This window comes from Panicum virgatum, chromosome 1N, assembly GCF_016808335.1.
Source record: "Panicum virgatum strain AP13 chromosome 1N, P.virgatum_v5, whole genome shotgun sequence".
Taxonomy (NCBI): domain Eukaryota; kingdom Viridiplantae; phylum Streptophyta; class Magnoliopsida; order Poales; family Poaceae; genus Panicum; species Panicum virgatum.
The window spans coordinates 11,353,101-11,424,215 of NC_053145.1; the positions used below are offsets into that span (position 1 = coordinate 11,353,101).

The window sequence follows — 71,115 nt, forward strand, 5'->3', positions numbered from 1 at the left end:
ACGTTTATTGAGAAATTATGCTTATCATTATATTATGCTTGTACCAAGTTGAGGTATTATCTTTTATCAAGTACTTGCATAGTTACTTGTCAAGCCGATGTTATTAAGCATATGCTACAAAAGCCGATTTTGAGAGGTAGAATCAGAAAGTGGGCTTATACGCTTGTTGAATATGATTTGGCCTATGAGTCTTTGAGAGCGGTTAGAGGCAAAATTGTAGTGGATTTTATTATTGAACATCGGATTAATGATGAGCATGATTTGCAGGTCGGCTATGTTACTTGTACACCATGGAAGTTGTTCTTCGACGGATCGGCTTGTGATGATGGACAATGGATTGGTGCCGTTCTAATTTCTCCAAATGGTACTATTTTTTAGTTCTCAAATCGATTGGAAGAAGAGCGCACAAATAACCAAGTTGAGTATGAAGCACTTCTATTTGACTTGTAGTTCTTGGAATCAATGGGAGTTAAACATGTGGAAGCTTATGGTGATTCGCTTCTAGTGGTGCAGTAAGTATCCAAGGTATGCCAATGCTATAATGGTTCTTTAAATGCATATCTTGATAGATGCCTTGATATTATCTCTTGTTTCGATGAGTTTGTAATTCGATATATTCCAAGAGATAGTAATAAGAAGGCAAATGCTCTGGCTCAGCAAGCATCTGGCTATGACGTTACTAAAAAAAATTTAACATGAGAAAGCCAATGCGAGCAACAGCCGAGTTACTGGTTCTGGACGAACCAGTCAAACCGGATGCCCTGACCGGTCAGACTGCTGAAAATAGGAAGTCGGCCGATTCTTCAGATTCCAAAGGGAAGGCTGAGGTTGCTGACTGGAGGGTGCCTATTGTGACATATTTAAAGGACCCTGAACATGGTGCATAGAAGAATATTCGGCATTTGGCATTTAAATACGTTTTGATTGACGATGAGCATTATCGTCGGACCGCCGAAGACGTGCTTCTCAAGTGCTTAGATTCTGATCAGGCCCGTGTTGCTATGGGAGAAGTTCATGAAGGCATCTGTGGTACACATCAATCGGCTCCTAAAATGTAGTGGTTGCTTAGGAGAGCCGGTTTCTATTGGCCAACAATGATGGCGGATTGTTTTAGATATTATAAAGGGTGTGAAGAATGTCAGCGATTTGGTAATGTTCAGTTGGTGCCTGCTGCATTGTTATATCCTATTATCAAGTCATGGTCGTTCAGAGGATGGAGGTTGGATTTCATTGGTCAGATTAATCCCCCTTCTTCAAAGGAACATTGCTTCGTGTTGGTGGCTACGAATTACTTCACTAAGTGGACCGAAGCAGTTTCTTTGAAAAATATGACACATCGGGAGGTAATTGAATTTATTACGGAGCATATTATTCATAGATTTGGTATTCCTCAAATTTTGACAACGGATTAAGGATCATCTTTTATTTCAAAGGACGTACGTGATTTTGCCGAATCTTATAAGATCAAAATAATCAATTCATCTCCATACTATGCTCAGGCCAATGGTTAGGCCGAGTCTAGTAACAAGATTTTGATAAAGCTTATCAAGAAGAAGATAGAAGAGAATCCTAGGAGGTGGCATGAGGTCTTATCTGAACCATTATGGGCTCATCGCATATCTAGATATGGTGCTACTAAGGTTACTCCTTTTGAGTTTGTATATGGTCAAGAGGTCATTTTGCCTGTTGAGGTGAATCTAAATGCTTATAGATTGGCTAAACAAAACGACCTTACTGCTGTTGATTACTATGACTTAATGATGGATAATATTGATGAAGTAAACGACAAACAGTTGCAAGTTTTGAAGGAAATTGGGAAGAACAAGGTTCGGGTGGCTAGAGCTTACAATAAGAAGGTCAGAGCAAAGTCTTTTCAGGTTGGTGAGCTGGTATGGAAGACAATATTTCCTCTTGGGACAAAAAGCAATAAGTTCGGCAAGTGGTCGCCAAGTTGGGAAGGACCATTCAAGATTGTCAAGGTTATCTTCGAGAATTCTTATATGGTGGAGACAATGTAGGGAGAACGTCTTCCAAAAGCTCTTAATGGAAGATACTTGAAGAAATACTACCCAGCATGTGACAGGATGCTTGAAGACGAAGACGGCCGGTATAGAGTATCGCCCTTAGCATTATTTTTAGCCTTGTATTTTCTGTGCAAATCTATGTAATTAGGGTAGCTTCTGGTACTTGCTTTTTAGTTTGCAAAGCTCACTAAAAAGCAGGGGGCATATGTTGACAGCCAAAATTGGCACAGCCCAAGGCCGACCGGTCTGGTCCTGTGTAATCCGAATCAGGGTAGATTTAATTTGTAGAGTCCATTTGTAACCCGATTTGGAAGGGGTACGTCCTCCCCGGCCTATAAATATAAAGGCCACAGCCGATTGAGGTCCTTCTACCCAATCAAATCAATCAATTTACAATTTTTCTATTTTTCTTCAAATCCTAGTTTTTTTCAACCTCGTGCTGTTCTTTGTTCGTCTCAACGGCATTCAAGGGCGTCTTGGGTGGCCTGCCGACTCGAAGACAACTCTAGATCTTCGAGCTTGAGGTTCTAGGTCTTCGCAAAGTTCTCTGCGCCCGACCGGTCTGATCGGTTGGCGCGGCCGGTCTGACCAGTCGCCGGAGTGTTTCATTCAGTTGCGATCGTTGCGATCTTGCGCGTTCTAGTGCTTGTGTGTTGGCCAATCTTGCGTCAACAAATAGCTAGATTAATTTGACCATAATCTCACCAAAATGGTATCAAACAGGGCTGCAGGGCTTTAGGTAGCGCCGTTGGGCAACGAAGGGAAGAAGACAAGAAAATGATGCTATGAGCTTATGATGCACCATGCATGTTGTGCACCGAAGACGATGGTTACATACATTTTTGTTGGAACCAGCGTTGCCCTAAACATTTAAAACGGTCTTCTACCGTTTAGCTACTTATTTAGGCTAAATAATCATTTAAGCAGACTAAACGGTGATTAATTTGCGTGTACATGGTCTAAACGGCAGTGTACGTTTTTTATACTAATTTCTCTCAAACTTTATTGGTGGTTCTTTGGTGATAAACTCATACTCTTTACATCATTTTATGGCTGCAGCTTTGTAACAAATTTATAGATTAATATTTTTGAGAGGGCACACAATCACGCACACCATCATCTAAAAGCCACATAGACATACTCACCCATTCTAAAATGGCCCCTAGGCGTGATAATAAAAAAAAAAAGGCCGCTAGGCGACAGTGTGCAGGCCTGAATCTGGGAGTGGGATTGGGCCCGCCTCGATCCTGGCTGCTCCATGAACAGGGCCAAGTGCGTGCACATCCGCCAGACCACCACGAGAAAATTGAGATTCTGCCCTCACGAGGAGTGAGTTTCGTCGGAATTGAGTTTCGCCTGTTTGTCCTCCTATATTATATTGTGCCAACACGCTGAGAATGTCATTAGAGTTTTTTCTTCCACTTCTGCCCCTGTCGTCTTCTCCGTTCGCCCGAACGGATCGCGCTAGCGGCGCTGCTCACCGCCGCCCCAGCCTGCTCGGCGCTCGGTCCCTGCCCGGCTCGCCCCCGTCCTGCTCCCCACCCCCAGCCACGCGCTCCATCCCCGCGCTCCCCACCCCGCGCTGCACTGCATGCCCGCTCCGGCCAGCCGACGCGCAGGCCCAGCGAGGGCGCGGTCGAGGAGGCGGCCTGGTGCTTGCGGTAGATCGAGCTCGAGCGTCTGCTCCCTGCTCGCCTCTTGGAGCTGGTCCCTTGACCCCAGCGCTGATTCCTTCATTGGTGGCCTTGACTGAGGAGAAGTTTGCAGGCAAGAAAATGCTACTTCGACCAGCAGAGCAATTTCTTCCTTCTCCAATCTCCACCACTGTTGGTGATGATGGGCGCTGGTCTAGCAAACCCATTGCATCTTTGCAATACTGTCCGATGGAAGAAGCAACTGACTGCACCTCCCTTGGATATCTTCCCATCACAATCTCCAGCACTACCATCACAATCGTTCACGGCCAACCCCGTTCTTCAGTCAATAGAGGAGCTCGGCTGGCGAGCCTGGTACCTCCATGGAGCAGGGCTGGCCAGCGGAGTGGAGCAGGGCTGGGGCGGGCGCTCGCCGGCGGCATGGAGCAGGGCTGGGGGCGGGCGCTGGCCGGCTACTCGGACATCATCCGCTGCCGCAGCGCCTGGAAGTCGAGCATGAGGTCCTTGAGCTTCTTCCGGAGCCCCGCAGTGACGGCAGTGCGCGTGCGGTCCAGCGGCGTGCCCTCGCGGCACCCCGCGGAGAGCCTCCGCTGCGCGGCGTTGGCGCGGTCGAGGGACTCGAGCCGGGCGCGGAGGGCGTCGGATAGCGTGATCCGTCTGGCGAACGGGGGATGACTAGGGAGGGGTAGAAGTGGAAGAAAAAACTCTTATGGCATCCTCAGCGTGTTGGTACAATGTAGGAGGGCAAATGGACGAAGTCTAATTGCGGAATGACATTCTGGCGAAGCCCACTCATAAAGGCATAATCCCAATTTTCTCGACCACCACCCCTCTGCCGCTCCACGTCCGCACGCCTGCCCTGTTTCCCTCCTGCCCACACCGCCGCCGACTGCCGCACGCTCATCTCCATGGAGGACATGCAAATCTCCTCGTACCTAATTCTCCGCCTCCTCCGACGCCCCCAACAGCGCTCCTTCTCCTGCCCCAATGCACCGCATCTCCCCTCCCTCGCGATCCCCGCTCTCCTCCACAGCTTCTGACCTGCTTCGCGGGTGGTTACCAACCCTTGCGGGACGAGCTGCTTCGGTCAGGGTGGCGCTCTACTCACCTGTTTGTCATGTTTCCTGGTACGTTGCAAACTGAGCGATAGCTCGGTGGTGGTTGGGCGGGTGTTGATCCTGCCAGCCGACCAGGGCTCTAAACCGGGTATTTGCACTAAAAAAAACCTCTCGCTCACCCTATGTTCGAAGCACATTTGAACTCTGCCTCTGGTCGCTGGTCCTATATGGACATGGATTGCTCATTCTCACGAATTTCGGACATATACAGATGAAGAGGGGATTTACGAATGGGGCGGGAATTCGGAGTTTCCTCAGCCGGCAGGGATTCGGAGTTTTCTGAACTTGTGTAAGAATCTTCTTCCATGACAATGTGGCTAGGGCCATGAAAATGTGGCTGGGGCGATCTTCTCCCCACAGGTGGAGTTTTTTTTTCGGTGTGTTATCGTGTTCCGATGCTAAAGTTCGCTCCTTTTGCCTATTGCTAAACTTTTCGATATCGATACTGACGAATTTTGGATGTTTGTGGAGAGTTATCCATTCTTGATTTCTTTTTGGTATAAATCCATTTTACTCTGACCTTGAACTTGTTAAGGAGTCCGAAAAACTCCTTAAACTATAATATTAAGAGGCCATCTATTCCGGACTCCTCGACAAGATCAGGAGGCGGAGGGTAAAATGGGCTTATGCCTTTCTTTTTTGGAGTGTTAGCTCGTCCTACGTCCTCCTCGTGACGCGCCTTGCCTTGCCGTGGTATGACACTGCTGAGATTATCTCCCCAGCTCAGACCACCACTGCTGCTCCTCCTCCTGCACCTGCTTGCTTGGGCCACAATCGGCGTGTTCCAGTGCCACCCACCTGCCACAATGATTCAAGCCAGAAGCAGGACAGGGTCAGCTCCGCTCCCTCCCTCGCGTGCTAGCAGGAAAGGCTCGGCTCGGCTTCCTCCCGCCCAGAAGACGTCGCCGTTGGCTTTGTTTCGTGGGCAGGTGGTGTGAATCAGAGATGAGGTAATACGGGCACGGCTAGAAAAATCAATATTAGTACCAGTCAGTAATCTCCCTTTAGTATCGGGCGGCTGACCAGTACCGATTGACCGGTACTAAATGATGTGCCATTTAGTACTAGTCAAAATGCCCGCTACTAAAGTGGACGTTTAGTACCAGTGGTACTAAATAGTTTTACAAACCAAAAAATAAAGAAAAAAAGTATCTTGAACCCTCGGGAGGCCCGCACACGCGCAAAGTCGCAAGTCACAGGTCACGCGTATATGCGCAGTCGTGAGGATTTGAATCCACGACCTCCGGCCTCGCGTGTAGCTTCCTTACCATTCCACCTATGCACCAAATGTGATTGGATAGAAGATACATTCTTTTTGAAGTAAATCCATAGAGGGTCATTTAGTACCGTCATTTTAGTACCAAATGGCCGGTACTAAAAGACGATATTTAGTACTGGCCGGTGTCTTGGGCCGGTACTAAAATGACTTAGGGGATGTTTAAATTTGGTCGGTACTGACCAAAATATACCCAGTACTAAAGGCCGCAGACGAATGAGTCATTTTCTAGCAGTGGGGGGCTCCGCTGAACGAGATGTGTAGGGATGGAAGTTAATTTTTTTCAGCGTGTAAAGGAGTTACAGATAGAGAAATAGACAATAACTTAAATGCCATTTAGTTATTTTTTTAACTCCTTTAATTAATCTGTCTCAGATCAACGATAAGGAAAAGTCAGAGAAAAAAGTATCACTACTAGTACCTTCTGATCACCGGATCATGCCTCTTTGCTTTTCTAAGGTTGGTTTGTGAAAAAAAATAGGTAGCATCAAATCTATATTTCTAAAACTTCTAGGATTCATGAAAACATGACAACTACAACATGAAGGATGTGGTTTTCTGATATTCAATATATACTAGCAACCTTAATTCTTATAATTTACGCAGCATCAAGTGGTCAAGTGCACATGAGATTCATGAAGGTGTGGAGCACCACAATTTAAGCATAGACCAAGCCATAATTTAGCTACAGTTCTTTGACCAACAAAACTTGCACACGTGCACGGAGGCAACAATCAAAGGAAGAGATGCCCCCCTGTTTCAAAGAAACAGCATCCCTAAAAAATTCTGCACCTGGTTGAATTCAACTAAATAAGCTAGCTAGTTGCACCTTTGAATTTCTCATATTGGTCAACATTTTGGCCATGCCAGCTCACACATCCTGTACTCTATGCTTCCTTCAGAGTATGGCCATTGTCCCAATATTCTGCAGCTGCCTGCAACAAGCAAATTAAAGTTGAAGCGTGTGTGTTGAACTGCAAAAGCTTAGACAGAATAGTGGCTTGAATTGCTGCGCAGAACAGTTCCTTGTCCTTTCTGCAACTCTAGAACATGTGGTCTTTCCTGAAAGCAAAGCAGCCTGCAGATTAGTTGCTTGTATTGTAGGGTCTCTTCTGTTATGGTTGTTGCCTGGTTTGGTGAGGTGAACCCACATTTTCAATGCTTATTATAATCTTGTATTTTTTTCATATAGGACCCTTAAGTGTAAACTTATTGGGAGATCATTACAAAGGTTTTTAAATCGGTCTTAAAAAAAGGTTGTTTAAACTAAAGCTTCATAGACATTATTGTGTAATTTTGTTCAGTTGTTTCCAATTTCATCAGCTACTCATACAATTAGAATATATTTTCATGTTAGTTCAAATTTGCCACACCTAATATTAACCGCTTTATCAAATGCTTATACTTTGTTCTTCACAATAAGAGGGACAAAGGTTGAAACATAGTACATTGGAACTGTTACACCTGCATATCATGATATCAACATCAAGAAAGGTACATCACAGGACAAAATGATTTGGAACTATGTAGCTTTTCTTTCTCCATCTGTATTCTTGGCTCGTAGTGAACAACTTCCACGATTAGCCTCCTTGGTTGAATCTTTTGTATTGTTGTGTTCCTTCCCTAACGAACCTACCTTTTCCACACAAATTGGCCAAACACCATGCTCCTACTCTCCAAAATGGGACCTCCCCTCACCTCATCTTCCAACTCCTCTTCAACTGCTTGACCATATATAAGAACAGATATACGTGTACAATTTTGCAAGAAACAAATTTTCAAGTCCATGGAATATTTGTTAGTAGGGCATGCCGCTTGATATATTCTAATAATGACAAGTCTATTTCTCACAGCAATTTGCAGTTTTTAAAGCCTTTGTTGTTGAGAAAAATTTTACATCTTGTTTGATTTTAGTTATGTATTGGTGTACATCATAGTATAAGGATGTACTGAAATTAAACTATTTCAGTAATGGTGACACAAATCATATTCCTTTCGCATCACTTAGGCCATCAAACAATTAGTAACATTGAAGGAGATATAGTGACTGCATAATAAACTCCAGTTTATTGCACTCAAATAATAAAAAATCCACTTTAATTTGTGGATTGTGACATGAGAATTGAAGTGGATGTTTTAACCAGTAGTAGGTAATGACACAATAAGCTTAACATCCATGTTTATGTGTGTAGTGGCCAACTTGAATTAATGGAATAGATTTTGCTTGAAATTTATCTCCACGCGCTCTACAAAATTTAAACTAGCAATGTTGTATCCAAAATGTTGACCATGCCTGTCACATGTACCTAGATGTGTTACCTGATTTCATTAGGCACTATTAAATGCCAAATAAATATTTTTACCTGCTTTTGCAAGAAAACAAGGAAAAGAAAAGGAATTTTTTTCGCTGTTAAAGATTGTCATTTTCGGCTAGGCTGGCAAACCAAGCAGTTCCTGTCACCTTACAGTGCAAGCAAACTTGAATAGTACCCCGCCGACTCCTCATCAATATTTCCTCAGTTTGCTTAATTTCCTTTGAAGATTGCACAAACATCACCAATGTCTTATCAGGATAGACTAATTATATAATAAAATCTAGCATAAAATGAATGAAGTTTAACTATTTGCAAACATGGAATATGTACAATTCCGTCATCTAGCTAGCCCTATCACCCAACTAACAAGGCCACTTCTCTTCCTTGATCCTCCCGGCCAGTGGTTTTATTTCTCCACTACATTTGCTACATGCACCATGTGTCCTAGCCAGACACCACAGAAAGACACGCAGCATGCAAGAAAGCAACACTTGGTCTCCCCTCCCCCTTTTCCCTTTCCAAAAGAAAGTGTGACAGTAACAACCGAAAGGGATTGCCTCACCTAAAAGAAAAAAAGGTTGCATGAGAGAAACAAAGGAGTAAAGAAAAGAAATGTAGTCTGATGGAGACAAAAGTATAAATAGAGGGTGCCCTATCCCCTCTCTCCACTGTGCCAACTAATCCCTAGCTACCTTATCATCTTGGTACACCGTACCCCCCCCCCCCCCCCCAATGATTTGCAGCTCATGGTTTTATCCAAAAGCAAAGGGGGTAACCACCATGCATGGGTCACTTGGTTGCGCTACGCAGGAGTGCCACCATTTGTCTGGAGCTGATACGTACGGTTGGAGAGGTGAACTATTCTATAAGGAAAGAACAGTAGGACATAATGAGCCAAAGTGCATTCTTCTCGACTTTTGTGAGTTATAAGAATTGCAAGGTTATGAATAGGAAATGATTGGCTGTGTGCGGATGCAGAGATCGGAACGTCTCCCTTTTTTCTAAAAGAATAACTAAACAAACTCTAAAATCTGAAAAAATAAATATATAAACGTTGAGATTATCATCTTAGAGCTAGTAGCCTCGTCGGCGATGATATATAAACCCCAATTTACATGCACGCATTCACCTGCCAAGCACCCTTTTGCAACCACACGCATTGTCTCTGCTCCTCCCGCTGGAGATGGTTAGCCCGTGGAGCCAATGGCAGCCGGCCACACTCGGCACGCACACGGCTATAGCGATCCAGCAGCTATCGCTGATAATCCTACATGATTAAGGATGGTAATTATTCTGAAAGAAGGATTAAGGATAAAGTGTTATATAATTTACCGATCGAGGCGACGTGCCACATATTTTCTTTTTTTTTAACTCTTGGCATACTCGTATCGAACCTTTATTATCTTTCAATATAAGCAGAGTTTTCCTACTTCAAAAAAAAAACTCTTGGCACACTCAATGATGGATGTCAGGATGTGTTGTAGTGAGTTTGCACTGCACGATATCACCCATAGTAGCACCGCACTGACTTGTGGCTGCTCTCTCATATGGAAAATTGTTACAGTTTACAGGTAGAAGATGCATTGTGTTATTATTATATCGAAACCACAGCTCCCAAAAGATTTTCTTTTGTTTTTTTTGTCACAATAACAATGAACTGAACCTCGAAGCTCAATTCCGATCCTGAAAGATGCAAACCAGATCTAAGGCTCTTGCTCTAGCTATTTGCAACGCAACGTAGGCCATTGATTTTTTTAAAATAAACATCAATATAAAAGCTCTGCACGGTTTTGTACATATTCCGTGATTCCAAATAAAGCATAAAAATACATGATATCTAGTCACATATAAGTGGTGTTTTGCAATCATTGATACGACTCCAAATCTAAGTTTGAGCGCTACTTCTCGTTACAATATATTTGTAATATGTAGTATTCTTTTCGGTACACTAGCAAAGTGTACATGCGGCATGCGCGTATTTTTAAATATTATTTAGCATTTATTATGTATTCATAAAATATAATGATGGGTTATAAAATAGTCTAAATAGAATACATGTGTGACATGTATTTTCAGGAAATCAAGCAAAAAGTATTTTATATTCATAGGAAAATTAATAATAATTTTATATTTATAGAAAAAGATGTATTTTCAGAAAACTAATAATAATCCATGAAGCATGAAAACCTTCAAGAACAGGAGCTTCAATTTTAGATGGCAAACTATGCTGGTCGCTGCCCTTCAAGAACAATGGGCGCATTTATAGACTATGTTCATATATTGTACGGAAACAAAAGTGTATTTATAGACTACGTTTATATATTGTATGGAAATAAAGATTTACAACAAGAACATCGTTCAAAAGTACCTCAAATGAAGATAAACATGTAGAGTACAGATCAAATCAACAAGTTTCGCAACTCAGTTTTAATTATCTTCATGGCCGAAAAAGCCCTTTCAACTGATGCCGTCGCTACTGGTAGTAGCAATGCCAACTCAATTAGGTGATAAACCAATGGGAACATCATATGTCTGTTGATCTTAACCATTACTTGTGCTAGGCTCGCAAGATCTTGACAAGCTCTAAAGTCCTCAACTCTCCTTACATGGATAAGAAAGGTTCGTAGCTGTTCTTTTATTTTTTGTCGATCATCATAAGAGAAGTCATCTAAATATATGTCCGGCGCTGATGTCTAAAAGCGAAGCCTCTAATTTTATCAAACCAGCAAATCATCAGGAGAGGGGATGAAGTCAGCTCACGTCAACCGTCAGAAGCACTACTCGGCGTGAGCCACACGCATACATCCCACCCGATGGGCCTTACACAACCAAAACAATCCTTGCGTAATTGAAAACCAACAAAAAATCGATCGAGCTATCTTATTCAGGCGTTGCCCACAAGCGAGACGAGCTAATGATTTCAATATCGAGGCATAGTCGCATAGATCGAGCACACCAGACGATCACGATCTCCACCCGTTCCGCGATTCAGAAACTAACGCACCGATCGAGTCGGAACGAACCCAGCCGCATCGAATTCGAATCAGCGCGAACAGAAGGAAAAACGAATGAATCAAGTCAGACTGTCAGAGGCGAGGGGCCGACCAGTGGCAGTGGGCGAAGAACTCGACGACCGCGAATGACTCCGGCGCGGCGTGGAGGAAGGCGGTGAAGTTGGCGGCGTCGAGGTCCACGGCCGCGTCGCCGTGGGCCGCGCCCGTGCCACCGACGCCGAGTGACCGTAGCGCGTCCGCCCCAGAGGCGGCAGGCGCGCTTGACGGCGGCGGCGGCCGCGGCGAGCTCGCGGTGGTGGGAGGCGTGCTCCAGACTCCAGAGGGAAGGGGAGCCCGTGGTGAGGTGGGGCCTGACCTCCCGGGAGGCGGGAGCCCGATCCCCGCCGATTCGCCCGCCGTGAAACGCCGAGAGGAGCCCCGAATCTGCGCCGAATCACGCGGAATCTCCGGGGAATCGCCCACCCCGGCGGTGAGGAGGCGGCCCGGCGGGCAGATTGGGTGGGGAAAGCGGCGAGGGCGAGAGGAGGCGAGGAGGGAAGGGCGACGGCGGCGCACTCCAGAGGGAAGGGGAGGCGCGCTCACGTCAACCCTTACACAGAAGAGCGGATGACGGGCAGCGGACGAGCGGGGGCCCAAAAAGTTTTTTGGGCTGGGCTAGGTATGGCGCGCGCCATACCGGGCCATAATAGGCCCTCCGCCCCTGCGGCCTCCCCACCGCTTGCCATTGGGAGGAGGATGAGGAAGGCATCGATGGGCAAGGTGGCAGCCTTGGGCATTGGGAGCACGCGTACCGAGCTCCAGCGCCTCATCCCGCGTGCGCGCGGCCGTGGTGAGCCTCCGGGATAGGTCAGCCGCCGCGAGGCGCCCCTGCTCGCCGTCCCCCGCATGGTCTCCCTCCAGCGCAACGTCTGGTGTGCGCGTGGCCGCAGCGAGCCTCGCCTCCCCACTCTGGCCCGGTTGCCTAGACGGCGAGACCCCGGCTCCTCGGATTCGACACTCCTCGCCCTAGCCGCCGCCCTCTTCTCGCTGGCGTAGCGCATCGTCGCAGGAGCCACGCAATCTCGACGGGGCCCTCACGGCGCCGGAGCCCCCACCGTCGTCTGGCGCTTCCCACGGGCAGGTAAAGGAAACGGCGACGACATGATGAGTGGGTACGGCGGGCGGGTACGTGGGGATGCGGTGATAAAATAATTTAGTTTTTATGGATCTCCATCTCTTTCCACCTCCCTCCACCCTGACACATGGGTCCAGCGTGAGAGGTACGGTAGATCCAGTTTGAGTAAGAAAAATATTCAATTGTTTTTTTATCTTTATAGTATAGATAAGCTAGGATGAAACTTGAAACATCCATACTAAACACATTAAATTAAAACTTCGACAAAATTTTAGAATCTTTGACGAAGGGATATGACGGACTCACCATATTTCATTAAGAGGAAGCAACCGGCTTCTCAGTCGAGAAACCCCTTGAACTCTGGTCACGCTAGTGAGAGTTTTTTTAGCCCCAACATGAAACTTATAACCGGATGTCGGATGGTGTATGACTTGAAAATGAAACTGACTTCATTACTATAGCTAGAGATATAGAGTAAAAAAATTAGCGGTGCTTGTAATTTTGTACAGCTTGATGGGATTTTTTGCGCTAGGTTATTTTTGAGAAAAAAAGGAAGCATGAGAAAAGCAAAAGTGTTTACAAAGCTTTTGAGCCCACCGTAGAAAGAAGACAATATTGACCTCCATTTGAGGCGAGTTATACAAAATACCTCCTTAAATGGTCCCTAAACAAAAGCCACTTTGACACACTCGTGCCCTAAATCTTTTTCACGAATAAGCTCTACTAAAAACTTCACTCTTCCGCAAAAGAGCCACTGCCCACCGGTGGTTACAAGAGCTTCAGTAGCATCTCAGATCTCGGGTTCAACTCCACGTGAGAACGAATATTTAGGATTTAACGGTGTTGTCTTTTCAGTGGTAGGCAACGTTTCGATTTATAGAGATATATCTATGGTGATTTTGTCAATTTTGAGAATTTGCCAACTCATACTCATGCCTTGACTTATATCGAAAATAAAAGATATCACGGAGACCGGAAATATTGTTTTTAAAAAAATAAAACACTCTTCTCTTCTTTTCAAAAAAAATTCCGCTCTTGCCCTGCCCCACATTTCCTCGCACTAACACTACTAGAAAACAGACCAAAGGTCCTGGCCAAAGGTACCAGCTGCTGTTGCAACCGGTACCAGCTGCTGTTGCAACCGGTACTAATGCCACGCATCAGTACCGGCTGCAAAAGCAGCTGGTACCTTTGGCCAGCGGCGATCAAAGGTAAGGTGTTTGGTACCGGGTTAAACCATCACCCGGTACCAAAACTTCAATATAGTAACCGGTTAGTGCCACCAACCGGTACCAAAAGCACAAGGAGGAATAGATGCTGGTTGGTGGAACCAACCAGTGCCTAAAGGGTGGACAATGGGCACCGGATTTTGCCATGGCCCGGTGCCGCCACGTGCCCACAACAAAGGCACCGGTTAGTAACATCAACCGGTGCCTATGCCTTTTGTTTGTCACCGATTGTTGAGCACCAACCAGTGCCTTTGAGCCACGCCTATAAATAACCCAACCCCTCCCCCCTCCAAGCTGCCGTGAACTCACTGTTCATGGCAGCTGAGTGAGGGGAGGGGAGGCGAATTTTTGTTTTTTTTTCCAAAAAAAGTTAGTTATTTTTCTCCATAACTTAGCAATTGGTTTTTAGAAGCAGTTATCATTTAATTTATTTGATAAGTGAATAGTATCTATTTATTATAGTTATAAGCATTTTCAATTATATATTTGAATTCAAATTTATTATAGTATGAATGTACTATTTGTACACTACAATGATGTATATAAATGTATTGTGGACCTAGATAAGTCGGCAATGGATGTACATGGCCGATCGGCGTTCAAAGGAGTTCATTGATGGCGTGCATGAATTCATAGAAGCGACCGAGAAACACAAGTATGGCGGTTTCGTTCGTTGTCCATGCAAATTCTGTAAGAATGAGAAGGATTACTCATCATCAAGAACCATCCATAGTCACTTGTTCAATAGTGGTTTCATGCCGAACTACTATGTTTGGACCAAGCATGGCGAAAGAGGAATTGTGCTGGATAATAATGTAGAAGAAGAGGACAGGATTTCTGACTTTGCAGCCAATTATAATTCCTTTTTCAACGACACTGCAATGGGTGAGTCTGAAGAAGATACTGAAGGATACGTTGTAGAAGATGATCTTGGTCAGATGCTGCGCGAAGCTGAGGAAGGTTGCGAAACAGAAAAGGAATCAAGAGATCTGAAGCGTATGTTGGAGGACTATAGAACATTGTTGTACCCTGATTGCAAACAAGACCAAAAGAAGTTGGGTACCACATTGGAATTATTGCAATGGAAGGCATCAAATGGTTTGTCTGACAAGGGATTCGAGGAGTTGCTGAAACTTATAAAAAACTTACTCCCTGAGGGTAACACCTTGCCGGAGACAACATATAAGGCAAAAAAAGTTGTTTGTCCTTTAGGATTAGAGGCACAGAAGATACATGCTAGTCCTAATGACTGCATCCTATATCGAGGTGAGTATGAAAATTTGGATTCATGCCCTGTATGCAATGCATGCCGGTATAAGATCCCTCGAGATGATCCAGGCAACGTTGAGGGGATGCGTGTCAAGAAGAGGGTGCCTGCCAAGGTGATGTGGTATTTTCCTCTAATACCACGTCTGAAACGTTTGTTCATGAACAAAACAAATGCTAAATTGATGCGATGGCACAAAGAAGAACGTAAGTAAGACAATATGTTGAGACACCCCACTGATGAGTCGCAGTGGAGAAAAGTGGACAGAACATTCCCAACATTTGCAAATGAAGCGAGGAATATAAGGTTCGGCTTAAGTACGGATGGCATGAATCCTTTCGGTGAGCAGAGCAGTGGTCATAGTACCTGGCCTGTAACACTCTGTATATACAACCTTCCTCCCTGGTTGTGTATGAAGCGGAAATTTATTATGATGCCGGTGCTTATCCCCGGCCCGAAGCAACCCGGTAACGATATAGATGTGTATCTGAAACCACTGATTGAGGATTTTCTATTGTTGTGGAAAGATGAGGGTGTTCGTATGTGGGATGCGCACGCAGAGGAACATTTTAACCTGCGTGCATTACTTTTCGTAACCACCAATGATTGGCCAGCACTAAGTAACCTCTCTGGACAATCCAATAAGGGTTATAGGACATGCACCCATTGTTTAGAAGAAACCGACAGCATGTACCTCAAGCACTGTAGGAAGATCGTGTATATGGGTCATCATCGATTTCTTCCGATCAAGCACCCATTAAGGAGGAGGCATGCTCACTACGATGGAAAGGCAGATCATCGTACCAAGCCTAGGCACCGTTGTGGGAAAATGGTGTTTGAAATGGTCAAAGATATAAAAGTAGTATTCGGAAAAGGACCCAACAGCAAATCAGTGCAGAGTGATGACGGACGTGCACCTATGTGGAAGAAGAAGAGTATTTTTTGGGAGTTACCTTATTGGGAAGTCTTAGACGTCCGCCACGCAATTGATGTGATGCACCTAACAAAAAATCTTTGTGTGAACCTTGTAGGTTTCCTTGGTGTCTACGGTAAGGCAAAGGATACATTGGAAGCGCGGCAAGATCTTCAACGTATGAAACAACGAGCCGCCCTACATCCAGAAAAAAGGGATAAAGGACATCATTATCTAGGTCCTGCGTGCTACACTCTTACTAAGGAAGAGAAGCAAAGTATGTTCGACTGTTTGAACAATATCAAGGTCCCATCAGGCTACTCTTCGAATATAAAGTGGCTACTGAACTTGAAAGAGAAGAAATTCGCACACGTAAAGTCCCATGACTGTCACGTGTTGATGACGCAATTGATTCCAATTGCACTTAGAGGTATTCTACCAGCTAATGTTCGAGCGACAATCATAAAGCTATACACATTTCTCAACACAATTTCTCAGAAGGCAATCGATCCATCGAGTTTAAGCAGGCTACAAGAGGATGTTGTCCAAAGTTTAGTCAGTCTTGAAATGATATTTCCTCCATCATTCTTCAATATTATGACGCATCTTCTAGTTCACCTGGACAAAGAGATTGGTATTCTCGGTCCTGTTCTCCTTCATAATATATTCCCTTTTGAACGATACTTTGCAGTACTAAAGAAATACGTTCGTAATCGGGCTCGTCCAGAAGGAAGCATTGCAAAGGGTTACGTCACAGAGGAGGTCATTGAATTTTGTGTTGACTATGTGGAAGAACTCTGCCCAATTGGGATTCCAGTATCACGTCATGAGAGGTGGCTGATTGGAAAGGGCACACTTGGAAGAAAATCAGTAAATGCCACAGATCATGCCACGTTGAGCAAAGCACATCTCACAGCTCTGCAACAATCAGCCTTGGTGGCTCTATACATGGAGGAGCACATGCAAATTGTGCGAAGTATATACCCTTTGAAGTCTGAGACATGGATTATAAAACATCATAACGATACATTCGCTGCCTGGTTGTAGAAGGAAGTCATGGCCAACAATCAAATTCATGAGCAGCTAGCTTGGCTGGCCAGGGGTCCGGCAAATTCAATCCTGATGTACCAAGGATATGAAATTAATGGTTACACATTTTATACAAGAGCCCAAGATAACAAGAGCACCAATCAAAATAGTGGTGTCCGTATAGATGCCACCGACTCTAGTGGCCAAACGAACTCATATTTTGGTTACATTGAAGAGATCTGGGAACTCGACTATGGGCCGTTGAAGATACCTCTATTTCGTTGTCAATGGGTTAAACTCACAGGAAAAGGAGTCGATATCGACGAGTACGGAATGACAACGGTAGACCTCAAAGAGCTTGGCTATCGAGACGAACCATTCGTCCTAGCTAAAGATGCCACTCAAGTTTTCTATGTGCAGGACATGTCTAGCAAAACGAGAAAGGACAAGTCTAGGAATAAATCAAGTTTTGTAGGTGCCGGAGATGAGGTAAAGCGCCATATTGTTCTGGCAGAAAAAAGAAAAATTGTGGGAGTCGATGATGTCACAGATGAAGAAGAATACAATAAGGTTGAAGATATGACTCCGTTCGCAGTGGAGGTTGACACAAGTATTCTTTTAGCTGAAGAGGAGGCTCCGTACGCACGTCATGATCATAATGAAGGGACGATTGTAAAGCGAACCATCGTTAATATTCCCTTAGTTGAATGGTTATGTCTTGTAATATTTTCTATGAACATTATTAGATTTCTTATGCAATTATTTGATTTATTATGCAATTAAAATGATTAGTTATGCACCTAAATGATTTATCATGTAGTATTTAGAATTATTTTGCATTTAAATAATTTATTATGCAATTATTTGATTTATTATGCAATTAAAATAATTAGTTATGCACCTAAATGATTTATCATGTAGTATTTAGAATTATTTTGCATTTAAATAATTTATTATGCAATTATTTGATTTATTATGCAATTAAAATAATTAGTTATGCACCTAAATGATTTATTATGTAGTAATTAAAATTATTGTACATTTAAATGATTTATTATTGTGCAAATAATTAGTTGAATGATTTACTAGGCAGTTAATAAATTTATTGAGCAAATAACAAATTTATTAGACAATTATTTTAACTATTAGATAATTATTTAAATTATTAGATAATTATCTGATTTTCTAGGCAATTATCAGATTTATTATGCAAATATCAGATTTATTACGAATTATGAGGCAATTAATAGATTTACAAGAGAAAAAGAAAGGGGAAAAGAAAAGATAACCTTTGGTACCGGTTGGAAAATCCAACCGGTACCTTAGGGTCTTATTTGGGTAAAAAAAAAAGTGGGGCGTCGCGCGGGAGTCGAACCGTGGCTGCGAAGCTCAAATTTCCGCGAGTTAGCATTGAGATACTGACAAATTCCGTTCAAAGGGGTCAAAGAAGAGTGAAAAGTTAACTTCAAAAGGCCTAACGTACCGGTTTTGTTAATCCACCCGGTACCATAGGGGCTTTTCATTTCCCGCCCGTTGGGCCCTTAGGAACCGGTTGTGCGGAGACCCGGTACCTAAGGCCTCGCCTAAGGCACCGGTTGTAGATGCAACCGGTACCTAAGTCCTGCCTAAGGCACCGGTTAGAGTTTTTACCCGGTACCTTTGGCCACTAGTATAAAGTCGTTGTCTTCTTCCTCTCCCAAATCTCTACTGCTCATCTCCTCCGGTCGACCGCCGCCGCCTTCCATCTCTGCGCGCGCACCGTCGCATAGTCGTGCCGCCGCTTCTTCCTCTCTGCTCTCGGCCTCGACGCCTGGAACTTCCCCGAGCCCGCTGCTCTCTGCTCCGACCTCTACAGCGGCCCGTCCTCGAGCGCCGCCTGCAACTCGTCGCCGATCCTCGCCGTCGACCCCTCTGCATCGACGCTCCTCCCGTTTCCAGGGCCCGGTGACCCTTCTCCTGGGATCGCAGAGCACCGCCGCACTCGCTCGTGGAGATCCGGAGCCCGGAGCGCCACTTCCGCACCATCCTCCGCGAGCTCCGCCACGACCGCCGTCGGACTTCGCCGTCGACAGCCCTGCGCCGGTCCATCCTTCGATTCCGAGCTCGGTGAGCACACGTAACCCCTGCCCGTACTGTTGCGCTAGGTTCTAGGGTCCGTAGACCACTGGAACCCCTCGAACACCTTGCGCCGGCGATGTCCCGCCGCGCGCAACCGCCTCCGCCTTAGCACCTACCACTCCGGACCTCCCCGAACACCGATAACCCCACAGGTGGGTTACGCATTCAACGCTGATCCTCCACGGCCAAACCCCGGCCCAAAAGGAGCCCTGTAGCCCCCAGAACACCTTCTCCGGCGAGCTCGCTGCCGCAGAGCTCTGCTCCGGCGGTGTTCCGCCGCCACCCCGCGCGCCCGTTGCCCAGATCCGTCCGATCAGAGATGGACGCCCGCGATTAGAACCCAAACCGATCAGATCTAGACCACCAGATCGAGATCCAACGGCCTGTATCCAAACGTACCGGTTCGCCTGGCGCTTTTGTTAAAGAGCCCCTCGGTTTTCTTTATATCAACCCGCAGTCCACCTCTATTCAAAAGTAATTGCAGTTTGGCCCAGGTTTTTACTCAGACCCCCCTGACCTTTCTAGATTTAGTACCCGCAGTCTAGCCCTAATGTTTTTGCGGGTTAGCCCCTGAATCTAAGGTTTAATTACATTTGGGCCCTCGGTTTTTGCAGAAAACCCCCTGTAACCTAGTTTTTCTCGCAGATAAGCCTCTAGAACTTGTTTTAGGCCTAGATTTTGCGTTTTAGCTCCGTTTTAGGCGTTCTTTATATCCACGGGATCGTTGTAATGCGTAGAATAGTTTTAGACTAGTTTAGTGTGCTGTTTTTATGTATTGATGTACTGTTTCTTAACTTTTGTTAGTGTTTGCTTGTATGCTTATTGTGTGCCTTGCTTTTGGCCATGTGTTCGTGAGTAGACGTTGATCCATCTGAGGAGCCCCAGTACCAGTACCCAGAGCAGCCATCTTCTGAGCAGTTTGAGCAGCAGCATCGGCGTGGTCCCATGGAAAGTTGCTTGGGCCGGAGATCCCTCTTACAAGACTCACCGAAAGAGCAAAGCCGAACAAGAAGAGAAACTTCGTGCCATTGAAGAAAAGATGAACAAGAAGGTTGCGTCCTTGGAATCTCAGATGGACGCCAGAGTCAATGAGGCGGTGCAGCTAGCTCTGAACCAAAGGGGCACTGCTGGGTCGCACTCGGATGTTGTGATAAGCCCGGCCTCTCAGCGACGCAGCAGCTGTACATCCACGGCGGTGCCCGACGTACAAGCGGAACAGCAACCCCAGATTGAGCTAACGACGGTAGATGACCAGAGGTATCCAGTGGATGATGTCACCATGCCGACACTGTGCGAGCTTCATGTGCGAGCAAGAAATATATCCATTCATGTCGCATACGGGTCAGCCCTGCCCCTGAATCCTTCTACTACAATTCATGGAAGGCCGATACCTCCTGGCTACACCTCCATCACAGTCGAGCAGATAGTTGGAAACAATGAGGATCTTGAGCTCGACTTCGTTTGAGGGGATGGAGAGAAGACATTGGGAGATGCACTGCACGGGGTCGTTCTATAGCGCAAGGCCGACATCAAACTTACTGCAAGCACAACGGCTCCCGTGCAGACCGATCGCCCGTCTCCGCGGCCTACCTCTCCGCCGTCCCCACTACCACCTCCTTCACCACCGTCTCCTCCGGCACAAAGGGCCACGAGTACTCCAACTCCTCCTACACTAGAAAAGGGAAAGAAAAAGACAGCATCCCTCCCAGCGGCTGGACCCTCAAAGATGAAGCAGAAAACGGTCGAAAGAGAATTAACCTACGAGAAAACCGCTGAGGAGTTGGAAGAGGAGACTGCTCGATATATAAAAGAACAATTGAAGCCTAAAGTCCCCCCGCCGAGGGAAAAGGTACCTCTAGAACTAGGGAAAAAGCTTCTCGCAAACCTAGACAACCCACCAAAACCGAAAAGCTTACCCTCGGACTATGATCGTACTCTGACAAAGGCACACAAGGTGAGAAATCTGAAGAAAAAATGTGGCAAGACCATTCCTCAGCTTGGCACACAACAAAAAGAACTCGAGCCCCTCCGGGTGCCTGGGTTGCCACTCCTACACCCGACGGACGTACAACTCCAGGCGGACCTACAGGCCGCAATATTTCTTTCTGAAACTGGATTAACGCTAGAGGAGGCAACGGGGCATGTGGAGGCAAAAATCCATGTCGCTCGCACAATTACTCCATTCCAGCATGGAAACTGTTTGTCACTGAGGAAGAGGAGAAAAGTCTAGGCATGCAGATGTTCAATTTGCATAGATGGTACCTGCGAATGGCGAAAGACGAAGGTAAAATGTTTGGAGTCAAGTATCGTGACCATGATTTCTTCCGCGGGGAGGACGACTTCTGGGTGTACTTCCAAAATTTATATCACATTTACCATCGACAAGCCCTCGACGCCTCTATCATCACCATTTGGGTTTTGTAAGTATCACTTACCTCTACATTAATACTTTTTGTTAATAAGAACATAATTATATGTGTGCATTATAAAATTTGTATTGCATCGTTTAGACAGGAGATCCAAAGAAGCCGAAAACATGGATGGCACCATCAGATCGGCTTCATGTCTCCTTTGCTAGTCAACTAGAAATTTATCAACGAAAGTTACAAGGAAACGTGCGAAAACATGTACGATTCGTTGACTAGCCAAAGTTACAAATCCTATATATTCATACCATATAACTTTGGGTAAGCCTTGATCGACTCAAACCTCTGTTATATTACTAAATAAATACTAAGTTGTCTAATACATTTATGTATATATCCTATTTATATCTGCAGTTATCATTGGATTTTACTCATACTTTCCGTAGAGACCGGCAATCTTATAGTCTTTGACTCAATGAGAAATCCAAAGTCCGCAATCCAACATATCATAGACCCCTTGAACAGGTAAGTTCAGTTTGCACAATCAAATCTTTTTTCTGTTAATAACAATTCCTGAATATCAAACTTAACTTTGAGCGCAGGGTTTGGAAAAAATTTGTGAAAAATAACAAAGGACGTGGTCAGTGGAGGCCCGAACTGAACGTTATCATGGATTATCCGGTATGTTCATTCATAAAGATTTGTCTAGTTAAGTATATAATCCCAAATTATTCTAAATTGAGTAATTTATTTGTTTCTCCTTAAGTGTGCGAGACAACAACAAGGAACTGATTGGTGCGGGAACTACGTATGCGACTACTTGCACATCATGACTCCATGCGGGAAGGCTACTGATGAAGAAACGAGAGTACGTCCAAACCGTTCACTAGTATATTTTCATAATTGTACTAACGCACAGAATGTTAATGCTTTTTTTCCTAAATGATAGATGTCTCAAATGGGGGATGAATGTTACTCTACTGATCGGATCAACACCGTGTGCGAGCAGCTCGCCGGATTCATTTTGAACGAGATCTTGGATCCTAGAGGCGAGTTCTACCACGACGGTCACATCGATAGAGGACTTTCATCGACATCCTGAGGGGACTAGTAGTTAGACGGCTAACATGACTTGTACATTTGTAAATATTTTTAAACATTATGCCTTGATGTTTGTAAATTTGTAAATATATTAGTTCATGTAATTAGCTTAATTATATGCTCGCATTTCACTTTTAGTTAGTTTCAAATATTCTCTGAAAACGAACACGAACAACCAATGAACGTAGAGTACTGTAGAGCTTGAGTGCGTTTAGCAATTATAAAAAAATAAACAGTAATAAATATAACAAACAAAACTAGATTTGGGAAAAAAGGGAAAAAGTCATTGGTACCGGTTGGAAATACCAACCGGTACTAAAGGGGCTGCCACCTTACGTCAGCGTGGAAGCCTCTTTGGTACCGGCTGGTATTTCCAACCGGTACCAATGGAAGCCTAAGGCACCGGTTGAAAAACCCGGTGTCTTAAGTAGAGGCCAATGGTCGCGGTTGCGGGGCACCGGTTGGGAAACCAGTGCCTTTGACCTTTCTCAGCCGGTGCCCAAGGCCCGTTTTCTAGTAGTGTAAATGCACCCGCGACTCGCGGGGGGACCCTGGGCCCTGAGCAGCCACGCTTACGCCTGTGTCCCGCAGACAAGTGGGTCCCACGCAGGGTTCACCTTACCGTTTACACTGTAGATTTTACCGTTTTACTGTAGCGGTAACCGTTTTTTTGACTTTTGTATTTTTAAATTTTGAATCGGAAAACACCGGTTACCGCTACCGGTAAATGTTGCCGCCTAGTAGCGGTATCGGTAAATTTTGGCGGTTACTGGCGGTAACCGCCGGTAAGGTGAACACTGGTCCCACGTCCCGCAGGCCCTCCGACAGGGGCCTGCCCCACGTGTCTCCGGCTCTCCGCAGCTGCTCCCTACCGACACCTTGGCGTGGGGCCGTACGCGTGTGCCAGCGAATGGGAAGCCGCCACGTGTCCGGAAGCGACACTAAGAGCACCTCCAGTGTTGTAGAAAAGCGAACCGTGGTTCGATTTCGTCGAACCGTCAACATAGGCCGTGTTTGGTTTTTTACAGGCACATTTCCCGAGAAGAGAATCTCGCATGCATGGAGTACTAAATGAAATCTATTTGCAAAACCTTTTCAGGAATGGGTGTAATTTTTCGAGACGAATCTAATGACAGTAATTAATCGATGATTTGCTATAGTGATGCTACAGTAACCGTCCTCTAATCACGCGGTCAAAGGCCTCATTAGATTCGTCTCGCGATTTACACGGGGGGTTGTGGAGGTGGTTTTGTAATTAGACTTCGTTTACTACTCTAAATTTTTGGCCAAAGGTGCTACAGTAAATCCATGGTTTCTAACCAAACACGTCCATAGTGGGCATCGATGTTTGGGTGTCAGAGTGAAAATCGGATGTTGCAGAGCGGTCGAACCGAGCCGAGTAAAAAATTCTATAAGACCTGACACAAGCCAGCAGTTGGTGCTTTAAACTTCACGGGTGAGCGGAGGAGCTGCCGCGTAGACAGAAAAGGAGGCCATCTACTGAGTGGCGGGGCCCGCTAAACCGATGCACGCACTGTGGGTATCGAACCGCCTGACGAGTTACGGATTTTGCAGAGCAAAATCGCTGAGGTGCTCTAACAACGGCCGTCTGGTGGGCCCGCCGTGGGAAATGCGGGCGTTGTTCGCACGCGGTCCCTCGGTGACATGTGGGGCTGCGGATACGCGGCGAGATCTGAGCCGTCCAAGCGGAGCTCCCAACGGTCGGAATCCTCTTGCTCCGGCGCCGCGATGGGAGGAGGCGACCGAAACTGTCGGTGCCCGTGCCTCCTCTGGACTGACCTGACCAAGCTGACCTGATGACCTCGTGGTGGATTAGGGAATTTACTCGCGGCCCCCCTGTAGTTTCTTCGAATTGCCATGCAGCGCTTAGGGCTTGTAGTTGTAGCTTGTTTTAGTCTCCAATCTCCCCGCTAATCTCGGGTGGTTAGACCCCGGACCGACATTGAGTCAACAGCAGTGATGTTGCCAGGATACCACCATTGAAGTCGGACTTCTCCAGCACCGGGTTATCGGTTATCAATGTTTTGAGCGAAGGAGCCTAGTCGTAACAACGAAACACGCAAGCTTAGATCGCACTCATCTCTATACTTCTAGAACCATTATGTCTCACCATGACGACATTGTTGATCCAAAATCACATGATATTTTGTATAACTCAAATGTGATAAATTGGGTTCACATGCATCTATTCACCGGGATATTCGACTGGCAGCTTAATTTCTTGCTAGATTTCTGCTATGATATTCTTACTGGGCTCGATCTTTTTCATGATTTTAAGCATTTATTAGGGCTCTATATATTATATGCTCGGATATTTTTTCCTTTCAGTTAATTTTCCGCACACAAGGAGAATAGAATGTTCCATGTGGCCCTTAGTTTCACCACACCATTTATTTTCATTCTAAATACAGATCTTGTAATAACTGAGTGCCAAATGAGGTTAAGACTTTTTAGCACGTTCTGTAGGGTCGGTGACATTCCATGGACTGGTTAGTCATTGGGTTGGACTGCTTTTACACTTCGGGTGTGTTTAGTTCCCAAATTTTTTTGGATTTGGCTACTGTAGTATTTTCGTTTTTATTTGATAATTAGTGTCCAATCATGAACTAATTAGACTCAAAAGATTCATCTCATCATTTACAGCTAAACTGTGCAATTGATTATTTTTTTAAACTCCATTTAATACTTCATGCATGTGTCCAAAAATTTGATGTGACAGGAAATCTTGAAAATTTTTGGGAACTAAACACGGCCTTCCGGTAACATGCCAAATGGAGCGAGTAATCAAAGCAGACCGGGGGCTGCGCTGCAATTATAGGAAAGTGCAGGGGCGGCGGAGTGAAATATACGACAGCGAAAGTCCTCCGCGCCTCAGGCTGCCTGCACTAGTATCCGCTACCGCGTCCTAGAGAGCGGTAGCGGAAAATCCTCTGCAGCGGCATACGGAAAGAGCTCCGCAAAAATTGCGGATGCTCCTCGTCTCGCTATTCTGAACGGAGATGGAGGTCCTCCGCTGCTCTGCGGCGGTCCCACCTCGGCTGCGCTGGCGCCATCCCCCAACCACCGCGTGAACCTCCGCCACGCGCCCCTTCCTGCTCCTGCCGCCGCGGGACTTTCTCGCGGGAGCTCGACCGCGAGCTCTGCCGCCAAGCCCCCCTCCACCGCCGCTTGGAGGTCGCCGTCGAGGAGGGGGGAAGGGTGCGCCAGATCCAGCGGAGGGAGGAGGTCCGCCGACCGCCATGGCCTTGCGGGGGAGCTCGAGCTCGAGCAGGCGGACCAGGAGGGCCCCAGACGCGCCGCGTGCGCGTCGCGGACGTACTACGTGCGGAGCCGCCGCATAGTGCGCGCGCCGGAAGCCGCCGCCGGGCCCTCTCCGCCGCCACCACCCGCCCCCACCGCCGGCGCTCGACGCGGCCTGGCCGCCTGCGCCGTTCCGAGCCGCCGCTCCTGCCCGGGCCGCCGCGCGCCGCTCCTGGCCCAGATCCGGCTGCCGGCGCCACTCCTGACCCAAGCCGCCGCGCGCTATTGTGACCTCCGCCTAGGCCGCCCTGCGAGGAAGGAGGAGGATGAGGGGCAGTGCCGGAGGAGGATGAGCCGGCGGGGGAGCCCAAGATCCGCCGGCCGCCACGCGCCATCGCGGCCCGGCCCCGTGCGCCGCTGCGGCCCGGAGGTCAGGGCCGGTGGAGGGAGCGGCGAGGGGCCGCGGTGACCGAGCTAGCCGGCCGCCATGGAGAGGAGGGAGGGAGATAGAGAAATGGCCGACGGCGGAGAGAGAGTGGAGGATGGCGCGGCGCGGCTAGGTCCCTTGGCCGCCGGCCTCGTGGTCGCGCGCCGCGGCCCGCGCGGCTCGGCGCGTCCTCGTCGGCCTCCGCTGCGCTTGCCGTGGCCCCGTGGCGGAGCTCGAGGAGACCACGCCGGCCAGGGAAGGGGGAGGGAGGAGAGCCGGCGGGCCACCTCCGCCCCACCGCGGCCGGCCAGCACAGGGGCGCGAGTAGGAGAGAGAAGGGAGGGAGGAGGGAGAGAGTGGAGAGGGAGTGGTGGTAAAAAGATAAAAAAATCTGAGATGCGGGTCTCGTCTTTGGTAGTTGATGTAGAGTAGAGATATAGAGGATGAATGAGTGTAGAGAAATTGTATAAAAAAAGAGAATTTTGATGACTAGACAAAAATATTTTTTTAGAAAATGAATATAGAGAATCACGAGTGCAGACAGTCTCGAACTCGAAGGCTGGAAGAGAAGAGAGGGGAGAGAGAAAGCGACGCCGAGGAGAGAGAAACCGTGCGCCTACTCCGTCTTCCTTCCTTCCGTCGTTTATAAGCGACGTCGAGGCAGGTGAGGGAGGCGGGGTAGAGAGAGAAAGCTCGCACGAGGCGATTTATAGGGAGGCGAGAGAGGAGGGGCCGGGCCTCCCTGAGTAGCCCCGGCCAGCCAATCTCTCTCGCCTGCGGCGTCGAGCGGGGGCGGCGCCAGGGATGGGGGACTCCGGCGGTTCCGTCGTGTCCATCGACGTCGAGCGCATCTCCTTCGGCGGCAAGGTCCGGGCAGCCCCCACCCTCCTCCCTGCTTGTTTCTTTCTCGGCTGTTTCTGTGCTCTCTGGATTCCCCCCCTTGTTCTTGCTCGCGTGGGTTCTCGGGGTGCTGAAAAGATGCCAGCTTGGTGGTATCTTGAGGTGGTTTTGGGCGGAGAAGGGGATTGGGGTTCTCGAAATTTCTTGGCCCCTGGTCGGAGGATTTGCGTTCATGTCGCAGCATTTGGCCAGTTCAATCACTTGTCGATTACTCGATTCCCTGCCCTCCACTTTATCCCACTCGGATTTGAAGCCCGAAAAGAGTCCCTCTCAATTTTCCCAAGGCCCTGATAAACAGCAACCCCCGCCGTGAAATCCATGGCATGCTGTTTCCGCCACTTGCTCTTGCAACCTGCGATTCTTGAAGCTGCATTTCGCCGGCTGCTCAGCAGTAGCCTTCCGTTGGGCGGCGGGATGGGGGATTTTACGCCGCCGCGTCTCCTGCGGCCGTCGTCTGCCTACGTGCGACCTTCCATGACCTTTTCTTCCATTTTTCGTTGGAGCTCACGGTTGTTGTCTGGCCGTTTGGTGCTTTGCCCAACCCGGCTGGCTTGGCTAGTTAATTCACGTAATCTATAGCTCATCGATTGCCTGTATTTGTGTATTCCTATGCCCCTCGTCACGCAATTTTAGCCCTAAAGATTCCGGTCTGACGCTCTGCTGTTACGTGCTGCTTCGGTGTCCTAACCACCGCTTCTTTTTTCTTGTATCTCCTGTTTGAGCAGGGGTTCGTAATTTGTCTAGTTTTTTGTTTGCGTGGTTGGGCTCGTTTGGTTCACTATGGAGTACTTCTCTGACTAATTGCTTACTCGGGGAATGACTTGGTGCTTTTGGAAATTCGACGGTTATTTCTTCTTAATAGAAAAGGGCGTGAATTTTGTTTTCCTCTTTGTTAAATTTAGATTTTTTACATGCAACTTGTTTGGCGTTGGGGACCTTCAGGTGGTTCAGATGTTTCAGTTTGACTGTGGACTAGTGTCTGAGTAAACGGGTGAAAAATATTAGTGTAGTTTACAAGTCCCTTTCCATGTGAATTTCTCTAACTTTCAATGGTATGCCTGTGAGCTGGCAGTCAAATCATTCCTCTGCACAATATTTATGTGGCAATCACTCTTCCTGTGACAGAAAGGAACTATAATTTGTGTTGTTCCTGGCATATTCTTTGCTTGAGAATTATAGTTATAGCTATTGCTTGTGTAATGGTGGAGGAATCATCTGTGGCTCGAATTATGTTCTGTATCACTTCTCTTTGTTGTCCTCCAAGCAACTTTGTGGAACCATCACTTTAGCACCACTTCATCATAATGAAACTATTATATTCTCCTCTTTTTGCTAGCATCTTGTCAGCCTTTTAGTATTCTATACAGAAAACAAACATCCTTCAATCATGAAGTCATCACCTTTGCGTCATTTGGGAGAAATCCTTGCCTTGAAGCCTCAGGGGAGGACTCCAAACTTTTCTCCCCTGAAAGACATAGTCACCTAATTTCTTTCTTGACCGGGTTTAAAGGACCATTTCTCTTTGCATGGTGTTTCTAGGCTGTACCACGGCTACCGCTGACAGCTTAGTTGCAGTATGGAGAAACAGAAAGTGCATGACAGCCTAACTGTTAAGCATTAGGTTGGTATAAATAGCTTTACTTGATTGACACTGCTGATAATTGTATAATCTACATCCACATCTCCACTTGACTTGACATATGGTACATGCGCTAGCCTTAAACAATTGTTGATTTGGTACTCACATGTCTTCTGCCATCATCAGCAGATGCATGGCTTCAACTGTAAACATTAGTTGGTTCTTATTTTCTAGCAAAACTGCAACATGTAAAAAATCAAGATTCCTCGTGTTGAGGTTTTCTTTAGGAATTCTCACTGTCTTTTTCCCATATTATATGACATGTTCTTTTTCTTTCCTTGTTTATTCAGGAACACCATATACAAACGAATTACGGACCTGTATCTGTTGCGGTTTATGGTGACCATGACAAGCCTGCTCTTGTTACTTACCCAGATATTGCTCTAAACCGTAAGTACTAACCACATGTCTAGAAAGATACTAAATTTTCCTGCTAATTGTTCCTGCAATGACATGTATTCAATTGCTTCATTGGTATAACTTGTCAGATATGTCTTGCTTCCAAGGATTATTATTCTGCCCTGAAGCTGCTTCACTGCTGCTTCACAATTTTTGTATTTACCATATTAGCCCCCCAGGACACGAGGTTAGTAGTTTACAATTTACTACTAGAAAATAAAGCTTTCATTTGACCAACACGATGCATCCGTCTGTTGTTTGATGACCTCACTATTGCCTCTTCATTTATATATGACAATCATGCAGTTAGGAGCTGCTCCAATTTCACCAAATGCTCCTATACCATCTGTTGACAATTTGGCAGATCAGGTTGCAGATGTCCTTGATTTCTTTGGGTAATGCTCTATCAAATTATCTCATAAATCTAGAACTCTAATGCTTGTGGGAATAATCTTATGCTGTCTGGTTTAATTTTCTCCTTCCAGATTAGGCTCTGTCATGTGCTTTGGTGTCACTGCGGGTGCCTATATTCTAACTCTGTTTGCAGTATGTGCTTCTTTGAAATTAATTTGTTATATCTACTGCTTGTCCCACCATAACGTTTTATTGAATGATGTTTTCTTTGTTGCAGTCAAAATATAGAGAGCGTATATTAGGTCTTATCCTTGTTTCACCTCTATGTAAAGGCCCCACTTGGACTGAGTGGTTATACAGTAAGGTAGCTTTTCTGCAAATGGCTCTATGCTCCTCTGGTTTACACATTTATCAAAACCACATGACTGTATTGACAAGTTATATTGTCAGGTGATGTCCAATTTGCTGTATTATTATGGGATGTGTGGGTTGGTGAAGGAGTGCCTACTTCAGCGCTACTTCAGCAAGGTTGATGATTTATTTTGATGTTATCCATGTTGCATTTCCTTGGTTGCTCTTGAATTTTTTCTTATGATATCTTGTAATCCTTAGGAAGTGCGAGGGTTCTCTGAACTACCCGAATCAGACATAGTGCAGGCTTGTAAAAGCGTAAGTGCCACTGGGCTTCTACTTTATTACTATTCTGTTTTCGTTTGAATGTATTAATTGTTAACATCGTTCGCTGCATCTTGTAGTTGCTAGATCAGCGGCAGAGCATGAACGTATGGCGCTTTGTACAGACGATGAATGAGTGCGTACACATCTCATACTTGTTTATTTCAATGGTTATGCAGTGGAGTTTTACCCCCTACCAAATCTAGACAAAGTTACCATACCTAATTGCTTCTAATGATTTTCAGGAGATACGACTTGACTGAACAGCTGAAGCAGCTTCAGTGTAGAACCTTGATTTTTGTTGGAGAGAATTCTCAGTTTCACAGCGAGGCTGTTCACATGACATCAAAGCTCGATAGGAGATACTGTGCTCTAGTTGAGGTAACTAACAATCCTGCATTTCTCTCTATCATCTAAACTGTTGCTGGTTTCTATGTTCTGAATCAGGCAAATGGCATGCATTGCAGGTCCAAGCATGCGGGTCACTCGTAACCGAGGAGCAACCGCATGCAATGCTTATACCAATGGAGTACTTCTTCATGGGATACGGCTTGTACAGGCCGAGCCAGCTCGACTGCAGCCCGCGCAGCCCCCTGAGCCCATTCTGTATATCGCCGGAGCTCCTGTCACCCGAGAGCATGGGAGTGAAGCTAAAGCCGATCAAGACACGAGTCAGGCTTGAAATGTAGGAAAGGTGAATAAGGGGGTGGTGCTTAGGGCTGACATGGTGAGAGTTTAGGCTAACCCGTGGGTCTGTCTTAATTTTTTGAGCTAAAGTGAAGTGAGATACCTGTTATACTGCCATGTATATATAGGAATGCTAGGTTGGTGAGCTTGGGCGGGTTGGGGCGGTTCTTGTATTCTTTGATTTTTAGACTGATGAAACCTGTAAATTGGTATACATTGTTTATCAAAAGAAAGCAAAGGAAATAATAATAGCGGAAGGTGAGTTGTTCCCAATCATTTGCTGTCTCTTTCCCTTCCCTGTCTTGAAGGGGAGAAGAATGTTCCTGTGAGCTGGTCTTGTGAACTCCTAGATTCAGTGTAAAGGTTTATGCCATCGTTCTGGCTGAAGCTACTAGCATATGGTTGGCTTGTCGCGTTGTTTTTCAATAAAGAATGTCCTCTTCAGATACTGGTTCCCAAAGAAGCATATATGCACGGAAGTGACCTGTATTTGTGCGGTTTGTTTAGTGTTTGATTCCTTTGTTTGCTTAGGACTTGTACTAGGAATGCACATACAGGCAGGTGCCAATTGGCTTGTAATTCTGTCATGTTGATGTGTCCTGCTGTAAGCATATCAGCATATGTGCCCAACTATCAGCTAAGTGAATCTGTCAAATTGCTCTGCATATCACGTCTGTCAAATAGATGCCAAAATAAATCCCTCAGCCTGTGTTTGTTGGAAACCGGCTTGTTCATACATTGAGCATCTTGCAGTGTGTCCAGATGGCATTACATTGTTGTCCCCAATTCCCCATGATCTGGACCAGATGGCTCCCTTGACGCACAGCTAAGCTACAGGTCCTTATTTGCATGACAGTGCTGGTGTAACCACCGAAATGCACGCGTGATAAATCGTCCCTCCATCGCTCCAGCCGAGTGGCGTCACATCGGCTCCAACCTCTTTCTGCAAAGTTGAGCCCTCTGCCCAATCGTGGGATGGTAGCAGGAGCAGCCTCGTCAGCCTCTTTCTTCAACCAGTGTTTGCTGGCCGGCCTGTTGTTGCTTGGGTTGCCATGTTTGAGACACCATGATTTCAAAGCGTTTGCTGACCTGACCGGTTCTGTATTCCTGGTGGATCACTGCAAGATTTGGTACGGGCGTGTGATAAGAAAAAAAGAGATTTGGTACGGGCATTGTTGCTCCTAGGAGATAGATACGCCCTATCTAGTGCTTAGGCACCTCTGGATGGCAGCACAGTCAGTTCCCAGACTACATGCATGTTCTTATGTGGCTCATTTGTCAGATCCATCTTTTTTATGGATAAAAGAGATACATCTCCGGTCTCTGCACCAATTGGTCATTTTTATACTCGAATACTGAATCTCTCCTATGTAATATTGCAAATGGTCATTTTCACATGAGTACAAATTGTGCAACATCACATCTTAACACAAAGGGAACACCCCCCCCCCCCCCTCCCCACACACACACGCACACACAAACAAAAGGGTAAACGGCCATGGAAACAGCAGCCTTCATCACTAGGCTGTTGGTGGAACGAGGAATTCGGACGCATCAGTGCCTGGTGCTGTGCTGACAAGAGCCATGTGGGCGATCAGGTCCAGAATCCGGTTGCTGGATCAAAGCAGATTGAGAAAGCGAAGGAAACTTGAGGCCAGTTGCAGATTTAACCTTCAACAAACAATGCGACAAGTAGCAGCAAGGTCTCTCTCACCTGTAGGCCCACTCGTTGTCGTACCATGACACAAGCTTCATGAAGGAAGAGCTCAGTCCAGTTTCTTCAAAAAAAAAAAAAGCTCAGTCCGACGCCAGCCCTGGCGTCAAAGATGCTCGACCTGATCGATATACGAAAGCAGAGGCAATTTTAACCACCTTAATTAGGTTATGTGCCTGGATTATTCGATTAATAATCACCTGGAATCTCCAACAAAGTCATTGGAAAACAACACAGACATTTGGTATTGGAACCTGAAAGAGCATGTCAGTGAGTTTCCCATTCAGCTCAGGTAGGACTTTTCCAACAGCCTTATAGTAGTGAAAAATCAATCAGCTAAAGGTAGAAGTTTTTCTTTTTTAAAAAATAAACATACACACACTGACACACAGTGTGCCTTTTACCTTATGGGTCCGTTTGGATGTGTATGTAGAGAGAAAAAAAAAAGAATCCAAACGCTACCTAAGAATTGTTGATGCGTCAGTGGGGCTAGTAATGACATTTTGGCCAACAGCACAACACCACCACGTCCTTTTCTCCAATCCTTCATGGCTTCATCCAAGGACTGTCAGTGTCAGCGGTGTTCTGGTGACCAGGACATGGAAAATAAGATTCTTTTTTTTCTTGACATGTAACTTAAAGTTAGCACACGACTTTATGGATAAAGAGACTTTGCAATGATCAGTAGCAAACCTGTTATGGCATGAACAATTGTCATGAGGCCCTCAATAATGCCAAATTCCTCATGACCAACCTGCACGCCGTGGCCTACAAATAAATGAGTGTCATTGGGATGATGGTAGAAAATGTGAATTTTGAACCACAACAACAGTCTATCGTGGGTGTCATGTATCGTTGCTCAACACAAAAGGACACAAACAAGGAAAAAGCTAGGCAATGCTAAGTGTTGACGCAAATCTCGGTCAACACACGAACGCACTAGATCGTGCGGCGCGAGAAAGAGCTCGATGCAGCTCTCTCTGCGTGGAGCGGTCAGACCGATCTAAGAATCGGCGACGACCGACGAACGCGAACCCGGGAGGGACCCCGTCAGGGTAGGCGTACGTAGGGTTGTTCTAGGATCGGCAGGCCACCTAGAACGCCTTCAAATGTCACGGAGATGAGGGAAGAACAGCAGAGGGGGTTGGAAAAGATAGGGTTTGGAGAAAAGGATAAAAAGTAGAATTTGTATTGATTTTGTTCGATTGGGTTCTCTAATCGGCCGTGACCCTTTATATTTATAGGGTGGGGTGGACTTATCCCGCAAGAAATCCTGTTCACAGATCTAAATCTATAAAAATCTCTAGTTTTACTCGGACTCTACCTGGACCGGTCAGACCGGTCGGACCTACCAGTCAGACCGGTCGGCCCCTGCCGAACAGGCCATAGTGCCTTGACCGGTCAGACCGCTCGGTCATACCGGTCAGACCGGTTGGTGCCAATTTTGGCTGTCAACAAATGCCCCCCTGTTTTTTGGTAAAGCTTGCTTACCAAAAAATATTCTTCTGAGCCAAAATTGTCTAAGGGCGATGATTAACACTACATCGGCCATGTTTTGCTCAAGTCAATGTTGAAACAACTTGTTTGGGCCGCCACACCTTCTTCATTGTCGCTGACGTCTTTGGCACGGTCTCCACTTGTTGTCCCATTGCCTCCTTCTTGCGCATACGTTGCAGCCTTCGCTTCTGAGTATGAGACAAACCTGAGGGACACCACCTTGGCTGTAAATACTTTGAATCTTGCTCCTTGCTCTTCCCATTCTCTTTGCTGCAATCAACATCTTGCTTGACCGGATTATTGCTAGCAACAATCGGTCTTTGTAATAATGCATGATTTGGATACATATGAGGACATTGAATATAATATGATTGCATATGCATCCTACTATAATCCATAGGTGTATAAAAGTAAGGATACCAGCAATACTATGGAGCAATCGGTCCACTAGATGAAGTATAATTACTTTGACTCGATTGTTCTTGATGTCTTGACGGTGATTCCGTTTCCTTGACTTTGCTTGGTGGCCCCTTCTGTCTCTGAGCAATCCCTTCCTTCTCATATTTAGCCAAGAGTTCTTTAAAACTCGGCATTGTCTTAATTTTGGAGGAGTTCCCAGATTTACTGGGCGCACCGGTCAGACCGGTCCCATTACCGGTCAGACCGGTCGAACCGATCAGACCGCCACTGTGGCCGGTCAGACCGGTCGACTTGTTGTCGGCCTTCTTCTTGTCTTGCCCCCCGAGTGTTTTTGCACCTTGAGGGATCTCCTGTGTCAGCTTCTTTTCAGGTCTTTCATCACCAATAACTACATTCTTCCCCTTGGTTGATTCGGCTTGACTCGGCCGAACTAGCACTTTAGGATTTTTCAATTCCAACACATGCACTGGGAAAGGATTCTGATCAACCTACATATTAGGAGTAACCAATCGTCCTTCATTAATGGCCGATTGAATCTGTCTACGTAACACGTTGCAATCATTAGTAGCATGTGAAAAAGTATTATGAAACTTGCAATATGCTCGCCGCTTCAACTCTTCAGGCGGCGGTAGAGTATGTGACATTTTGACGTATCCAATCCTATATAACTCATCAAATATCCTTTCGCACTTGGATACATCAAAAGTAAATTTTTCATCTTGCCGGTTTTTCTGAATCGGCTTAAGAGCAGAACAAGTAAATGGTTTAGCTTGAGATGGCCAAGCAAACTCAGCAGCATACACATCATTAGATTCATCGTCCGAACAATTTGAATTGCATTCTAAAGTATGCACACTAGAACGATGATGTCTTTGAGACTCTTGAGGCTCTTTGCTTCGGCTTACTATAGCCAAAGCTCTTTGATGCACCTGAGTAACGGTAAAGAAATCATAGCCCTCTAATCTTTCTTTAATATGAGAGCGCAAGCCATTAAAAGCCAAATCAGCTAAATCTTTTTCTGTAATATTCACATTAAAGCATCGATTTTTTGTATCGCGGAATCGTCTTACATAATCATTGACAGATTCATCACGCGATTGTCTAACCGATGTTAAGTGAGACAACTTAAGCTCATCATGCCCACAGAAAAAGTGCTCATGGAACTTCTGCTCTAACTGTTCTCATGAGCCAATAGAATTAGGTGCCAAAGATGAAAACCATGAGAAAGCGGTTCCAGTTAAGGATAAAGAAAATAAACACACTTTCAACTCGTTTATTGAACCAGCTTCTCCTAATTGGGCAAGATACTGACTAATATGCTCAAAAGTACTCCTAGTATCTTCCCCACTGAATTTAACAAACTTAGTCAACCTAAAACCAGCAGGGTATGCAACCGAATCAAACGAAGTAGGATATGGCTTTTGGTATGTGCGGGTTTTGCTTCTAACATCCACTCCAAAACTTTCTCTAAGCAGATTAGCCAAATCATTCTTATAATCAGTAAGCATTTTATCAAAATTACTTGAAGAATTTGGCTGTGTGGATGTAGATACCTCTCGCTGGTTTGAAACAAACTGACCGGATGGACCGGTCAGACCTGTCGGTACGACCGGTCGGACCGGTTGGGGGGAACCGGTCTGACCGGGCTGACATACCGGTCTGACCGGTCTCTGCCGGTTTTGCCAACGCTGCACATATCGGTCGAACATCTCGTCGGAGATAGGACCGGGGTGTGGCACTGAATTCCTGGAGATTTCTAGTGGTGTGTACTGAACAATCTCGTTCGTTCGGCTAATGTTGGCCGAACCAGGAATACTCATAATAGGATCAGTGTATGTGGGTGTAACAGTTTGACCACTGAAATAATTTATCGGCATCCCATATTGAGGTTGACTCGTAGGAGATGCTGCCGATGGTTGAGGAACATAAAATTCAGAAGTAGAAACAGATGGAGGTTCATCGGCTGATTCTGTTTTCTTACCAGCCGATTCCCTTTCCTTAGAGCTAAGCCAATTAACCCAATAAACATCACGCTCAGCTAACAATTTCTGAATTTGTTACATAGTAACACCAGAAGGTGGAGCAGTTGCAGCAGGTGTTACCTCAGTAGATGCATCCGAGGAAGTAGAAGTGAAGTCAATCTCTTTGATCTTGGTGACCTTGCCGCCTCGACCGACCTTGATGCTCGCAAGCGCTGCTTGTAGATCTTCTTCATCACGCTTCTTCTTGCGCTCCTCCAGCAGCAAACGAACGTCCTCCGGAAGATGCTCATATGAAGGGATGATGTTCTCCTTGTCGATTTCTGTATTGGAGCCCATCTTCTTTGGAGTAGATTAGATCGGTTCTATTAACCAAGATCTTTCTTTCCCAGCGGAGTCGCCAAAAAGTATGTTGACGCAAATCTCGGTCAACACACGAACGCACTAGATCATGCGGCGCGAGAAAGAGCTCGATGCAGCTCTCTCTGTGTGGAGCGGTCAGACCGATCTAAGGAACCGGTCAGACCGGTCGCCGGTGAGAATCGGCGACGGCCGACGAACGCGAACCCGGGAGGGACCCCGTCAGGGTAGGCGCACGTAGGGTTGTTCTAGGATCGGCAGGCCACCTAGAACGCTTTCAAACATCACGGAGACGAGGGAAGAACAGCAGAGGGGGTTGGAAAAGCTAGGGTTTGGAGAAAAGGATAAAAAGTAGAATTTGTATTGATTTTGTTCGATTGGGTTCTCTAATCGGCCGTGACCCTTTATATTTATAGGGTGGGGTGGACTTATCCCACAAGAAATCCTGTTCACATATCTAAATCTATAAAAATCTCTAGTTGTACTCGGACTCTACCTGGACCGGTCAGACCGGTCGGCCCTTGCCGGACAGGCCATAGTGCCTTGACCGGTCGGCCCTTGCCGGACAGGCCATAGTGCCTTGACCGGTCAGACCGCTCGGTCATGCCGGTCAGACCGGTTGGTGCCAATTTTGACTGTCAACACTAAGTGACCTTGGCAAATGGAGCAAGAAGTGGTCACTACACCAGCCTCTAAAGTTGGCAACCAAATTCGCATGCTCAGTGCCGTTCTCGCTACAATGAGGGCAGGCAAGTGAGGCAACATTGCTGATCCTCTATTGCTACTGTTAGAAAAAAGGGAAAATTCGATTCATGCCACCACAACTCCGTGAAATTGGGTTTCACGTTGAAAATCATGCCACTCAATGGCATCGATTTCAACATGAAATCAAAAATCGTGAAATCACGAATCGAATTTTCCCTAGAAAGGATCATTTTGATCCATGCCACTACAATTTCTTGAAGTTGGATTTCATGTTGAAATCCATGCCATTGAGTGGCATGATTTTGAACGTGATACCCAATTTCACGGAGTTGTGGTGGCACGAATCGAATTTTCCCTAGAAAAAAGATATCACAGTTGCTGGGTGATGAGCAGCAGAGCCACATTGCTCATGATATGCTTGCTGGGCTGTCCGGTTGAAAAACCAGTCGGTCTGTGCCATGGAAACAAGCGGACGGAATTTGAAAGACGGAACCGATAGGTTTTGGCCCATACGCTGACTTAAAGGCCCATCAGTGTGAACTCAATTGGGCTGCATTTGTTTCATATGTCACGCTAATTCCACTGAAAAGAAGAACAATGATGTCACCATAAACCAAGTGAATGATTATGGAGCGTTTAAATCTGGATTTTTTGAGAAACTTTTTGAGAGCATGGCCTCAATCTCCCAACTGAAACTAGGGTTTTGCAGGAGGTCGAAACAGAATTAATTAATGCCGTAGGAGAAGAATGAAAAAAAAGGAGGAAATAGCCAATTTGACACTACCAAAGTTACTAATTCCTTCATTGGTCCTCGGAAGTTGAAAATTCCCTATAGGACACTACTTTAAACTTTCATTCCTAAAATGACACTGCCGTCAATTTGAGGCACTAACGGTGTTAAGTGGCACGTGAAAAGACCATTTTGCCCTTGAATCAAATTAATGTGTTTTGTTTTCATGAAGTTATATCTGCATAGCAGGGGCATTATTTCGGCACTATTGTTGTTTATCACTTGTTTTTTAATTATTTTGGCATTATTTCAGCATTCATGAGGGCATGGCAACATGCTATTCGCAAACAAGATAGGTTTAGAAATCGCGCTATTTAGCATGAAACTGGTAGAATAAGCGACCATAATTTGTTTGATATGCATGTTTGATACATGCATACATGTACTTTTAGCTCGCAGTAGGTTCACCAAACTGCACCATGGCACCATGGCTCATTACCACTCGTAACTGCGGATCCGGTTCCTTTGAAGTTGCTGAACCTACCCAGAGAGAGGTAAGTTGCTGTAGGCCATTCGTTGGGCATCCAACGGCTCCGTCATAAAACATGGGACTTGCTATATATATTCAGCCCATGTTGATCATACGACTCATAAACAAATAGCCCTAACTGCCACGCGAGACATTATATCTGTTTGCTCACTAACATATAAAAGAAAAAGAAACAGCATTCATGCTGGCGTCGTGCATCTCGCCGCCACCCACAAAGCTGGTGTCGCAGCTCACTCATCGCCTTCCACCGTATATTTTATACATCTGTTGATGTCAATTCACTATGGCAAATTGATCAAAACTTCAGTACAGAAAAAAAAACAAATGTATTTCACCTGATCCGAATACTGAAGGGATCCCTGAAAATTAAATAAACAAGTTTTTTTTTAATAAAAAGCTGCAGTGAGAACAGGGGAAGGTTGGGAAAGTCTAAAGCAATCTGACGTTGATAACTTGATTAATTACAATGAGTCGTTTATGAGAAAAAAGAAGCCTTAAAAGGGAAGATTACTTAGATAGATTTTGCCTAAGATTGCAGTGCAGAGAAGCTTGTCCCGTGCGGCAAGGCGATAGTCAGCTTCGCTCGCGTCTCGTCCCACACTTTTTCTGTCGTTTTCGCTGTTTTTCTTTTCTTTTGTGTGTTAGCAAACAGATATAACCTCCCTCGTGGTAGTTTGGGCTATTTGACCAACTCACCAACATTGAATATATGGAGCAAGTCCCGTGTTTTATGACGGGCCGTAGGATGCCAAACGAATGGCCAGTAGCAACTTACCTGCCTCTGAGTCTGAGGTAGACTCTAACAACTTGAGAGCAACAGATCCGTGCACGACGGCGTTGTCCGAGTTGGACTCGAGCAGGAACGGCGCCCAGTAGAACTCCACTGTCGTGTCGTAGTCCCCGGCGGCGAACACCGTGTGCTGCTGGTCCGGCGACATCCGGAATGGCGACCTGGCTCCGGCGTCCGGGATGGCGGACTGGAGCAGGAGCACCATGGACGAGAACTGCCCGCGGCCCTGGGAGTCGCCCACGAACAGCATCCGCTTGCCGCGCAGCGCCTCCAACATGTTGGAGTTAACTCGCCGTTACGGAAAGTGATATGTTCGTACTCGGTGCGGAGGTTCTGCGCCGTCGACTTCCACACCCGCTCGTCGCGTCGTCCGGATCGCCTCCCACGTCGACCTCCACATTGGATTTGGAGCTGCCTGGAACGAAGGGCAGCGTTTTCTGTTCTTTTTTCTCTTCTTGTTGAAACGGAAAACAGAGCAGCCGATCAAGGCGCGCACGTCGCGGGATAACGTCCATCCTCACGCTCCACGCGCGCGGCGTCCACAAACCGGAGCTCGCGAGCATGTTACTGGAACAAAACATGCAATGCAGTTCTAACTACAGGCGTGCACAGGATTACTAACACCGGAGCTTGCTAACCAAACAGTGGAAAATCCAAACCGAAAACAGAGAAATAAATGAGACACTCTTATTCTTAAAGGAAAAAAAAAGACAAGCTTCATGAGCTCAAACCAGAGTATCAGACCGTCGTCCCTGCACCAGCCGATTTTTCTTTGATGAGATCATCAATCAGGCGTCGCAGGTCGCCGTGCGAGGACCCACCTTCCGCCATGGCCGCATGAGCCTTTGCGGAGAGCTCCTTGGCCCTGCTCCTCGCGGCGTCCCCTGCCCCTCCGGGCTCCATGAACTTGGCCACCGCTCGTGCCACTGCCTCGCTCGGGACCAGCTCGTGCTCTTCGTACCTCGTGCTCCTCACCCCGGCACCCTCCGGCCACAGGCGTTCGCCAATCTTGAGCACCTCCGTCACGAACCTCTCAGTGATGAACTGCTCGAACACCTTCGGCCACGTCAGCACCGGCATGCCGGCCACGACGGTCTCCTGGACCGAGTTCCACCCGCAGTGCGTCACGAACGCCCCCACCGCCGGGTGTGCAAGGATCGCCGTCTGCGGGGCCCACCCTGTGACGACCATCCCTCTGTCCCCGACGCGCTCCTTCCACCCCTCCGGCAGCACCCATTCCTCCAGCCTGACCACCCACAGGAACGGCTTCCCGGAGGCTTCTAACCCGAGGGCGAGCTCGCGGGGCTGAGCCTCAGATGTGTGAGACAAGGTGCCGAAGCACAAGTACACGACCGACTGGGCTGGCTTCCTGTCCAGCCAGTCGATGCACCGTGAGCCGTCGTCGCCGGCGGCCAGCTGCGGTGGCGGCGGCAGTGACAAGGGCCCGACGAAGTAGGCGTGTTTCATGTGCCGCATGTACATTTCGCAATACCTGTCCTCCAGATCGAAGAAAGTGTTCACGATGAGTCCGAAACAGCTACTGTGCGCTGAAGTTAATTGGTCTCGGCTGGCGCGGACGCCGTCTTGACTCTGGCTCCTCAACCCCTCAGGCAGCTCGGTGACTGGGATCCGTACGTCCGGTGGTAGAAACCCGGGAAGAGCCACCGCCCCGCCCCCGCCGGTGGCCTCGGCACCTGTCAAACAGGACAGGGCCAGCATCGGGAACGCCCCCATGGCGTGGAGCGTGACGCACGGCACGCCGACACTGGCGGCGATGTCGGTGTTCCAGTGGAAGAGTATGTCGGAGACGATCGCGTCGGGCGAGAGGTCCTTGACGAGGCCCTCGTGCCCCGGCCGCATTAGCTGCTCGTCGCTGCCGACGGCGTCGATGCGCCACGCGTCCGCAGCCTTGACGGCGGAGTGGTTCTCGACCCCTGGTGGGAGGCCGTCCACGGCCGGGAACGCGTACGTCGCGATCTGGACCGCGGCGGCGTGGCGGCTGGGACCGCGCCGGGCGAGCGCCGACCGGAGGACCGGGACGTTCGCTGGGGTGACGGCGACGGTGGCCTCGACGACACCCGGCCGGGCCGCGGCGAGGTGGAAGGCGAGGTCCGCGAAGGGGCCGATGTGGCTGGTGGCGAAGAAGGGGATGAGAAGGACGCGCAGCTTCTCTCTCTGCGGCGGAGGGGAGGCCATGGGCATGGTTCCTTGCAATCTTCAGCCGGTGGCTGGGCTGGCTGGGGCAGCCGGTGTAGAGCATCTCGTTGCTTTAACAAGCCCGATCGATCGTCTATGGAGTAAACAATCGATGCCACGTGCTTCACCCGGTAGATGTAGGAAATTAAACATGTACAGAGTAAACGACAAGATCGCTTTCAATTCTTCGTTTATGGAGTAAATAATCAATATCACGCGCATCACGAGCTGAGATAAATATAATGTAGGAGCTGCCCCCTACAGGGCTGTGGGCTGGCAGTCTCTCTGCATGCCCCCACCATCATCGCCTTGATCATCTGCATCAGCATCACCTTCATCTTCATCAATTTGTGAACACTCATCACAGAATATAGTATGAGTTAAAAAAACAGATAATTAATAATTAAATTTATTTAGTGGTTTTTAAATTTTAGCATACCTTCAGCAACTGAACTGACAAGGTTCTGTTGAATTGCAAACACTGAACATTTTCATAGCTTCCTTTTTGGAACTTCTTTTTGTACCTTTGGTTCGTCTATCCCTGATGGAAGTAAGTGCACAGTTTATTAATCCTGTCAAAATAATCATGTTAAATTACAAAGACATATAAGAGGGGTTACCAACAGCCTTGCACGTTTCGTATACATCCTCTTCTTTCTAGGAAAACGAATAACAGGATTTTGCTCAAGGAGATTACTCTTGTCTTCCCAACCAATCTCCCCACCAGAGTAAAACAGAGGGTAAGCTAATGGATCATAACAACCATGGTATGCTGTAATGAAGTGTGGGTGGCCAGAGTTTGAATATACCATTATACTCCTAGTAAATTTAGGTTTCTAATCGGATCCATCTTGCCATATGGCAGCAACCTGCTCCATTGCAGGTGCATTATATCTCATTTGATCCACTGATGAAATACTGGTCCATTGCAGGTGCATTCACTACAGGAAATAGTGGGTTTGCCGTGTGCCAAAGCACACGGCAAAGACCCAAAAACACTCTGGCAAAGGATTTCCCGTGTGTTACACACGGTAAACAGCGTACGGCAAAGCTCGGCCGGCATACAGGGTGTTTGCCGTGTGCCCTTTTTCGGGCACACGGCAAAGCCATTGCCGTGTGTTTTATCGGGCCCACGGTAAAATAAAGTTACCCCGTCGACCCAGCATGCCACGTGGGCTGTTTGCTGTGTGCCACATGGTCAGGCACACGGCAAACAATGCCACCTTTGCCGTGTGCCACGTGGACAGGCACACGGCAAAGAATGGCAGCTTTGCCGTGTGCCTTGCCATGGCACACGGCAAAAAATGGTGGCACACGGCAAAATTAATTTTTCAGATTCCTTTTTTTGTTTAATCACAAATATTTCAGATTCCAATCAAATTAACATCACAGACAATTCATATATATTGCATCAAATGTCACGATCATTTCATATATCACAATTTGCATCACATTCAATCCATAGAAGTCCAAATGCAAATATAGCAAATATCGCAATGCATACAAGCCCAAATGTAGTCGATACAAGTCCATACAAGCACTGGTAGTTCATACATGTCCATACAAGCACAAGTTCAAACGATAGTCTATACAAAGAGTGCATGTCCATACAAGCACAACTCACGACTATGGTGGCGGCGGCGGTGGCGGGTGCTGCGACCACGAAGGGTTCTGCTGGAACTGCTGCAGGTAAGTCACCCATTGAGGAGGCGGCCACACATTCTGAGGCATCGGCGAAGGGGACATTTCTGTTGGCCCATCATTTGATGTCGCCGATTGAGGCTACAAATTCAAAGTCATTAATTTGAAGTCTTTGTTTCTAAGACATTGTTTCTAAGTCTTTGTTTCTAAGGCATTGTTTCTAAGTCATGATAGAGTTGTCTATTAGTCAAATAACGATAAATAAAATTAGAAGGTTGTGAAATCGCTCACAGGAGTAGGGGTAGCTGCACGCGCAGGGATATTAGTCTGAGTGAATTGCGGTGGTGAAAGATCCATTTGCGAGCCCAAAGTCTGCATGAACTGAAAAGCCAGGGCCAGCTGCATCTGATTCTGTTGGGAGGCTTCCTGTGTCTGCCGAAGGTCTTGCTGCATCCTCTCCCCCTCGGCCGGCCACGCCTGCTGCTGTGCCTGCTGCTGTGCCGCCCACGCCTGCTGCTGTGCTAGGAGCTGTGCTTCAAAGTCCCGTTGCATCTGGGCCTACAAAATTAGATTGCATGGTTAGAGTACCAAGAAACATTTGTCAAAATTAATAAACTTTTGCTGTAACAGAAATAACCTTCAGTGCCTCCATCTGGATCTCCGTAGTGCTTTGACGTGGGCGTATGGCCGGGCTAGAGCTGGTGCTCCTGGCTCGAATCTGCGCGAGAGTAGGAGTACTGGCGGTGTCAATCAAGCTGTCTCCAATCCAGTACCGGCCATGGTTCTTCCCTCCTCCCACCCTCATCACGACTTCTACATCAATGGGCTCCGTGCTCAGAACAAAGTCCGGCTAATTTCGACTAGCCCAATATTCGGGGTACGTCTCACAGCTTGAGGATCAAACCAATGACATTTGAATATGACAGGCTTCAGAGGTACGGACCCATGAAACAACAGTTCGTATATTTCTTCAAGTGTTCTGTAGTACTCGAGCCCATCATCTCCTGGCGTGAAAACTCCGGTATTTGTTGTTCTTCGATTGGGCCGAATCTGCTCGTGCTTTGTTGTATGAAAGCGATATCCATTCACGTCATAAGCTCCAAACGACTTGACCCTATAGGCAAAGCCATTGGCAACCTGCCGCAACTCGGCACTCATCGACGCATCGTTTTGTGCCTGCAAGTTCGTCATATTATTCGCACGTACGAGCAACTTGTAATGTCATATACTACAAACGAGCAGAATTGGACATTACCTTCTGTTTGAACCAAGAAATGAAATCAGGACTTCCATTTCCTGCGCCCTGTCTAAGTAGGGTCTCAGTTTCATGGAGGCTAGGCGCCCTTGATCGACGCCAGAATTTGCATATGAAATTCTCTATACAAAAGACGAATGATAGGGTTGGATGCAGAAAAGGGAAATGACTTGAGAACTAAATGAATGCTGAGAACTTACTCTATGTAGGGCAAAACTTCGGAAAGATTGGTCAACACATATAGCATGATAGCACACCACTCTTGAATATCCAAGGTCTTGATGGTTGCAGCACTTGCACTTCCGAGTTGGCCTCGAAAAAGACTCAGGGTGGAGTTAGATTCCGCAGTATTGTAACGAGGGAGTGGATTGTGGACGCTAGGAAGGTTGTCAGCATAGTATTTTGATGTGAAGTTTGATACCTCCTCCAGAATATATGCCTCTGCGATGGAAGCTTTAATTTTGCATTTATTTTTACATTTAGTTCTAAGTTTCTTTTGACATCTCTCAATTGAATAGCACCAACGATGCTGCACGGGCCCACCCATTCGTGCCTCATACGGGAGGTGCAAAATCATATGCTGCATCGGATTGAAGAAGCGGGGTGGAAAAATCTTCTCCAGCTTACAGAGCAACACATGCGCCATTCTTTCCATTTCTTCAACTACTTTTAGAGATAACTCCTTAGCACAAAGCTGGCGGAAGAAAAAGCTCAACTCTGCCAGCACTTGCCAGATTTGATCAGGGAGGTAGCCTCTAACCATAACTGGAAGTAGCCGCTCGATCCATATATGGTAGTCATGACTCTTGAGCCCGTTGATTCGCATAGTGGTCAAGTTCACTCCCCTTCTCAGATTCGTCGCATATCCATCAGGGAACATCAAGGTTTGGAACCATTCTAGGACTTGTCTCCTCTGGGGCCTCATCAGAACGAAATCGGCCTTAGGCTTTCTCCACGCCTTGCCTGATCCGGGAGGCCTCATTTCTAGTTTTGGTCTATCGCATAACGTTGCCTGATCCACTCTGGCCTTAACATTATCCTTTGTCTTATCTGAAATGTCCATGATTGTTCCGAACAATGCCTCGCCGACATTCTTTTCGGAGTGCATCATATCAATGTTATGTGGAAGAAGAAGGTCAGCCATATAGGGGAGCCTCCACAAGCCCGACTTCTGCGCCCAAGCATGTTGCTCACCATATCCCACAAAACCCCCACCTTCAGCATTGATCACGAGACCATCTAATTGAGCACGAATGTCGGCACCCGTCATCATCTGTGGTGGATGGTCTTTAACTTCAACACCTTTTGTAAAGTTCTTCATATCTCGTCTGAATGGATGGTCAAGAGGTAGGAATTGTCGATGTTTGTCGAACGAAGAATACTTGCCACCCTTCCGCAACCAAATGAACATCAATGCTGCCTTGCATACTGGACAAGGGAACTTCCCGTGGACACACCAGCCACAGAATATCCCATACGCCGGCAGATCATGCAGGGAATAGTGGTACCAAACATACATTCTGAAGTTTGTCTTTGTAGCTCGATTGTATGTCCAAACCCCATCGTCCCAAGCACGGAGCAAATCGTCAATCATGGGCTCCATGTACACACTCATATTATTTCCAGGGTGTCCAGGAATTATCAACGACAAGAATATATTCTGCCGTTGAAAAATAACGCCAGGTGGGAGATTCAGTGGGATAACGAACACGGGCCAACAAGTGTAAGGGGCAGCCGACATTCCATAGGGATTGAAGCCATCTGTCGCTAGTGCAACACGTACATTACAAGCCTCCAAAGCTTTGTGATGATGAATCCCGTCGAAATGGGTCCATGATTGAGCATCAGATGGATGCACAAGCTTATCAGGATTGTAACGAGTTCCCATTTTGTACCATGTCATCTGCTTCGCGGATTCCTCAGTCATGAACAGACGTTGGATTCTTAGTATGGGCGGCAGGTACCGTAGGACTTTCACGGGGACCGCGAGTTGCCTCTTCTGACCATCACCAGAGTCTACCTCCACGAACCGAGAGGATTCACACTTTGGATAGTACTTTGCTTCAGCGTGTTCTTTCCTAAATAAGATGCATCCCTTGGGACATGCATGTATCTGTTCATATGGCATCTTCAGTGCACGAAGGAGTTTCTGTGCCTCATACATGCTCTTTGGAAGAATGTGCCCTTCTGGAAGCATGCTGCCAATAACTTGTAACATAACATCAAAGGTGTCTCGACTCAAGGTAAATTGGGACTTCACGGCCATTAGGAGGCCAGTGGCATCCAATTGTGAAACCTTGGTATGGCCGTGAAGGGGTTGCTGGGCTGCAGCCAACATGTCATAGTACGCCTTCGCGGTTGCCTCTGGCTCCTCCTCCTCCCTACGTCCTTCATTAAAATGTGCTTCATGAAAGTCATCTAACATATCTGCAACCCCGGCATCAGCGTCATGTTCTTTGATGCGTTGCCTAACAACTTCGTCTCTCATACGATTGGCTTCGCCATGGTAGGTCCACCGGGTATAATTTCTCATAAATCCATAATTGCAAAGATGATTCATCATGACTTCGCGTGTTTGTCGACGCATGTTTGCACATTTGTTGCACGGACACCAGGTGGTATTGCCTTCTTTGAGCTTTGCAAATGCTCCATCCAAGAAAGCCTCGATCTTGTCAATCCACTCCCCGGACAACTGACCCACACATTTCCATCCAGTATACATCCACGCACGGTCATCCATCCTCTATCATATCAATGAGTAATATAATATAAAAGATCATCTTTGCATTTACACGGTGTCTACAATTTCTAATAGGTTAGGATAGGTCCTAATCCCACCCGATAGGATGCGTAGCTGGGGCCAGTTTCCATGCTATACCCCGACCCGAGTCTGAATTTCGGCAGCATCTCCCCGCTGTTCTCCAAATACACATCCCGACAGGGAGGTTGTATATCCGGAGAACAACAGGGAGATGATGCCGAGACTCTATCTTGGATCGGCGTATACCATGGAAACTAACCCCATCTACGCATCCTCGGGCTGTCCAAAAAACATGGACAATTCGAAACAGATACGGTCATAAATATGCAAAGATCTGCATATTTCTAACCGTATCTCCTTTGAACAGGAGACGCCTAACTTGGTTGTAGGTCCTAGAACAAGAGAGGGGCCTTTCACACGTGCTCACCTAGGGCTCGATGGCGGGCGAGGCGATGACGCGCGTGTTGGTGCAGACGAATTGCGTCACGGTTCGACGACGGAGTGCTCGCCTGCAAAAATAATGACTAAAATTATGTCACTTCAAAATATCCCAACAACTTCGCTATGCACTACTACAAGCAATTCGGCAACCAAATGACAATTTCTGTAATTCTACGCAGTACAAACGAAGACCATGAAGTTAACCTGCTCGGGAGACTAGGCTAACCCCTTCTCCCATTGGGAGGAGCATGACGGCGGCGGCCGGGGTGACCGGAGGCCGGCCGAGGCCCTCCTCAAGTCGGGGACGCTCCAGTGGCAGGCCACGCGGCGCGGCCGGGGCGGCCATGCGACGGGACGGTGGCCGGGCGTCGAGGCCGCGATGCAGCTGCTGGGACGCGGTGGGGTGGCGGGCACCAGAGCGGCTAGGCGTCGAGGCGGGCGATGGGGCGGGGCCTGGGCACCAAGGCCGGGTGACGGGGCGCCGCGGCACGGCCCAGCGTCGCGATTGGGAACGTCGGGGTGGACGCCGGGCCTGGGGCACCGAGGCGGGCGCCGAGCGGTCGCGCGACGGGGCGGGGGCGCCGGGCCTGGGGCGTCCAGGCGGGCGCCGGGCGGTCCTGCGACGGGGCGGGGCCGGGGCGCCACGGCACGGCACGAGTGACGGGGCGGGGGCACGCGAGTGTTGGCGCTCCTTAAGTATCCATTTTATCCCTTGTTTATCCTTGATAATGGCATGAATTCAATATCAAAATCACTAACCGTCCTAACCCCGGCCTAATTATTGGTCATTTTCACATATGCACATATATTTTGGAGGAACTTCGTTTTTGCAGGTTTTTGGCCTATTTTGGAGCATGAAATGACGAGGCCCGTGATCGAGCGCTAACACGGAGAAAGACGAAGGCCAAAGCCCAAAGGAAGGACCAAAGCCCATGTTGATTCGAAGCACATTCATGCACATCTATCCTCCAAGAGAGCCCAAAGGACCAAGCCCACGAAGATGAGATCAAGATACTTCGGGATTAAGCAAAGCAAATGAAGATTTAAGGAAGGATTCCCTATCCTATCCTTTCCTCGAAAATATCTCCAAGATAACGACATCCAAAGGGGTGCAATTGTGAAGGACAGAAACTCTAGAAGATGCGAGGAGTCTACACATGAAAATGAGACCGAGGCGAGCCCGAAAAGGGGTAGGCCGGCCGGCCTAGGCCTATGGGGCCGGCTGGCCCAGCCCGTTTTCGAGTCGGTTTGCCTTCCCCTTCGACCGGTGGCTTCCTCGGCTTATAAATAGCTCGCACCTTATTCAACTCGAGGCATCCATCCAACCAGAACTCGACGAAAACCTAGGGCCAAGACCGGAGGGAGACGACGGCCGCCGCAAGTCTTCGAAGTTGTCTAGGAGATGGCTTAGGCCATCCCTAGCCGCCATGGCCTCCCTGCGTGGTTGTGTCATGGTGGAGTTCATGAGCTAGTTGGAGTCGTCAATGGTGTATACGCGGTGGTGGCGATCTATTTATGTGAGTAATGTCTTCATGTCATCCGATCTATTTAGCGATCATGTCTCTCCTCTTTCGATTTCGTTCTTGCTTTGGGTGCGCTTATTCCTAGATCTATTCTCGAGATAGATTGCATGGGGTGTTCTTGTAGCTATGGTGGCTAGGAGTTCATACCGGATCTACCCAAAGGGGGTTCGACTTGCTTCAGGGTATCCCGTTGAAAAGGGGGGCGTCGTGACAGGCCGTCTCCACAGAGTGGGTTGGGTATCGAGGGATCGGATTGGAGGTTTTGATTTAAAGAGGCTTTGGATGAGATGCATGTTGAGCTTACTCGTTTAGCTAGAACTACAACTAGAATGCGTGTGATAGGTTTAGTCATGCCTTCGGTCATGCTTTATCCTTACCGATGTTCATGGATGAGATCAACCTTCGTACATCACTCATATTTATCAAAGGTTCACCTTTTATATGCAATTAATGCTTCATGTTAGGATAGATCCATTAGATTAGATGGAAAACCCTAGTAAGTTCATTGTCGATCCACGGATTGATAAACCTTGGGGGAATACTCTAAGGGAAAAGCTACCACGAACCGTGCGCTTGCGGTATACAAATCGGGGGCGTTAGTGAACGTCAACAAGCTTTTCTGGCGCCGCTGCCGGGGATCGGCAACTCGAACCCTAGGGCGATCTATCTAATTTTTTGGGCTAACCCTAAATTTTATTATTGCATATACCCTTGTTTTCTTGTTCGTGTCCTTGAAAGTAGGTGGGAAAAGCTAGACACCAAACTTGGGCTTCGAGAAGTCCACAACCCGCTCCAACAAACTTCGACAATCGACGACAAGACGATCAAGAAGTTCTCGACATCAACATCGAAAACCCTGGATCCACTTCGACAAGATGTGAATAACATCAAGTTTCGCTCTTTAGTGGTAGGTGCTAACTTTTGTTAGTGGCCCAGCATCCGCTATCGAGTCCCCACTCCCTAAAGCAAAAGATGATAAATAAGGTACGCCGCCGTGTCAATTGATTTTAAAGACTAATATTTTTGGGAAGATTTGTTTGCTCAAGCAATAGGTATGAAGCATGTCCGAAAAGAAAATCGTGCGATTGGATCATCATCATCTATGAAGTGTCGCTGTTGTGATGAGTTTTTCGTCCAAGATCAGATATGTGCCATGAGGAAATAATAGATTATTATGAAGTTCCACCAAGTCTTCATTCCAACACATCAAAAATCGTTAATTTTGGAGATCGGTGTGAAGAGTTATGGAAAGATCTTTCAACGCTGCGCGTTCTGAAATCTCTCGGGACGAAGCGTAGCGCCGGAGTAAAACAAGCATAACTTTTTCATCTGAGGTCCAATTTGGGTAAATGACCACTTGTTGGAAACATGATTTGATACACCTCATAATGAGCTTGGAATTTGGTACATGTTCTGCACTAGACAAAGAAGCAATTCAATGAAGAAAGGTGCAGCAGCAAACAACGGAGAAAGTGATGACGATGTCAAAGGATGATTGGAAGGCCGAGTACACAAAAGATGATGATTTGAAGTTGACCAAAGCTGGAGGCAACAAGATTAGAAGAATCATGATACCACCTATCTTCTCCAGTGGGATGCTCGATATACTTCTAGTCGAGTGATGCTATCAAGGAAGAAAACCGCTCAGATCATCAACACAAAGCACGGGAGCCTCCACTAATCCCGATACCTTGGGTAAAGCAAGAATCATGGAGAAGACACATCATTGAAGCCATGCTTTGTGCTGGTAAATCAATGGTGATGACCTTGAAGCCAAGGACGCACGACAAGACGCTCCAAAGACCACATGATTGAGATCATTGACATCTTCGGATGAATTCACAAGAAGATACTATTCTCATCAATATTCTGCTCGACCTCAAAAGAAAATTACAGTATATTTTTGGATATTCAAAAGCTCCACGAAGTTCTGATTCCAACGAATCAAGAATGAAGTCAATCGAAGTTTCCCACAAGAAGTTATGGCCAAAACATCAAAAGTCGTGCACTCAGAAATTTTCTGGACAGCACGCAGCGCTAAAGTAAAACGGTCATAACTCTCTCGTTTGGACTCCGTTTAAAGCGAGTGACCACTCGTTGGAAAGGTAATTTCATAAAATTTTCAATAGATCTATGTTTTGGTATATGTTCTGTTGAGTGTACAGGAGATATTCTATGAAGAAGAGGCAGGAGCAACGCGATGAGAACAAGATAGAAAAGATGACGATGACAACAATGAAGAGGAGCTTGGACGATGTTTTCATCAAGCGTACATGATAAAATTCAGAGGCTTGGAGCAGAGGAAGAACCCCAATGACATTGGCAAATGAAGACACAAGCGGTCGACCTTAGACAAATGAAGATGTTGCAAACAAACCACGACGGATTACAAGAGCGCAACATTCAACACATGGAGACATGAGAAGCAAATCACGACGGACCATGAGGAGTGCATCAAGATGACATCTCGCACAAAGCACCACGACTCCAATGAGTATGAAAAAGCTCGAGGCTAAGGTATACAGTGAATTCTCAAGCTTCTATTGGTTTTTTTGATAATCTTTAAAAAACTCATGCTCGAACCGATAGTCGGAATGAAAGTTTAAATTCTATGCCTTGTTCTTTTCATGATGATAGGCTAGAGTTTCTTGAGAAGGTTGATTTCATGCTTAAAGAACCTTTGCCTAATAATGAGCTCCGCGCTATGCAAGAAACACATGCTGCATTTAATTACACCATGTCTTGTTGATGAAAATTAATTGAGGATGTGATTATGTTGCATATGTTTACAAATAATTGCAAATCTCGATCTTGCTTTGCGCTTGATCAAGCTCATGACCCTAAAAGAGCACATGTCGGGAGAAGCCCCGAATTTCACTAACCATGCAGGACATGAAACTCAAATGATGAGGAGGGAAACCGTGCCCAAAATTTTAAACACCATCATCAACATCTTCAAGTTTCAAGAACGGACGTCGCTAAGCCTCATCAATTTTGTGCACAAGTCCAGAGGTTTACAATGCAAGAAAGTTGAATATTCAGGATCTCCATCAAGTCCTCGGTTCAATGCATCCATGATCGATACAATTGAAAACCCACGGGAGGAGCTATGTCTCAAACATCGGAGATGCACGTGCTGAAATCAGCACGAGGCAGATTGCAGTAACGGGGAAAAAGGGGCATAACTCCCTCAATTGGAATGCGTTTTGGGTAAATGAAGACTTGTTGGAAAGAAGATTTCGTCCACCTTGCATTGGATCAATTGGTTGGCACAAGTTCCAATCTGGACAGAGAGGAAAATCCGTGAAAAGAAAGGTAGCGATGAAGGACAACAAAGAAGGAGATGACCATGATGTGAGAGACGATTGGGCAAGTTTTCCATTAAGCATGATTGATCATGTCCTACATGGGAAGTGGAATAAGAGCTGCATGGAACACCTTCACCTCTTGCATGAAGGACCATGGCTTCGCATCAATGAGAAGGTATGTAAGAAAGTCGAGCTCTATGACTCTAAATGAAGCGCTTTGCGGGAGGCAACCCGATCTTTTATTTAATATATTAATACGACCGTCTACATTGCACTCTTTAATCGGAATATCAAGTAACATTGTACCATTGCTCTAATAAAAACCACAACTTCAGGTTGTTCATTCTAAATGTTATTGAGGGAGCACTTTGTTATTTGATCTTGGGAAACTTGTAGACCTTTTTGTGTGCCTATTAGTGTTTAGAGTCTTTTTCTTTGTGTCCCTTTTAGAGAGATTTATGAAGCATTGTACCACCCTTTGATTCTAAACTTGTGGCTAATTAACTTAGGCTAACTTTTTGTTTTGTTTTAGACCACCTCATCATGTCATATCATTTTATTCACTCACCCCGTGTTGCATTGCATACCATGTTGTTCATCTCACCCTTGCATTGCATTGCATGTTGCATTTTAAAAAAAAACTTTTCTAAAAAACATTGACTAGCCTCGCTTTTGAGATCCTAAAACCCTTAGGAAAACCACTCATAGAGCAATCCTAAAACCATAGGGTATGTTTTTCATTCAAAAAAAATCTAACTTTTGTTTCTCTCTAGTTTTTTTGAAACCACCTTAGATAGAATTTCTATACCCAACACTCTCTCTCTTCAAAATTTTTGTTTTAAGCCAAAAATATAGGAAACCCATAAACCCATTTCTAAAACCTTGTTAGCTCGGTTGCTTGATCCTTTTTCGATAAATAACCTTTTCATTGACAAAAGCCTCACTTCTTATGAAGTGTCGCGAAGGCTTTTTGTCACTCTTAGCAATTGTTTTTGAATAAACTAGTTGCGGAACAACATCGAAAGGTCCTTTCAACCTTGCTAACACTTGTTTTTGCTAACTCTGCATTTGCACTTTGCATCCATTCCATTGTTCGTGCCCTCATTTTGCTAGCTTGGTCTCAATCTTATTGATGTATGCTTTTCTATCCATGTAATGCTTATCATGATAGCATTTTCCTTTTTGCAATCTTGTGTAAACATGGTGTTTAGACATGATTGAAGACCATCATCATTTAGTTACCAAGCTATGAGGTTGCATTTGGTTGGTTTATAAGCTTTGCAATGCGCTTTATTTTTCTTGTGCTATGAAGGCCTATTGATCTTGTGATAGACATGGTGTTTTGACCTTGGTTAAATAAGTCTTTGTGGCTATGGAGAAGTTCGGCAACCTAGTTGTAAACATGGTGTTTAGAACTAGATGTAAACATTGTCTTTGTTTATATACCTTCCTCTCATTTGCATTTACACTAGCACACACGTACACTCACTAGTTTCGCTAAGCTAACTTTGCCACAAATTGAGATCTTAGGAATGGTAGGTTAGTTGGCATTTGTTTCTACTCCCGACCGTCACCCCGGGGGTAGTGTGTGTTTAAAATGTTTTGCAGGTATGAAGAAGCGCTCCCATGAGTTCAAGACCAAAAGAATTTCAATCAAGATCGTCAACATCGTCGAAACCCGAGAAGGACACAGCTGTTTTCATCAATTTGAGAACATGTTCAGAGCTGTACAAGAAGCAAAAAGTTGATATTCAGAAGCTCCATCAAATTCTCATTCCAACGCATTCAAGATCAATGAATTTGAAGACCCGTACAAGGAGATATGGCAAGAACATTGGACGTTGCGCGTTCTGAAATTCGTCGGGACAGATTGCAGCGCTGGGATAAAATGGACATAACTCTCTTGTTCGTAATCAGTTTTGGGCGAATGAGGACTCGTTGGAAAGGAAAATTCGTGTACTTCGCAATGGAGCAATGTTTCAGTACAGGTTCTGCTCTGTAAATTGAAAGAAAAATTTGTGAAGATGCGGCAGCAATGAGACAACAAGGAATTGAAGGTGGCGATGACTACGTGAAGCAATGATTGGGACCATGACTTAGTACAAGAAAAAGTTGAAGGAAATTGAGGCAACAAAGGTGAAGACATATTGTAGATGATATTCATACACATGAGGGAAGGACTTCAAGAATTTCAAGATGGTCCATCTTCTCCTTCCACGCCTAGCATCATGCTAAGCATGGGGGAGGATTTCGTGGACAAGGAAGAAAGATCTCATGGAGTAAGATAATCACGGTTGCCACAAGATGCTTATGATTCTTCTTTCATGCTTAGCACAATGCTTAAGTATGGGGGAGGCCGCGCTACACTTCATTACGAGCATCGAGAAGGACGGTAATTCTTCCTCAACTCTCTCTTTTTCTAAATGCTTGTACATATATGCCTTCAACCATAGATGCAACCTTTGTATATATCTCTCAACCTATCACATGGCTTCTAGGAGGACAACCTAGTTTTGTTTTTGTTTTCAATAAGTGTAGGATCACCATCACTTTGAGCTCACCGCATTGATACATTTTGGTAATGCCTTATGCTTATGGAAAAATGATGAAAGTTGCTGCTTTGTTTTACCTACGCTATGTTGTATATGACTTGACCATTTGCTCTCAATTAAATGGAATTAAAATGATTAAATACCAGCTCTTTTATTTGTGGAGGTTAAATGACTAAATTCTAAACCCACATATTCTATGTTGCTCTTTGATTTAAGTCTACCGATGACCTTACACCTTGTGATTGTTTAATTTGAAAACTTAATTCCTATGCTATCTACATTCGTGAATCTCTTGCAAAGTTCTACCTACCAAAGCCTATACATACACATTCTTTCATGATGAAACCTTTAGATTGCAAACATATATTTTGATGAGTTGGATTAAGATTGATTTCTTTGGTATGAGACTAAGAAGCTGGTCATTCCGTTCTTTTTGTGTAACCTTCTTTTTGCTAGCCTATTTATCCATGCATTGTGAGTTTCTACTTCGGGAATCTTACAAACCTCGCTGGATATCCACCCTAAACCAAAAATATCTTTTTGTGATTACCTCCTTGACCACAACCCACTTTGAGTATGGATTATCATTTCGACGGAATCAAAAGAATCAAGGGCACCATATAAAGAAAAGTTTTGGGAGACAAGGCTCCCCGGAGATACTTTGATGCCTAATAGAATCGCGACTTGGCTTTGGGTTTGCTTTGCTCTTGCATGGTTTACCTAGAGTACATCAACTATCGTGTTCTTGTTGTTCGTTACCGATTATCCTCGTGTAGTGACAGTATGCGGGAGGGAAAGGTTTTGATCCTGGAACACACCTTCAAGTGGTTCTACGAAGAAGAAGGTGAATTTGAGATACTTACCCTAGCTAGTTGGTTCTCCCACTATTCATACTCGAGGACGAGCATTCGTTCAAGCATGGGGGGATGGCTGGGTAAGTATTCTATGTTATCAAAAGTTCTAAGGAGCAAAAAGAAAAAAAAAAGAAAAATGAAAAAAAGGGGGAGAAAAGAAAAGAAAAAAAGAGAGAAGAATAAAATGCTCCTTAGTTCTTTTTGGTTTCATTAATTTTTCAAGTTAGTTTGAAGAATTATTCCATACTCAAATCTTCCAACCATGTGCAATCCGATAACGAGAACTTCATTTGTGTCTCGGGATCATCCATTTGCCACTTGCACATGTCCACCTATCTAAATGTGTGTGTTTCATCTTTCCCCCTCTCCAACATTATTTTCCAATGGCCTTTTTGACTAGTCTCGGTAAATCCAATAGATCTCTCTCTTAGTTTGACAATATTTCAGATATAATGTTTTGCTAGGATTGTTTTTACCTACCAAGCTCCACATAAGCCTTCCACTTTTACATATGAGTAGAATAGGTTGAAAACAATCTAATGTAGGCTTGAGCGACTTGATGAGATGAGTATTTCCATGATCTTTTGCAAGAGAACCTCACTTATGTTTGATATGCATTCTTTTGAAAACTCTTCACGATGAAACAAGGTAAAGGTTTGAAGTTCACTTAAGTTTGAGAGCATTGCATTTATTTATTATTGTGGCTTGTTCTTTAATTGCTAGTCTATCTTCCATAATGAAAAAGTAGCCGGTCACAACATGAACTTAAATGCTAAATACTTGAGAGAGCAATATGTCTTGTCATGTATGACTAAGTGCAGAGAGGACATTGAGGGGCAACGCTGATTTCTTTATAAGCAAAGCTCCTGGACTTACTCGAGGATGAGCAAGGTTTAAGCATGGGGGGAATGTTGGCGCTCCTTAAGTATCCGTTTTATCCCTTGTTTATCTTTGATAATGGCATGAATTCAATATCAAAATCACTAACCGTCCTAACCCCGGCCTAATTATTGGTCATTTTCACATATGCACATATATTTTGGACGAACTTCGTTTTTGCAGTTTTTTGGCCTATTTTGGAGCATGAAATGACGAGGCCCGTGATCGAGCACTAACACGGAGAAAGACGAAGGCCAAAGCCCAAAGGAAGGACCAAAGCCCATGTTGATTCGAAGCACATTCATGCACATCTATCCTCCAAGAGAGCCCAAAGGACCAAGCCCACGAAGATGAGATCAAGATACTTCGGGATTAAGCAAAGCAAATGAAGATTTAAGGAAGGATTCCCTATCCTATCATTTCCTCGAAGATATCTCCAAGATAACGACGTCCAAAGGGGTGCAATTGTGAAGGACAGAAACTCTAGAAGATGCGAGGAGTCTACACGTGAAAAATGAGACCGAGGCAAGCCCGAAAAGGGGTAGGCCGGCCGGCCTAGGCCTATGGGGCTGGCCAGCCCAGCCCGTTTTCGAGTCGATTTGCCTTCCCCTTCGACCGGTGGCTTCCTCGGCTTATAAATAGCTCGCACCTTATTCAACTCGAGGCATCCATCCAACCAGAACTCGACGAAAACCTAGGGCCAAGACCGGAGGGAGATGACGGCCGCCGCAAGTCTTCGAAGTTGTCTAGGAGATGGCTTAGGCCATCCCTAGCCGCCATGGCCTCCCTGCGTGGTTGTGTCATGGTGGAGTTCATGAGCTAGTTGGAGTCGTCAATGGTGTATACGCGGTGGTGGCGATCTATTTATGTGAGTAATGTCTTCATGTCATCCGATCTATTTAGCGATCATGTCTCTCCTCTTTCGATTTCGTTCTTGCTTTGGGTGCGCTTATTCCTAGATCTATTCTCGAGATAGATTGCATGGGGTGTTCTTGTAGCTATGGTGGCTAGGAGTTCATACCGGATCTACCCAAAGGGGGTTCGACTTGCTTCAGGGTATCCCGTTGAAAAGGGGGGCGTCGTGACAGGCCGTCTCCACAGAGTGGGTTGGGTATCGAGGGATCGGATTGGAGGTTTTGATTTAAAGAGGCTTTGGATGAGATGCATGTTGAGCTTACTCGTTTAGCTAGAACTACAACTAGAATGCGTGTGATAGGTTTAGTCATGCCTTCGGTCATGCTTTATCCTTACCGATGTTCATGGATGAGATCAACCTTCGTACATCACTCATATTTATCAAAGGTTCACCTTTTATATGCAATTAATGCTTCATGTTAGGATAGATCCGTTAGATTAGATGGGAAACCCTAGTAAGTTCATTGTCGATCCACGGATTGATAAACCTTGGGGGAATACTCTATGGGAAAAGCTACCACGAACCGTGCGCTTGCGGTATACAAATCGGGGTGTTAGTGAACGTCAACAGCGGGCCACCGCGGCACGGCCCGGCGTCGCGCGCGGCGGCGCAGCGAGGCGGGCGCCGGGGCCGGGGCGGCAAGGCAGGCGACGAGGTGGCCAGGCGACGGGACAGTGGCTGGGCGGTGCGGGGGGCTCCGGGGCAGGGCAGGGGCGAGCTCCGGGCCCGGCGGCGTGCATGCAGTGCGGCGGCGCGGGCGTGCGTGGAAGCGGGGCAGCGGCGCGGGTGAGCGTGGAGGCGGAGCGGTGGCGCGGGGGTGATTTGGCGTGGAGGCAGTGGCGTGGAGGCATTGGATGTCAGAAGAAAATGTCTAAGTGTACATAACCGTTGGCCGACCCGTTTGTCGTGTGCCTAGATTCAAAACACACGGTAAAGCTCACCTTTGCCGTGTGCCAGGATCCACGGCACCTTTGCCGTGTGCTCTGCCCACTGGCACACGGCAAACACTAGTTCAAATACCTTTGCATTTTTTACATATGCTTTTATTTCATGATTCCATTACCTAAATTTGGTTGAATAAATATTTTAAATACCTTGCAAAATCACTCAACAATTCATGATTCAAGATTTTATCTAAAAAAACTTTATTTCATGTAGTTACACCTAAATTTCAATGTATATATCACATGCTATTGTTTACTTAAAAAAATAAGAATTATCAAACCGATCCGAAAATTAACTAAAATTGGGCATGACATAAACTAAGTTGTCCATTGCGTATAAATTTTTTTTGAAGTCAAACACCACTTTGCCTGCAACTTTGAATTGAAATCTTAATCGCTACTTCTAAATTCTTTGGATCTTCTAAACAAATGGTTCAAGTTGTACGCAGGGTACGTGACAACTTGTGCAAATTTTCCCAATTTTTTATCTAAGCATACACGTATGAAATCATGGTATCCTAATAAATCTTGTGATTTTTAGACTTCAGATGTTTTTTTACAATTTTAAAACAATAGGACCATACGTTCATGCTCATGGTTCGTCACCAAGATCTTCAAAAAATTTTCCCATTTCCGGCATATGGCCTCACATTGAACTCCATAACGTGAATATCATTTTTTCATTAATTACGTTACATTACTAATAATACTTGCAGTTAAAATTTGATTTATTCCCAACAAATCCTTTATATGAAATAAAGTAGTTAAATATACTAAATTAGTAGAGAAAAATACAAAAACTTAATTTAGAGTCCCACGTAAAATGTATAGACACCACAAAAAGTATGGAGTGGAGAATCAAAAAATTTCTAAATGATTTGCCGTGTGTAGCAATCAATGCACACGTCAAAAAGGAAAAACACACGGCAAATATTTGGGTTTGCCGTGTGCCACAATGGGGTACACGGCAAATGCAAGGGCCACGGGCCATTCCTCCTCGTATAGCCTCTTTGCCGTGTGCCATAAAGTAGACACTCGGCAAACTCGGAGTTTTACCGTGTGTATTTAGTTTGCCGTGTGTTTTGTTAGCCAGCACACGGCAAACAAACCTTTTACCGTGTGCCTTTGTTTTGCCGTGTGCCGGTCTCCTCGGCACACGGCAAACAAGCCTGTTGCCGTGTGCCCGTGTTTTGGCTCACGGCAAAATGGGGGCACACGGCAACTGAGCCGTTTCCCGTAGTGATTATATCTCTTTTCTTTTTGCTAGTGCATTATCTCTCTTCTTTTTTGCGGGTACATTATATCCAGTTGTAACGAAGTCGTTGCACTGAAATACTGGCATTCAATTCTATCTTGTACTTATCAAGTTGTTGCATTAGACCCAAACTCCTGAATGTAAGTACATAAGGGTTGTAACGAAGTATACCCAGGATAACTCTGATCAGATTAGCATCCAATTGTGTTGATCTTTTTATTCAATGAGACACTATGCTACAAAAATGATTTGTAGCAATGCTTGGATTTTTTTTGGGCGGACCAAAATGTCATCTATTCCTAAAAATGGGGTGGGGTTACAGTAGCAACCGAACCGACTCTGAAAATCTATTTTTAGGGGTGGGTCAACTCCCCTCCCACCCGCCCCTAAAAATGGCGTCCATTTTTAGAGGCGGGTGAGGGGGTGACCCACCGCTACAAATGGATTTCCAGGGCAGTTTTGCACCCTCCCAACTCATCTCTAAAAATGGGCGTCGAAAGCTACAAACTCCCTTCTTCCTCCTCCAGACAAAGCATTGTTTGCTCTAGGGAGGAGCTCCCTGATAATCCAAAAAAAAGAAAAAAAGAGAGAGAAAAGGTTTTAAACTTGATTTCCTTCGAATTGGGGGTTCTAGGAGGTAGTTGATGCTAATCTAATATCATTTCTAAGCTCTTTTGTTAGTTTTAAGTCTCAAATGGAGCTCTCTTTACCACTAGCTAGATCTTCATGATGTGTATTTGTCATTTGAGGCACCATTAACCACAAATTTTTGGATGAAGCTGTGCTATTCTAGTAGGAGAACAAGATTATGTAATATTGGGCTAGATATATAAGTTTTAGCCTTGTTCCTAAGTAAATTATTAACTATATCTATGGAGGGGAGAGAAGAAGATTCGATTTTTCTATCTTTTCGCACATGCATGATATAAGAGGCTGGGTTTTAATTATTTATTTAGTACTATTTAAATTAATTGTTTTCAATATCTACTCATATATGGAACTATATATTTATGTCCATTTAGGGTTTCATTTCCTATGAGAAAAAGATTTGTGTCGGGTATAAGTATCCCGGATACCCAAAGATAGAGGATAAAACAACTAAGCCATTCCATCAGGCGAACTGATGGGGACAGTGACGCCGGCCGGCCCGACCTACGTGGGAAGGCTCTGCCTCGCCTGACCGGATAAGGGAAATCCCTCCCGCCCGACGTATAGGAGAAATCCCCGCCTCGTCCGACCTATGGACGGGTCTCACCTCGTCACACGGCTAGGCGGATGAGGGAAACGTGCCCGACCTGAAGTGAGGGCCCACCACAACCCGCGCCACGCAGGTCTAACAGCGGCGTGGGTGGACAAGCGGCGAGGCGTCTACTAGTAAACAAGCCTTAGGTCCACCCCAAAAGTACCAGTATGAAGATGAACCGGTACCTGGTACCTATGCTAGCATAGGTACCGGTTCATCTTCATATCGGTACTTTTGGGGTAGGTAGAATATATGAATGAGTCTTAGGTACCAGGTCATATTACCAACCGGTACCTAAGGCTCTCCATAAGTACCGGGTGGTAACTTTAACATTAGTACCGGGTGGTAACTTTAACATTAGTACCGGGTGGTACCACCAACCAGTACCTTAGGTGCCTTAGGCACCGGTTGGTGTTACCAACCGGTACCTTAGGCTCATCCATGGGTTATTTCAGAAGGAAAATATCTCCTTCTACGTAGGTGAGATTGTAAAGGAGCAACGCACGAGGCTAGAGGTCGCGGGTTCAAATCCCAGCAAAAAGGTATTTTGCGTGAATATTTTGGTACCGGGTGGAATCTTGACCCAGTACCAAATGAGCCCTTAGGTACCGGTTATTGTACCCGGTAGGTACCGCTTTCGGGGTACCGGTTCAATAACCGGTACCAAAGGGCCCTTTCAACCAGTACTTTTAGCACTTTTTCTAGTAGTGAAGCTGGCACGGCCCGCGCTGACACGGTGCACAGTGGAGCGCCCTCCCCATCGCGTCCTACGGCGGGGTAGGATGTAGGGTAGGGGTCGGGTGTGCTGCAGCACGACCAAGACACCGCCGCGTATACGGCTCGGCAGACCACGGGATCAGACGGTCCAGCCGCGGAGGAGGAGGGCGGCGACAGCAGGGTCAGGAGGACCCACAACGACCTGTGCAATGGAGGAGCGCTACGAGCTCGCTCTCTCTCTCTATATTGTACACCGTTCTCCTTCCTGTCGTATAAAGGGAAGAGGAGGACAGAGAGGATGCAGGAGAGGAGCTCCGAACAGAGTTGCAAAGATGAAGATAGTGAATTTGTTCAGCAAAAAACATAGAGGCCAAATTAAATTGGCGACACAAAGCTCTTGTTCTATGCCATCTAAATCCCGCGGGTAGCCCACCCCTTACATTTAATCATCTAGTCCCCTATCCAGACGCTCATTCAAGTGTCACTTAGGTCAAGATTAAGAATTCGAGGCTTCACGAATCAGAGCGGGAATCCGTACACGATCGGATTAGTGACCAAGAACAGATAAGACGATGTGTAGAAAAAAAAGTAGTCGCCATGCGACAAAAAGAACACGCGGCGTGCAAAAGCAGTCGGCGAAAGCATGGGTTACCCACAAAATAGTAGCAAGTCGAAAAAAAGATAAATCACTTAGCTTGATTCATGGACGATTTAACGACGAAGCCGTGTCAGTCGTCGATGAAGTGGACTAGTCGGAGTCGATTCCGACTAGTTGATGGTGTAACCCATCCTCAACTAGTTTCCTAGTCGAAACGAGTAGTCAAAGTAGTTGTCGGTGTCACAAGCTGGAGTCGAGCTGAGTAGTTGAGGTAGTCGGTGACGCAAGCTGGAGCCATCATCGAGCTGTCGAGGCAGTCGTGATGCGAGCCATAGCCGCGCCGGGCTACTAAGCTAGTCGGCGACGCGCGCCATAGCCATGCTGAGTTGCTGAGGTCATCGGCGACGCGTGCGGTAGCCACACGCCGAGCTCTCGAGGCAGTAGGTGATGCGAGCCATAGCCGCGCCGGGCTACCAAGGTAGTTGGCCACGCGCGCTGTAGCCATGCTGAGTTGCTTAGGTCGTCGTATCTCCCCGTAGGCTGCATACTCCTCCGGCCTCTCCGATGCATGCGTGCGTATGATGATCGTTGATCGAACTTGCTTGCACAACGATCCAGCTCCGTTTAGTTTGTGTTGTGTTAGAGCGTGCTAGTGAATAGTGATGTTTTGACCGCTAATTACGGTGTCAAACAAAGCCAGTTTACAAAACCAACTTCAGAACCCCGCGCTAGTGACCCTGAAGAATTTAATGAGGCCTTTGACCGCGCGATTAGAGGATGGTTATTGCAGCATCACTGTAGCAAATCATCGATTAATTACCGCTATTAGATTCATCGCGAAAAGTACACCCATCTCTGAAAAGGTTTTACAAATAGACTTCATTTAGTACCCATTGCATGTGAGATTCTTTTATAGAATGAAATGGAATGGAAGGAAACAAACAAGGCCCATGTATGCACAGTTGGAAAATAGACTGATTAGGATAATCCTAACAAGAATAAAATAATTCATAAATTAGGTCCGATCTGTTATAGAAGGTAAACAAAAACAAATCTTCCCTGTTTAATTTGTAGCTGTGCATTAGTAGCTTTCTGGATCCACGTGTGGAGAGCAATTGAATTCTGTGCCACACAAGCTGACTCATTAGATTCATTTCGCGATTTATGTAGAATAATAAGATTGGTATAATTGATGGATGTATTGCATTGAGATCTCGGCCGGTATATATGATAGTATATGACTTGGGGGGTAAAACTCCCCGGGATACATATGTCAGTTTACGATACGTATATTTACATATACTAAATATACTCTAATATTCTCCCGCAGTCACAGCGGGAGCACCGCAAACGGTGAGATTGGAGAAGAGGCCGAAAGCAGGAGCCAACGGACTAACATCCCTCCGCAGTCATAACGTCGATGTGGTGCGGATGCTGCGACTGGAGAGAAAACCGGCGAGTAACTCATGCGGATGGTAGCCCTTTGTGCCGATGTCGAGGTAGCCGAGCTGGAGGGTGAGGAGTCATGGTCGAAGATGCCGTGCGTAGAGTAGCCGAGGTCGATGTAGAGCTGTTGAGGTTGCCGAAGATGAGATAGCCGCACATGAAGCCACGGGCGCACGAGGAGACGCCATGGTGGTGGCGTAATGGAGAAGACGCCGGAGACGAAGATAGCGACACGTCGAGGCAGTCGTAGAGGGACCGATGTCGAAGTCGATGCAGTCAGACCATCAGGCGACACATGCCCGAATTTGCCAGGCTCGGGAATGCATCGGGAACGATATGGGCACACACCGGTGTTGCCAATACCGAACGTGCAAGGAATGATGCACAACCAGATGCCATTGCCGGTGGGACATGCAAGGCCTTCATGGCGGTCGCAGGCGCAAAAGAAGGCGAGGTAGAAGATGACAACGCCTGCTGTTGCAGGAGTAGATGAAGTAGTCGGGGACGAGATGGCAAAGCTGGCAACGTGGTTGTGCTAGACGAATCGAGGAGGGAAACCCAGATTTTCCAGCACAAGGCCGAACGATCCAGATGACGCGGCGGCGGCGCTCGAAAGAGACGGCAAAGAACTCGTACAGCTTGACGAAGACCATGCGCAGGGCGCGCAGCGACGAGTCGACAATGAGGTCGGGGATTGTGACATCCCGGAAAATTTACTAATTAAATCACTCGCTAATTTATTTTCAAAAAAAATTTCATCGTTGAACTCAAGACCTAATCCCCGAATTTCCGCTGTCCTGATATCTGTTTTCCATTGTTGTTCCATCTTTTTCCGCCGCACGTACCCCCCTCCTCCTTTTTTCCTCGCCGCCACCTCATCCCGCGCCGCCCGGCCGCCCATCGGCCACGCGCAACCGCTCACCGCGGTCGGCGCCGACGCATCTCTCCCTCTCTCTCCATTTCTCTCTCTCCTCTCCTTTTTCCTTTTTCCTTTTCCATTTTCCTTTTCCCTTTCTCTTTTCTTCTTTTCTTTCCTCTCTCCTTCCCTTTCCCTCCTCCCGTTCCTTCCCTGCCGCGCACCGCGCGCTGCAAAGCAGCTCACCACCCGCCACCGGCCGCTCCCCGCCCTTGCTCCACGTGCGCGCTCTGCCCCGGCCGACCCCACGCGCGGCACGCGTGTGCCTGCTGCCCACGCGCTCGCCTGCTGCAGCTTGCGCGCACGCCCCGCCACGCGCACACGCGACGCACCGAACGTGCCGCGCCGCCCGCTCGCTGCCGACTCGTCCCGTCGACGTACCGCACGCGCACAGGCCCGGGCGCATCACGCGTTCCATGCGGCCGCGCCGCTCGCCGTGCCATCCGTCAACCAGAGCATCGCCACCGCCGCCCTATGCTCGCCTGGCCGGCTCGCCGCCCGTGCCGCCGTACGAGCACTGCACGCTCGCAGCGCCGCCGCCTCGCTGCTCGAGCCGCACACGGCGACAAGTAACAGCAGCAGCAGATCCACTCCTCCACGTGCACGACGACGCCCTCGGCGCTCACGCCACTCCACGACGGCTGAGCCGGTTCCAGCGCCATTAAGGCCGGCCGCGAAGCTCGCCGAGCCGCCACCAACACGGCCACCGCACACCGCCTTACCTCGCCCTTAAATAGACCCCCCACGCCGCGTTCCACCATCACCACGACCTCCACCGCCATCCCTAGCTCCCTCCCCGAGCTCTCAGTGCCGCCACTGCCGCCGATCACGCCGGCCACCGCGGAGCCGCCACTCGCGCTGCCTCTGCCTAGGGTAAGAGGTGCAGTAGGACCTCCTCGCCTCCCTCTCACTCTCCCTCCTCACCTTGGCCACCGTCGAGCCCCACCGCGGCACCACCATAGCCGCCGCCGCCTGCTGACCGCCGCCGCCATGAATCCCCGCCCTGCGGGCCTCCTTTCCCCAAATCGAGGGGGGGGGGAATCGACCCCTTGGGCCTCTCTCTCCCTTTTCCCTCACCCCAGAGCCGCTCCCGGGCCCAGACCGCCGGCCCAGGGCCGCCGCCGGCGACACGCCGCCCCCTCCCCTGTTTTCCAGCATGGGGAGGGAAAAGAGAAGGGCTTTTTGCCCAGAAACCCCCCCACCTTCCCTCTAATTACTAAAGAACCCCTCCCTTTATAACCTTTTTTTTCCAAAAAGATCCTTCATGTTTTCCCTTTTCACAAACAAACCCTCCCACCTTATATAATTAATTATAAATAAACCCTTACACCTTTTCAGTATGTCCCGGATATTTTTAGAAATTATGATCAAGCCCTTCCACTCTTAGAAATAATTACAAATAGGCCCTGGACTCTGATTTAACCCCTAAACCTTTATATAACCTATCATTTCATGCGCCAAACGACCTCAGATCAACCTAAAACTTTATCACGCCGCTCAAAACATAGTTTTTACCATGCCATTCGGAAACCACCCAAAAATATTATTCCGAACTCTATATCTTAACTATTTCCGATTCGAGCTCAACGATAAAACTTTTATTTCTGTTTCTTGATTGTGTGCATGTTTGTATGCATCATAGATCATGGTGTGAACGAGGGAGAGCCTGTCAATGAGCAGTACTGTGAGCAGGTGAACGAGGACTAGTTCCGCGACCCCGAACCCGAAGGACAGTGCTTCGATCAGGACCTCCCCGAAGGATTTGAAGACGGCAAGTTCAATCCCATCCTTTGATGCATGCTTTTGTCCTAGTTTTTATAAACACAACCTATTGGCCTATTTTAGAAAATTGCATATATTTTGCCTGCTGAAAACACGGTTGGATAGCCACCCCTTGATTTGTTATGACCATTCCTTGACCACCTAGGTTAATGTCTGAATGTGTTGTTTGGACGTTAATCACTGCTAGAACGCTTAGGACCTTATACACAATACAACTTGTTTTATAAATAAAAGGTGTGCGTGTGTGGGAAGGGATAAAAGTGGAATTTTCGAAAGATAAGTCTAGACGGGATGGATGGCATTTCTGTGTGATTTGCCGATTGGTGTGCTCGTGCTTGTGTGTCAGGGCAAGGAAGGGAGATATCCATCTTGTTATCAATAATGAAAGGATCTTAAGATGCCTAGAGGGGGGGTGAATAGGCAATCTGCAATTTAAAACACTTAACAAAAATAGTCAGACGCAGACTATCCCGGATACTCCGGGTATATGCCCGGATACTCCGGGTTTGGTGGTCCGGAGTATCCGGAGCTATATCCGGAGTCTCCGGGTTTGAACGACCTGAAACGAAACTGCAAGAAACTCTGTAAGAAAAGTAGATCGAGCTAGAGAATGAGTACCAGGGGTTCCTTAAGGTTGATATCCAACAAACAAAGTTCACTAGAAACTCGTGAGTGAGTAGATCGAGCTCAAACCCTAGAAATGAAGTCCCACAAGCAAAGGGCAATGAAATCAAGTAAACTAACACGAAGGAGACAAGGATTTGTTTCCCGAAGTTCACACCCGAAGGTGCTACGTCTCCGTTGAGGAAGGATTCGAGAGACGGTGCTCAAGAACCCCTATGCTCCTCTTCCAAGGGCGAGATCACCTCTCAAGCCCAAGGTTACTTACTATGGATTCCTCGGCGAGGAATGGAGATTACAAACTTCTTGTGCAGCTCACAATCTTGGTTGAGCAATCACAAGCACGCCTAGCCGTCTAGGAGCACAAGGCTCCAAGAGTAACAAACTTGAATCCGCGGGTTTGACCAAAACCAAGTGCTTAAGAGATGGAAATGAGGCTCACTAGCACTAATCCTTGCTCTTGCTTGCTTCTCACTCAAATCCCTCAAGGGAATCACTCAAGAATGGAGAAAGGAGAGTGAGAGAGCTCTTTTTGGCTTAGGTTTGAGTTCAGCTCGTCAAAGTGGCAAGTCGAAGAGGCTGAAGGGGTAGGAGGGGGTATATATACTCTTCAGCCTCAAAAGAGCCGTTGGGCGAAGGGGTACCCGGAGACTCCGGGTATATGCCCGGAGACTCCGGGCAACCCTAGGTTTTCAGACTTTGAACAGATCCCGGAAACTCCGGGCAACGGGGTCCGGAGTATCCGGCCCTATACCCGGAGTATCTGGGTATGGCAGGGGAAAAACTCCGGTTTTTGCTCCTTTGAGTTGTTTTGTGGCTCACAAGTGTTTGTCTAGGTTCTCTTGAGCACTAGTTTCAAATCAAAGCCCTTGAATCAATTCCCTCTTGATAGTACGGCGTTCCTATACTCAAAAATTCAAATATAAAATCTAATTCCATGAGTATCCTTTGAACTCCGCTTTTTCATTTCCTTTTTGAGGGGTCATACATCGTCACTTGATTCACCTATACAAACTCACCACCTGCACACACGCTCAATTACACAATTAAATGCACATGTGTTTTGTCATTAACACCAAAACCCACTTAGGGGCCTAGATCACTTTCAATCTCCCCCTTTTTGGTGATTGATGACAACTCACATGTAACTCATTTGATAATCATAAAGCGATAAACATCTAGCATATAAGAGCTCCCCCTTAATGTATGCCATGAACTTTGAATTTTAATTTTGACTTGTCATGTCAACAATCTTGGCATATATATCAAGAGAACTACAAAAGCTCTTATATGTTTTACAGTGGGGTGAACAAGTGAGTGTAAAGACAAGTGTGATGCATATGACATGTTATCGACTCAATAAAATGTGTATCTGTCAGCTGGACCTGGAGACTCCGGGTATAGGTCCGAAGATTCCGGATAAGGATTTCGGAGAATCCGGCCTGTATCCCGAAGTATCCGGACCTTCTGAGCTAGAACACAGAAAAACAGCAGTCAGTGAGCTCAAACAAGACACATACTAGCAGAAATTTCTTAGAATAAACCCATGTTCGATAGCTAAACACAGAGTAGCACACATTACAAGGTTCTCACACCACATAGTCCTTACAAAGGATCAAGGAAGTTCAAAACTTAAATAAAATGACATGAGTTCGAAACAAAGGGATACAAGGGCGACACATGCCCAAATGAGTACATAAATGGCCTTTCACTCCCCCTTTGTCATCAAGTGCCAAAAAGGGAATGAAAAGAAGCATGAAGTTCATCTACTCATCATCTTCATCTTGAGCGGCATCATCGGAGGTATCCTCATCTTCATCGGAGTCGGGGTGCTCACGATAGCCTATGGGCTCATCTTCTTCGGTCTCCTCTTCCTCATCAAAGATCTCTTGGCCACTTGGAGGAGCACGGCGGGAGGAAGAAGAAGCACGGCGACGAGGAGAACGGGGCTGACGACGAGCACGTGGAAGTGGAGCATGAGTAGCGGCAATAGAAGCCTCATCGGCGGCATCCCACTCAGTAAATGGATCATCAAAGTCCGAGAGCTCGCGGTGAGGATCCAAAGGAAGTCCCAAATGACCCCGAATCTCATTGATGGACCTTGTGTTCTCATGCACATCATTTGCAATATTCCTACACATTCCAAATAAGCTGCGGAGGGCCCTCTTCACAAAAGAGTCATGATGACGGTGACGAGACAATGAAGAGGCACCCACAGAAGATGGAGCAGGATCATGTCTTGGGTTCCTTATTGCACCGGCATGAGCTGGAGGAGGAGGTGGTGCGGGCACGCAAGTGAAGAGGCTCATGCTTAACTGTCTTTGGAAATGTGACCTTGGTCACCCTCTCTATCATATACATGATGTATGGTGCAGCAGGAAGGGATTTCTTGGCCTCAATCATAGTCCTTCTTAGCTCATTCCAAATGAAGTCCATAATGCAAAAAAGTCTACCACTTGGCAAAGTTCGGGCTAGAAGATTCACTGCATAGTATCTAAGTGCCACGGGATCACCATCCTTTGCATCAATGGTTGCTCTAAAGAATTGATTCATTGCATAGTAAACCGGCAAGAGATGGTTTGCCTTTCATTCTTGAGCACAAATAGGATTGTAGAACAAGGTGGGTACTTGATATGACTTGAGTTGTTCCTCAACATGAATGGGATCTCTCTTCTCATCCTCAGTTCCAAGTCCAAGTAACCTAGAGAAGGTCATGTAATCCACTCCATATTTTGCTCCTTCGGTGGTCCAATAAAATGCAATCTCATTTTCATCATAATATAAAGAAGAATAAAATTGGGCGAGGATCTCCTCATTCCAATCATAGCGAAAACCCAAAATATCATAGAGACCCATCTCCTTGCACTTTTCCATAGCCTCATTAAAGAATGGATCCTTCATATTCTCATAATATTTCCAATCCACGTACTTGCAATGAACAATGGGAGCACAAGACTTACGCATCACAACTGAAGAATAGAAGTCTTCATGAAGCTTGCACCAAAAGCGCCGCTCAAGACTTTCACTCTTGTCATATTTGTAAACTTTCTCTTTGCGTGCCTCCCTAAGTGCCACATCTTGCTTGTAATAGTTTGTTTCCATCTCTACTGTGAAGCCAGGCACTATCCCAGGTCGATGAAGCCTTGGAATGTTAGGATAAGTGCGCTGCCCGGGAGAGTACTCAACTACCAAGCGAGGAGGGGTCTTAGGACATATGTCATGAGTAATACCCTTGCTTGTCGGAGTCGGACGGGATGGAGGAGCCGCGGCTTGTCTTTGCAAAATGTAAGGAGCTTTCCTTGGCTCCTTTCTTGAACTGCTGCCAGCGGGTTCCTTGCCCGCACGATGACGTGGACGCAGCTCCCTTGGAGGATTTCGAGGAGCATCTTCTCTTTGAGTGTGAGGATCATGACGGCGCTTTTGCCTTCTTTGTTCCACATCCTCCAAGGACTCACCAGCGCATGGCCTCACCATGCCTAAGGATAGATAACAAAGATCAAGACCAAGCTGGATAGAATTGGGAAGAAAAAATGTGCTGGTGGTGATCAAGTCCGGAGACTCCGGGTATATCCCCGGAGACTCCGGCCTAGAGGGTCCGGAGTATCCGGATGTATATCCGGAGTATCCGGACATGTGCACCT

The 71,115-nt window shown here is 46.5% G+C and overlaps 4 protein-coding genes and 1 long non-coding RNA gene across 6 annotated transcripts; 1 reads left to right on the forward strand and 4 right to left on the reverse strand.

Moving 5' to 3' along the window:
- The first annotated feature begins 26,672 nt into the window (after positions 1-26,672).
- On the forward strand, positions 26,673-31,154 carry LOC120655142 (protein NDL1-like). 2 transcript variants are annotated; one of them, XM_039932857.1, is made up of 11 exons: positions 26,673-27,094; positions 29,057-29,156; positions 29,255-29,352; positions 29,472-29,560; positions 29,651-29,711; positions 29,797-29,883; positions 29,970-30,047; positions 30,132-30,188; positions 30,275-30,330; positions 30,440-30,575; positions 30,662-31,154. In XM_039932857.1, the coding sequence occupies exons 1-11, from the start codon at positions 27,032-27,034 to the stop codon at positions 30,881-30,883; spliced, it is 1,047 nt and encodes a 348-aa protein (XP_039788791.1). In that variant the 5' UTR covers positions 26,673-27,031; the 3' UTR covers positions 30,884-31,154. The 2 variants fall into 2 exon arrangements, with proteins under 2 accessions (XP_039788791.1, XP_039788792.1); XM_039932858.1 differs by lacking the exon at positions 26,673-27,094 and adding an exon at positions 27,120-28,748.
- Positions 31,155-32,358: 1,204 nt separating this feature from the next.
- LOC120654029 lies at positions 32,359-33,183 on the reverse strand. Its single transcript, XR_005666945.1, has 4 exons — positions 33,058-33,183; positions 32,754-32,849; positions 32,596-32,659; positions 32,359-32,495 (listed from the first exon to the last, which is right to left on the reverse strand). It is a non-coding gene; the product is annotated as an uncharacterized LOC120654029 (long non-coding RNA).
- A 1,260-nt stretch (positions 33,184-34,443) lies between these two features.
- Positions 34,444-36,928, reverse strand: LOC120653956. The gene is made up of 2 exons (XM_039931606.1): positions 36,615-36,928; positions 34,444-35,000 (listed from the first exon to the last, which is right to left on the reverse strand). The coding sequence occupies exons 1-2, from the start codon at positions 36,828-36,830 to the stop codon at positions 34,521-34,523; spliced, it is 696 nt and encodes a 231-aa protein (XP_039787540.1). The 5' UTR covers positions 36,831-36,928; the 3' UTR covers positions 34,444-34,520.
- A 3,136-nt stretch (positions 36,929-40,064) lies between these two features.
- LOC120655143 (UDP-glycosyltransferase 73C4-like) lies at positions 40,065-41,920 on the reverse strand. The gene has a single exon (XM_039932859.1). The coding sequence runs from the start codon at positions 41,826-41,828 to the stop codon at positions 40,365-40,367; it is 1,464 nt and encodes a 487-aa protein (XP_039788793.1). The 5' UTR covers positions 41,829-41,920; the 3' UTR covers positions 40,065-40,364.
- A 1,308-nt stretch (positions 41,921-43,228) lies between these two features.
- On the reverse strand, positions 43,229-44,272 carry LOC120653957 (mediator of RNA polymerase II transcription subunit 15-like). The gene is made up of 3 exons (XM_039931607.1): positions 44,101-44,272; positions 43,755-44,021; positions 43,229-43,604 (listed from the first exon to the last, which is right to left on the reverse strand). The coding sequence occupies exons 1-3, from the start codon at positions 44,266-44,268 to the stop codon at positions 43,449-43,451; spliced, it is 591 nt and encodes a 196-aa protein (XP_039787541.1). The 5' UTR covers positions 44,269-44,272; the 3' UTR covers positions 43,229-43,448.
- Between the last annotated feature and the right edge of the window lie 26,843 nt (positions 44,273-71,115).

Bases quoted from the DNA above. Each gene is read 5' to 3' on its own strand.
- LOC120655142 (XM_039932857.1), top strand. From the start codon at position 27,032: ATGGGGGACTCCGGCGGTTCCGTCGTGTCCATCGACGTCGAGCGCATC. The intron at 29,353-29,471 runs GTTAGTAGTTTA...ACAATCATGCAG, and splicing joins TTAGCCCCCCAGGACACGAG to TTAGGAGCTGCTCCAATTTC. The intron at 30,189-30,274 runs GTAAGTGCCACT...TGCATCTTGTAG, and splicing joins TAGTGCAGGCTTGTAAAAGC to TTGCTAGATCAGCGGCAGAG.
- LOC120653956 (XM_039931606.1), bottom strand. From the start codon at position 36,830: ATGGGCTCCAATACAGAAATCGACAAGGAGAACATCATCCCTTCATAT. The intron at 35,001-36,614 runs GTAACACCTGCT...CCTAATATGTAG, and splicing joins CCTCGGATGCATCTACTGAG to GTTGATCAGAATCCTTTCCC.
- LOC120655143 (XM_039932859.1), bottom strand. From the start codon at position 41,828: ATGCCCATGGCCTCCCCTCCGCCGCAGAGAGAGAAGCTGCGCGTCCTT.
- LOC120653957 (XM_039931607.1), bottom strand. From the start codon at position 44,268: ATGAGGGTGGGAGGAGGGAAGAACCATGGCCGGTACTGGATTGGAGAC. The intron at 44,022-44,100 runs GTTATTTCTGTT...CTAATTTTGTAG, and splicing joins TCCAGATGGAGGCACTGAAG to GCCCAGATGCAACGGGACTT. The intron at 43,605-43,754 runs GTGAGCGATTTC...TTGAATTTGTAG, and splicing joins GTGCAGCTACCCCTACTCCT to CCTCAATCGGCGACATCAAA.